The sequence below is a fragment of the Durio zibethinus genome, chromosome 2, assembly GCF_047325235.1.
Source record: "Durio zibethinus cultivar Kanyao isolate XHJ-2024 chromosome 2, ASM4732523v1, whole genome shotgun sequence".
NCBI classification, from domain to species: domain Eukaryota; kingdom Viridiplantae; phylum Streptophyta; class Magnoliopsida; order Malvales; family Malvaceae; genus Durio; species Durio zibethinus.
In genome coordinates this window covers 32,616,554-32,688,642 of record NC_143163.1, presented here as the reverse complement: position 1 = coordinate 32,688,642, position 72,089 = coordinate 32,616,554, and the positions used below count along the sequence as shown (strand labels likewise).

Genomic DNA, 72,089 nt, shown 5'->3' with positions numbered 1-72,089 from the left:
AACGTATTAAAAAAATTCAATCAGTTTCGCTTCATCAACTATTATGTTAGCATTGAATAAAATTTTCAAAAAAATTCTAAAAATTCTAAAAATTTTTACAAAATTTTTTAAAAAAATATGAAATACTTTTTAAAAAATAAAAAAGAAATATTTTAAAAATTATTAAAAAAATTATTAAAACTTAAAAATTCAAAAAATCTCAAAACTAAAAAATCCAAAAAATTCAAAAAAAAAATTCTTAAATTTTAAAAAATAAAAATTCTTAAAATTAAAAAAAGATTCACAAAACTTTAAAAAATTGAAATAAAAATATAATTTTTTTAAATTTGAAAATTTATAAAAATAATCTTAAAATTTTTGAAAAAATAAAAAAATTTCAAAAATGTGAAATATTCTTAAAAAATTATTAAAAAATTAAAAAATTAAAAAATTAAAAATTTAATAAAAAACCAAAAAATATAAAATATAAAAGTTCATAAATTATATAAAAATTAAAATTGTAAGATTCAAAAAAAATGAAAAATTTTTCATAAATTAAAAAATTCACAATTTTTAAAAAATTTTTAGAATTTTTCAAAAAAGTTTATTTTTTATTTCAAAATTTTAAAGTTTTTGTGAATTTTTTTAAGTTGAAGAAAATTTTATTTTCATTAATTTTTTTGAATTTTCCATTAAAATTTTGAGATTTTTTGAAAATTTTAAGTTTTCATCATTTTTAAAATATTTTCAGTTTTTAATTTATAATTTTTAAAAAATATTCAAATTTTTTAAACTTTTTTCAAAAACTTTTGGAATTTCTTTTGAATTTTTACTAATTTTTTTGAATTTTTTAATGCTAACATATTAATTAATGATGTGATGTTAACTGAAAATTTATTTATATGTATCAATACCTTATTAGATATGCATACTACATTAGTGAATTAATTAAGGGTATTAGTCACAGGTATAAAATGAATGGTGAAATAAAAATTAAAATATTAAATTGATAATTTTATTTTTTTTATCAACTTGACAAAAATATATAATATAAAAATTATTTTTTATATTTTAATACTAAAAAAATAGTGCTAACAATTGGTAGTCACCTAACATCCTTCGTAATTATATGTTATCCATTGCGGAAGAGGAGGTTTGTGCTGTCATTGCACGTTGTTATGATGTCCTTCAAAGCTGGATAGATATTATGATATACTACCTATTGCCGTTTCCAATAGCTTGCTCTGCAAATGCTATGTTGATTGAATTATTTATTGACTCTAACTTTACTCTTATTTGATAAATTTAATCAATTAAGAGTCATCTAGTGAATTATTATTCAAAAAAGTGAATTATTATTCAAAAAAAATATATTCAATGACACTAATTCAATATAATTAAAATTTTTTTATTTTTTGTAAAACTAATTTTTATTAAAATTTAAAATTATAATAAATAAAACTTAATTTGAAATATATTATATTATTTATTTTATCAGTTAAAAAATTCCTTATCCACGTCCTTTTATATTATATTATATTATTTTTGGCACAAAGAGTAAAAACTCGCTTCATATATATTTCAATTTCCAATTTTTGATCTTCTTAAAAATAAAATGAGAGAAACGGAATGGTTTAAATGGATTTTTCAAGCGGGGTAGAGTAAATATTAAACTGGGCTCGTCAACAACCTTCAAGACTTTTTTTTTCCCTCAATCCTATACACAGCTGTGAGGACAGTACACTATTTCGAAAACAAATATGAGATTATCGATCAGAGTTTGATTTAATTAGTAAAATTGTTCTATTCAACATAAATAATTTTAAATTTAAATTCAACTGATAATTTTTTATTATAATTATTTTAAATACATAATTTATAATTATTATTTTTTAAATGATCAGTTATCATCTATTTTATCTTTAACTTAAAAATTAAATAATCAATGTACTTTTGATTTTAAAAAAAAAAAAACAATAAATTTGAGATTTTTCAAAAGTTGTCATGTGAAGTTAGATGCTCTAACTGGCACGTTCACATTATACTAATTGACAGTCCATCGAATTGACATTTATGAATATTTCTATAAAACATATTTAAAGTAGTTTTGAGTTTGGAACTGTTCTTCAAAACTTCCAATTTCATAAAATTGGTATTTTTTATTGGCTGTCAAATATTTCCTTTTATTATTAATAACAACCGAACCGTTCACTTATATTTTATAAAGTTTATGTTTGATGTAATTTTAATTTATAAATTTTATATGTTATTAATGAATTAAATGATATTATTTTTTAATCAAAATATTTTTTAAAAGATTAAATTTTTATACATTTATTTTAAAAATTTATAAAAAATTATGTTTTTATTAATAAAATTATAATAGAATATAAATTTTATATATTAACTATTAATCAAATATAATCTGTTTTGTATCCAACATCGAACGCAGAACTGTCAGTTTCCAGAGAACGTCATCCTCAACGCAAACTAGCGTGTCTGTCTAGTTTATGTGACAACAAGACACAAAAATTCCAAACGTTGACAAATCTAGCATGGTCCGCAACTTGTCCGATTCACCAACTAAAATGACATCTGTGTCTTAGCTGAAACAGAGGAAGGGTCGGCCCCCATACTGTCTTCGTATTCTCTTCCTTTCCCATTGGACGTTTCACGCGTTTTCGTGTTCCCACGGCAATATTGCCACTAAGCCATTGAAATATATCAAGTTTCTTGATTTATCTTCGTCTCAAAAGTCAAACCCACTATCGCTTTTACTCTTCCCATACTCCGAATTGCTTCTAGAACGGACATCACGGAACCTCCGCGCCCCCCCCCCCCAATATCCGCTTTTTGTGTTCTTTTCATTTGAGATTTTCGGTTTTGCTCATTCATCAAGAAATGAACCAGTTTTTATTCTTTTTTCTTCTATTCTTCTTTTTCTTCTCTTTGTTGGCAAAGCTTTCTCTTTCTGATCCAAGAGCAACACAGGCAGCTTTGGTATGCACCAACAGAACTGCTTCAACAACAGGGCGCCAAACCTTCATAGCAAATTTCTTAGCCGTCGTGGAAACCTTTACCCCACTCATCGTTCAGCAGAGGTACGCAGCTGTTGTCAAGGGAAGTGGTGACACCAAAGTGTATGGATTTGGCGAGTGCATGAAAGATCTTGATCAAAACGACTGTAACGTCTGCTTTGCTCAATGCAAAGCGCAGATCCTGAGCTGTTTCCCATATCAGTTAGCCACACTTGGAGGCAGGGTTTTCTATGATGGTTGTTATTTAAGGTACGATGATTATAATTTCTTTAATGAAAGTTTGAGTGAAGAAGACCAAACTGTTTGTGCTACAAATGATGTTGCTTCCAGTAACCAGACAGTTTTTAAAGTTAATGTGATGCAGTTGGTGAGAAATTTGAGCGTGGAAGCTCCGAAGAACGATGGGTTCTTTGTGGGGTCTGTGGGTAGAGGGAATGTGTCGGTTTATGGATTGGCTCAGTGTTGGGAATTGGTGAATGGGAGTGCTTGTGAAGGTTGCTTGGCCAATGCGGTTTCTAGGATTAGTTCATGTCTTCCCAAGGAAGAAGGGAGGGTGTTGAATGCTGGTTGTTACTTGAGGTATTCAACAGAGAGGTTTTATTACAATTCAACTGCTCCTCCAGTTGTTGGGAATCGAGGTGAGTTAAGATTTTCGTTTCTGGTTTTTAGCTTTAAATCTTTTCATTCTTCTGCCATGAATGTTAAGCCTGTGGACTATTTCGCTTCTCAATTTCTTTTGCATTTGTAGTTTTTCATATTCCAATTCTGTATTGAACTCACGGTAATACGAAATTAACCATTATGTGGATATCAAATTGAACTATCCTTTTCATATTCTCATGTAAAAGAATCTGCAGTCTTTTATAAGGTTGCATCATTATTCTTGGAATTTTCTCCATACATATTTTATTGACACAATAATGTTACAATGGTTGTCAGGACGCAGAAAATTAGCAATTATCATGGCTACAACATTCTCCGCTGTGGCTCTAACACTGATTATTGCAACAGCTATTTTCTCTGTGAATGAGAAACTTGTAAAGAAAAGGAGAGGTATCTGTCCCTGTTGTTAAAGAGCTTGAATGTTTTGTATCTTAATTGTGGAAATGAAATTTATCTTTCTTTGGCATAGAGAGTAAGCAATTAGGAGCTTTATCGCCCATCTTGAACAAGTCCAAGTTGAATTTCTCATATGAATCTCTTGAAAAGGCTACAAATTACTTTAATGACTCCAATAAGCTGGGACAAGGAGGATCCGGTTCTGTGTATAAGGTATGTTGTTATTTGACGTTTAGTTCTCTTAGTCTTAGCAGATAATCACATCTTCATTCAAGAAACTAACAAGTTAAATTGTTCTCTGTCAAATAGGGAACTTTACCTAATGGGAAGGTTGTCGCGATAAAGAGGCTATTTTTTAATACGAGGCAATGGGTGGATCATTTCTTCAATGAAGTCAATTTAATCAGTGGCATATATCACAAAAATCTTGTAAAGCTGTTGGGATGCAGCATTACAGGCCCAGAAAGCCTTCTTGTTTATGAATACGTGCCAAACCATAGCCTTCATGATTACCTCTTTGGTTGTTATCTACGAACTCTTATTTAGCCAGAGAAATTTGTTAATACTTCTAATTTTTTCTTTTTCATTTATGAGTTGATGAATTTGATACAGTTAAAAAAGATGTTGAGCCGCTAAGTTGGGAGGCACGATACAAGATCGTCTTGGGTACAGCTGAGGGCTTGGCCTATCTGCATGAGGAATCAAAGTTGAGGATCATACATAGAGACATAAAACTTAGCAATATTTTGCTTGATGAAGGCCTTACACCAAAAATTGCTGATTTTGGGCTTGCTAGACTTTTTCCCGAAGATAAGACTCACATCAGCACTGCCATTGCTGGCACATTGTAAGTTTAAGAATTTTGATTTTCTACATTGATTTTTAAATAATTTTTTGTTATTTCACTTGGAATTACCTTGATGTTTGTGTGGTTCAGATAACCCACACTTATTAGCTCTTGGCTTAGAAAATTCTATCTATAGTATTCAACATGGGGCATTCTTGTTTTCTCTGACATATTATCTCAGATTTAAACAACTTGTTGCAGATCTCCCCACTTGTATATGACTTAACATTTATCTTTTAAACTTTTGAATGTATTGTTGCTCTTTAGAAAATTATAGGGATTCCCTTTTGGTGTTTGAAGATTGATCATATTAAATAACAAAATTATGTAGTTATTTTCGTTCTATATTACTAACTGTGAGTTCAATTACTTTGCATCTCTAGAGGTTACATGGCTCCAGAATATGTTGTATTTGGCAAGTTGACTGAGAAGGCGGATGTTTATAGTTTTGGTGTTCTTGTTATTGAAATCACTTGTGGGAAGAGGAATAAGTGCTTCTCTCTAGATTCAATCTCTATCCTACACATGGTAATTCATTTTGCCGGCATATCATATAAGTAATGCTCTGATGAAACTTTTTCTTCTCTATTTTTGAGATCCTAAACTCACCAAAGATCCTTTTTTTTTCTTTCTAAATTGAAAGGTTTGGAAACATTATGAGGCCGATAAACTCTGCCAAGCTGTTGATCCTGTTATAGAGGATAATTTTCAAGAAAAGGCCTCTAGGTTGCTTCAAATTGGCCTACTCTGTGTACAAGCCTCTACAGAAATGCGACCATCAATGTCAAAAGTTGTGCAAATGCTTATTGATGATACTCTTGAAATTCCTCGGCCAACACAGCCTCCTTTCTTGAATTCTGGTAGCTCGGAAGTTAGCCGAAACATTTCATCTGCAACTTGTGATTCTCAGCCAGAGTCTTACACCCACTCTTCATGGAATAGTATGACATAGTATGATTGAGCCTAGATGAACTGCTTTTTTGTAAAATGTTTAGCACTGGATTCACGAAGATGGACATGCTAGGTTCTGCTGATCTTGACTTGGGCTCGTCTTTAGCTTCCTGATTTTGTGTTTCTGGCAGCACCGTACAAATATCTTTCTGCACTCTTTGAAGGCATAAAGTGACGTAGATACCATAGAATTCAAAATGATTTAGATCAATTACCTCGAATGTTTTCTCGTTGTAATGTTTGCCATAGTGTTTCTAACACTGACTAGAGCTGCATTCTTCCTGTAAACTAGTTATATAGAAGATTGATATTTGTAATCAATGAGATATTCTGTAAATACTATGATCATACAAGAGAAAGATCTCAATTTTGTATGCTATGTACTCCATATTTTCGTGGTAATGATGTTTTTGTTAGGTTTAACTTTTAAGATGCTATTAACAGTTTTGTTTTTTCCTTTTCATGGCTCTAATTTTACATCAGGAAGTACTTTTAATATTTTGTGTCTGCATTGTTTTGACAGAAAGAGTAGCAGATCACTAAGAACAAACCAACATTATCTTTTCTTAATTTCTTTTCTCTGGACAACATTATACCTGTTTGTGCCGATCTTCGACCTTAGGACATTCATAGAAAAATAGAAAAGAAGGGCGGTAAGTGGTAAAGGTATGGTGTATTCTTTGCATTTACATTCCGACACATAAGTCAGATAGAAAAAGGTAAAGAAAAAAGTAAGGATGAAATAGGTCTAAGATCAACTTACTTTAGTGGTGTCCGAACCTTCATATTTATAAATGAGCAGTAGGGGACCATCAGGAGACAATAAGGATAGTGCGGAGCTGATGTGGCAATGAGCATGTTAAATTGACCTAACATGTCAGATCGGTGCAAATGATAAAAATACCTCTGATTGTTTGCTAAAGGCTTCTAAGAAGGAGAAAGACTATTATGCCCTTTTGACCATCAAATGGTCTTAACATTTTGTCCTTCTGCTAAGCAATCTGAGTGTCAGGCTGCTGGATGTTTGATCAATGCATCTGATGTAAGGTAGGTGGAAATAATGTGAAATTTGATTTTTTGAGGCCAACATCATGGAGGATGTTGGTATCGGAAGATAAATAATCTTGAGTCATGGTCTGATATGGTGAGGATCTGATTTTTCTCATATGCCTTGAACTAAGTGCATAGCTGGCTTGAAAGTTACCAAGGTGTAAATTGTTCGAAGTGATTCGAAATTGATGAAGGAGCTCATCTAGTCAATGTGAGAGTTGTGTTTTATTTCAAGGGTTTAGGTTTGGGAAACTTTACTTTGACTTCTGGTGACAAGCTAGGCATTCGGTTTGTTCTAAGGAGTTGTCTAGTCTAGCTAATTTGAGCTATGGTTCATCCAGTCTGATTAGTTTGATGGCATTAAACAAGGAAAGAAATAGTTTAAGCGAAAAAATTTAGATAGGGAAGATGAAAAGATGTCTGCCATTTTCACTCTGACACGTGGCATGATTTGCGTCATTCCTTTGATCTACCTTGTGATTATATAAAGGGGTGTTAGGGCTCCAGTTTTCCACCTTTCTGCTTTTTATACTCTCAATTCATTTTGAACTTTTTGACCTTAAAAGCTTTCCAACCTTAAAGTTTTTTTACACTTTATTCGATACGTATTCTTAACTATGTTTTCTAGTGTAAGATTTGAGAAGACCGAGAGTTATAGGGCAAAAAACTCAGCGTGGGCAAGACAATAATGATTTGATTACACCATTCATCAAGAATCATAATTGTGAGAAGATAGCCTTTGGTTTTAATTTTATGTATGAGAAAGGGCAGTGGTGAAACAAAAAAAATGCTTGGGTAAGAGAAAAATAGGTTTTGAGAATAAAGAAGCTATGTGCTCAATAGACTTTGACCTACAAAATCTACCACCTTTCCATGTCTCTCAGGTCGGTCTATCTTCTATGATCGACTTTCCTTCATCTTTGGCTATTCCCTTTTCTGAGATTCAGTTACGTCAATTTTTTCTACTTCTATTTTTTCCTCTATCAATGCTCTCATTGTCACTTCCATTCTACCCCAGTCAATTCTTATCGAGATCTTTTCCTCTCGTAAGGGGTCTTCACCTTGCTCCTCTTGCCTTAGAGTTGAGTTACTCTCAACTATAGTTCCACCTCAAAATCTTAGTCTTCTCACAAGTCAGAGTCTTTTAACGGTGGAGATTCTGATAAGAAAGGTTCTAAGAAGAATAAGAGGAAATTAGCATCTTGGTCGAGAAAAATGATGGCAAAATGAAGAGTCATGTGAAGCAAGACGAATTGGTCGAGGTCTTTGTATATACTCTCTGTAACTTTGGCATGATCTCCAAAGATATGATGAGCGAATTAAAAAGTAGGACAAATCTTAAAGACTGTCTTAACATGTGTTCAGTTTATCATGTCCATACTTTAACAATCACTTTTTTTTCCCAAAGAGGGATACAGTATAATAATGTTGAACTCTTCAGATCGGGTCACTGATAAATTAGAGCCACATTGGCTCTATGTGTATTAAGAAACTTTGTTGGTTGGTCTAAAGTTTCCACTTCATTCTTTATTTGTTTTGATTTTTAATTCTTATAATTTAACTATCACTCATCTCACTCTCAATTTTGTATGATACATAGTTCTTTCAGCCTTCTTTGTCAGCATTTAAATATTCTTCCTTCTCTTTCCCTATTCAAGAAAATTTTTTTCTCAGAAAACATCCCAACGATAATAGGTGGTACTATATAATAGCTCAGCCTAATAAAAAATTATTTACCAATTGCTCAAGCTCAATAAAAATTAGAAGCCGCTATTCATTTACCTCAAAAAGCAAAAAATAAATAGAGATGGTGAGCCCGAGATTGAGGATGCTTTCGAGGTTAAGGATTAGAAGATAAAAAGTATGCCCAATGCTTTTGTGGACACACATGTGGCTTTCTCTATCCTGGATCTATTAGATTGAGATAAAATTTTGGAGTATACTTATAAGAGGAGCCTGTCATTTATGCCCACGAGCTGACCTTCTCAATGTAATAAATAAGATGAAGTACTGGAGTAGGTTTAAGGTAACCTGATAGGATTTTATTTTAACCTGATTTTTTCTAACAGTTAGCTTGATTTGCCAAATATGACTAGCAATGACAACTTTGACTTTGGGCTATACGAACATGCCCCCAAGCCCAAGAAGAGGCAAAAAAAAATTCAACTTAGGGTCCCATCTCGCAAGGGAGACAAGGTCATCAATACTTCATTGCATCACTCTTTCATAGCCTAAAAAACAAAGGCTATGACTGGTCAGGATTTGTCTTCAACATCAGTACCAACACCTTCTCCTCTTATCAAAAAGCCACAAGTGGAGGTCTACTCTTCCACCCTTAAGAACACCCAAACTAGGGTATTAAAGCCTAGCTCGGAAAAGATCTTGACAAGGTTGGAGTATGCTCTAACTGATGACCCTACCATGAACCTAGACATAACGAGAAGGTTCTGCAAGGTTACAGTGCCTCCTCTTGATGAGTACTACCTGACCTTAACATGGTTTCTTATTGTTTTTCATTTTTCTAAGTTTGAGTTCTTTTCGTGCAGTCTAATAAAAATTTCCACTTCAACCCCTGGAGAACACCAGCTACGCACTCCACCACGCCTATCATGCCATGGGCCACTTGTTGAAGTCCGAAAAAGATATGGCTCTCCTAGTCGACGAGTATAAAAAGAGCTTAAACGTATTAGGTAATGTTAGACCTAGCCTTAGTGCATCCCAAAAAAAGAAGGCTGAGCTGAAGAAAAGAAACAATGAGCTGATAGCCAAGCTAGAGGCCATCTTTGTTGATAAGGCCTTAATTAAGTCCATGAAGGAACAGATCGAGCTCAAGCTCAACAATGCTTAGATTGAGATAGTAAAGCTAAAATATAAGCTAAAGGCCTGGTGTAAAAATCCCATTTAGTTCGGAGTATTTTTTAATTTTAGGATTTTAGTATTTTGTTTAATTTAAGATTATTTATTTTGTTAATTAATTGATTTATATTTTTTTTTGTTAAAAAAGGAAAAGTTTGATTCAGTTTGAACTGTTATGTTCTAATTGAAAAAGGGAATGTATTGATTTGAGAGGTGGACTTGGATTAAAAATCTAAAATTGGCTTTGATTAGGAGATTGAAACCAAGAAAACCTTCTATTATTGTGATTTGGATTAAAGGCCTATAAAAAGACCCCATTAGGATCAATTAGAGACAATCAACAATCAATTAGAAAAAATAGAGATATACACAGCAAAAAAGCAAAGAGAAAGAATCAAAAAAATTAAAAGTTTTTTTTATATAGTCTTTCTGATATTTTGAGTTTAGATAATTAGGATTTTCTTTCAAGAGTTTTTGTTGGAGAAAAGAGTTGAGAAAAAACACAAAAAGGAGATATTCAACAAAAAAAATTTTACAGCAAAATTTTTGAAGGTTTCAGAGAAACAAGAAAGAAGATGAGGTAATTTATATTTTTTTCTTCTTTATTTGTATACTTATTTATGTTACTTAGATGTTTCTCTTTCTTATTTATTTAAAATAAAATTTTTATAATAAATTTTCAATCTTATCAAATGATTGGAGGATTTTTATTTATTATAAATTCTACCAAATGATTGGAGAATTTCATAATGGATTTGAAAAAAATAAAATAAATTTTTAATCCTACCAAACGATTGAAGGATTTAGATTTTTGTTAAATTTTATCAAACTATTGGAGGATTTAATGATCATTATTTTTTAAAAATTTTTCATAAAAAGATTTTCAACAAAAAATTACATCAAATGATTGGAGGATATACATGGATATAAGATCTTACCAAATGATTAGAGGATTTTATTGATTGATTTTTAAAAAATGATTTCTTAAAAAATATGTTAATGAATTCGATGATGGAGCCTTTTTAGAATGAGACACAAGTCTACATGAATATTCATGAGGTGAGAAAATTGTATGATATTGCTACCAAATGATTGGAGTAATTTTACGAATAATTTTCAATATTAAATTTATTAGGTAAATTACAAACACATTTTAAGGTTTGGATAATATAAAATTAAATTGGTACCATCATTTGATGAGCGTTGTGAGGATGCTATAACCTTTCTCACACATAACTGTACTCCCTAATCTAGTATTGGTTTTGTAGACATAAAATCTATCTTTTAAAGATATCTAAGTTAAGCTTGAGATTTTTCTTTAAAAATGGATAGATTCAATTAGATGGCCAATCACACCTAAATTAAAAAAAAGATTGCTGGCAACTTTTAAAGTCAAGCTAGCTATAGGTTTACTTATCTATACGTTATAACAGTTTGGTGACTCCACTGGGGACACTGAGAGTCAAGCCAGTAAATGAATTTGTGTTATCCAAGCTCAATGTTTTCCTTAAAAAGATTTTTTTTCTTTTTGACTTATTTTTCAAGTTTTTAATATTTTGTCATCCATTTGCATACGCTTAACATAAGCTCTATACCTGAGCTATGTTCCTTAGAATGGAGTAAAGTACTTTCGTTTTTTGTGAAATTTTATATCTTACATGGGCTAGCCAAATATTCTCACTCAAATTGAATCATTTCTATTTGTAGCCTATAATGAGTAATGATTTGAGTGTCTTACTAGTCTGTGATAGACAATGATATGAGACTAATTTGAAAACCTTTAGATTTAATCCAAACCACATGTAGTAAAACATAAAAAGTCAACTTTAGGTTAGAGCCATATCTACCCCGTTGTTAGAATGTAACTCTAGTTAGGACATATGGGTGAACTTTTTTAGCTCTATTTTATCTTTTATTTATTGTTAACTTATTGTATGTTGTGTGTTGTATTTTAATCTAGCATCACTAACATATTGTATTTTAATTTAGCATCACTAACATATGTATTCATCCATCCATCATAATATGATAAACATTAATACAAGCATTCATTTATCCATTCATACATTATTGTACATACATTCATGTGTTTAGACATCATAATTTGTTATGTCAAGCATTCAGTGCATTCATTCATTCATGCATATAGAAGATGTTTCCAATAAATTAGAATGATTCTTGGTATCTAGTAACATATCATCCTAATTTTGGTAAAAAGGTTCGAACATAGCTCAAACATAGCTCAATCTCCATATCAAGATAGAATTATGCCAGAAGAATAAGCTCTTCACTTCCAAAATATGGAAAGGGCATAAAAAAAGATGAAAAGGCAATTAAAAGATATGGCTGAATTACTAAAGAATTTGAACAAAGAAAAAAAATGGCTGAATAGATTAATGATCTAATATACCTATCTGACTTTGGCACATATTCCAAACAAACATTGTAAAGGCTCAATATCAAATGCCATTTATGGCAAGCTACCCCCTTTATGCATATTGACATACCTATAACTGCTGTTCTTACTCACTTAGCTTTTATTCTTGATCTAACTCAAGTTCTTAATTTGAATGATCTAAAGAAATAAGAGAAATTGAAAACAAACATAGTGGAAACCAAGGAAGGCTTTGAATCTTAACAGAAAATGGATCTTATTGAAGAAAGGCTTTGAGTTATGGAGTGGGTGGATTTTTATGATTTAATGAAATGTATTAAACTATGCTTGGTTCTTGATGTGGTCATTCCATTAAAGTTTAAAGTCCTTGAATTTGAAAAGTATGATGGAACCAAATGCCCTATAATGCATATCACTATATAGTGTCACAAGATGGCCGCACATACACGTGATGAAAAGTTACTCATCTATATTTTTCAAGATAGCCTTATTGGATCTACTTTAAGGTGGTATTTCTAATTAGATAGGTCCCACATCCATGGTTGGAAAGAACTAGCTAGGGCGTTTATCACATAATACAAGCACATCATAGATTTGGCTCTAAATCATTTATCTTTACAAAGCATGAAAAAGAAAGACATTGAAAGCTTTAAAGAATATACCTAGAGGTGGATGGATGCTGCTACCCAAGTTCAACTATCGCTCACTGACAAAGAGATCACAATTCTATTTGTCAATATTCTTAAAGCTCCATATTATGAAAGGATGATTAAAAATACCACTAAGAATTTTATCGATATGGTGATTTCTGGAAAGATGATAGAAAATGCAATCAAGAATGGAAAACTTAGGGAAAGTGATACAAATGACATAAAGAAAGATAATGTGCTAAAAAAGAATGAAGAAAATGCTCAAGTTGTGATTTATGAGGGGCAATAGGCTGAAAATTTCACCCTATGTCAGCCTTATTCGATGTACCCAGCTTATTACTCTTCTATAAACAACCTATCCCAAAATCTTTATCTTTGCCAACTTGTACAACAATTAGGCTTTCGTGCAAATCCTTTCTTCAAACAATAATCATTCAATTTGCTACCTAATCTAGAGGTAAGCTAAAAAGGTTAAAGAATAATAAAGAGAAAATTTCAATCCCAAATCTTGATCTTTTGCTTTTACTTATAAAGCACCAATTTTTCACCTTCGTGCCTTTAAAAACAATCCTAAATCCATCAGCAAAAAATTATGATCCAAATAGTAGATGTGATTATCACATAGGGACAATTAAATGCTCAACTGAAGCATGCAAGCAATTGAAAGAGAAAATTGAAGAACTTATTAATAATGGCACTTTGACTATGGAGCTTATGGAGCAGTGAAAATCTATTTTACAATAGTTTTTCTTTTAGATATGTGAAGTATCAAATAATTTGTGGGAAGATTTCAAAATTTTAAAGTTTTGCTTTGATATATGTATGAGTTTTTGCTTTTAATTTTGTCTATATATGAATTCTTGCATTACATGTGAAAATAATCTTGAAGGAATTGGTAATTATTGTCAAAAATGAACATACCTAGTTGTTTTACTTACCATCTCATACTTCAATTCAATTAAACACCATACCATTCTAAAGCCTAACTTATCAACTTTCACAAACTTGATTTTCACTTGACCTAAAGGGATTTCAATGATGATAATCTTCATTAAGGCTATGAGCAATGAAATTTGTAAAATCTTTGTAAACCAATACATGAGGCACTCTTTTAAAGATTTTGGATTTTGGGTAATTGATAAGTATCAAGGTTAGCCTAAACGTAACCTAACATCTTTAATTTCTTCCTTGAGATATAATCACTAAAAAGGCCATATTCCTTAATATCCTTGTTTCACATCTTGATATATGCAATATTTATTTTATTTCATTGTCTTAAAATTTTTTTTTTGCCCATATTTTGGGGCAAGTTTACCAAAAAGTCAAATTATCCAATTTTTTCAATATCATTTCCTTTGGATGTCATTACTTTTATCTTTTGATGTGAGTTATGAAAATTAAGATTGTTATATTGGGACTTCATTTGATGTAGCAATTTGAGCTTTTGTTGCAAAAACTAAAAAAAGATAAAAAAAAAAATTGATTGTAACATCGTGCGTATGAGTTATTCAAATGATTCCAAAATTAAAGAAAAATCTTTTCTTAAAAATTACTTTTTAATGAAGGTATCCTTATCTGATATGATAAATGGTCATTTTTCACATTTCTTTCACAAAAAAAAAAATCCATTTGCTACCCCTTTTAAGTTTATTGAATCTTTTTTGAAAAAATCCTAATCAATGATTGCCCTTCACACTAGAGGATAAGTGTAAAAGAGGATCTATTTGAGAAAACAATAGATATAAAGTTAAAGGTAAGGAAAGAATGCCTACAGTCAAAAGATAAGTTTTCAAAATTTTGGGCTCAATTTGTTTGAATGTGGAAAAATGAAGAAAAAAGAAGGAAAAGAAATAAAAAAAGAATAAAGAAAAAGGAAAGATGAAAATGCATGTTTTGAGAAAGAAAAAAGATATTTTCATTGAGAAAAGAAATGATCCTTGGTTTGATTATCGTTAAACACATTCTTGAGCCTATTTATCCTTTTTTTCAGAACCTCAAATCTTGGCTTATGTTATGTCTTTTGAAAATTCTATTTTGATTAAGTGTGGATATTTAAATTGAAAAGTTTTTCTTTAGGAAATCACCATTACTTTTTGATTTTGGATGAATTTTGAGTTTTCAAATGCACAATGGAATAGTGAAAATAAAAAAAAAGATTGAATGAAACTCTAGGTTGAAAACCTGAAAGGACAATCTAAAGCAAGAATAAAAACAACTCAAGCAATGCCATTAAAAGAAGGAACCAAATGAAAATCTTTGAAAAATTCAAAAAGATGAAACCCAATCCAAAGATTTGTTTTGAAATTTGAACCTTTCTTTCTTTTTCAAATATTTTGAGTCTATCACAACTAGTTTTGACATTTATTAAATTACCATATCAAGAAATTAAGAGAGTACAAAATTGGACTGTGCTTTAAAAAATGAGTTTTCATTGGTGAGCCCATATGAAAATATATTGATTTGCTTTTCTTGTCTAATGGCAAAATCTTCTTTAAGATATCAATATGTCAAACCATTTCATTCCCTTAAATAGACCAAGTTGAGACTCACTTTCATCATTCTATACAATAATCACCAATTTTTAAGAGATTTAATTACATGCTTTCAAAAAAATATGTATTTTTTAGATCATGGAATAGTTATATAGGTAATTTTTTTTGTTGTCATGGACATTAGGGCATTTGTTATGAAGACATTTATATTTGAATTAACATAAATTGGTGTGAATAAAAGATAAGTGATTATGGTAAGAATGACTTTTTGGAACAAGGAGAATGGTCAAGGTAAAGGGTTTGAAAAAGATCCATAAATAAGATAAATAGTTTGAAAAATAGAATACTTTGACTCAAAAGAAGGGGTGGAGGAATATTGTTGAAAACTTGCTTGTTAGCTAGTTCTAAACCTTTGTGACAGAAAATAAAAAAGGGCTTAAGGACCTATTTACCACAATTAAAGATTCATGACATTGATTTTTGCATTACATGCATGACATTCATTTCATTCATTACATATTCAGTTGACTTTGGATTTTTATTTTGAAAGATTGAGAATTTAGAAATATGAGATTTTGACCCTCGATTTAAGACAATTTGTTGAGTATGAGATTTCAAATTTTGGTTGAGAGAAAATTTTTATGACAAAAGTGATAAATTTTTTGCTAAGAAAATTTTCAAAAAGAGATTTGTAAAAATATTTAGCCTTGATTAGAACGTGAAACCCTTTCCAAGATGAGATGTTTTTATTTCAAAAGAAATGATTTTTTTAAAAGTTTCAAAACTTCTATTAAGGAAAAGCTTTTTCAAAGATAAAAAATGATTTTTAAAACCTCCGAGCATAATTTGTAAGACCTCTTGGTATAATTTGTAAGGCCTTCAAATATAATTTTCAAGGCCTCCAAGCATAATTTATAAGACCTTCGAGCATATTTCTCAAGACATCTAAGCATGATTTATATGACCCCAAAACATAATTTTCAAGACTTCCAGGCAAAATTTTTAAGACCTCCGAATATGATTTGTACGACCTTCGGGCATAATTCTCAAAACCTCCAAGCATAATTTTCAAGACCTCCAGGCATAATCTTAAAAAGACTGAAGTTTGAAAAATAAGACCTTTTGATAAGATTTTGATCCTCGTATGAGGAAAATATTGTGAAGATGAAGTTTGAAACCTTTGGATGAAAAGAATGATTTCAAGAAAAGTTAGTAAACTTGGTTAAGAAACTCTTCCAGTTTTAAAGTTTCTTAGCCTTTTATTTGGAGGAGTTTTTTTATCACAAGATAAAAATCTCATATGTGAATCCTTAAGACATTGAATTATAGATTTGAAATTTTCAAATAAAAGTCTTTGAATCTTGCATGCAAATATCTAAGATTTTCAAATGTGAATCTTTGAATCCTAGATGAGAATCTTAAAGACTTATGCAAATCTCAAGAATCTTTTGGTGAGAATCCCAAATCTTTGATTTGGATATTTGAATGAACCATTGATCTTTTTTAGATATGAATCTCGTTTACACTTTCAAAGTTATGGAACCTTTATTTAGAGGGGCATTTAAATGTTGAAATTTGTAAAATCTCCGAGAATAGTCTCTAACTCCTCTGGGTGAAATTCATAAGCCTTGAGTTGAATCTATTTTCGTATTAAGATTTGTAAGACCTCCAGGTAAGATTTGTAAGTCCTCATAGTAAAATGTTTAAATTTTTATATTTTTCAAAGTTGTTAAACCTCTAATGAGAGGAGCATTTTATGTTTCAAAGTTTTTAAGCCTTTGTTGATGAGGAACTTTTGTAATTTTATTTTTTGATTTTTCTAGGCCCGAATAAAATAGATGTCTTTTATATTTGCACAATTCATGTTTCACAAAAAATGTACAAAGAGGGAAAGCTGTAAAACTCCATTTAGTCTAGGATATTTTTTAATTTTAGGATTTTAGGATTTTATTTAGTTTAGAATTATTTATTTTGTTAATTAATTGATTTATGGTTTTTAAAAAAATGGAAAAAAGGAAAAGTTTGATTCGGTTTGAAGTATCATGTTCCATCGAAAAAGGAAATATATTGATTTAAAAGGTGAAATTGGATTAAAAATAAAAAATTGGCTTTGATTAGGAGATTGAAACCAAGAAAACCTTCTTCTATTGTGATTTGGATTAGAGGCCTATAAAAAGACCCCATTAGAATCAATTAGAGATAATCAAGAATCAATTACAAAAAGAAAGAGATATACACAACAAAAAAAGCAGAAAGAAAGAGTAAAAAAATTAAGAGTTTTTTTATATAATTTTTTCTGGTGTTTTGGGTTTAGATAATTAGAATTTTCTTTTGAGAGTTATGTGTTGGAGAAAGGAGTTGAGAATAAACACAAAAGGGAAATATTCAATAAAAAAAATTTTTACAGCAAAATTTTTTAAAGTTTTGGAGAAACAAGAAAAAAACAAGGTAATTTCTATTTTTTTTCTTTTTAATTTGTATATTTATTTACGTTACTTAGTTGTTTCTTTTTCTTTTTTATTTAAAATAAATTTTTATAATAAATTTTCAATCCTACCAAATGATTGAAGGATTTTTTTAAAATTATAAATTCTATCAAACAATTGGGGCATTTCATAATGGATTTTAAGAAAAATAAAATAAATTTTTAATCCCACCAAATGATTGAAAGATTCGAATTTCTATTAAATCTTATCAAATTATTGGAGGATTTAATGACCTTTATTTTTTAAAAAATTTTTCATAAAAAAATTTTCAACAAAAAATCTCACTAAATGATTGGGATATGCATTGATATAAAATCTTATCAAATAATTGAAGGATTTTATTGATTGATTTCAAAAAAATGATTTCTTAAAAAATATATAAATGAATCCCATAACGGAGCCTCTTCAGAGTGGGACATGAGTCTCCTTGAATACTCATGAGGTGAAAAAATTATCTTAAATTACTACCAAATGATTAGAGTAATTTTAAGAACAATTTTCAATATTAAATTTATTAGGTAAATTACAAACACATTTTAGGGCTTACAAAATATGAAATCAAATTAATGCCATCATTTGATGGACGTTGTAAGGGTACTATAACTTTTTTCACATGTAACCTTACTCCCAGATTTTATCTTGGTATCGTAGACATAAAATCTACCTTTTAAAGATATCTAAGTTAAGCTTGGGATTTCTTTCTAAAAAGGGACAAATTTACTTAATTGGCCAATTACACCTAAACGAAAAAAATATTGGTGATGACTCTTAAAGTAAAGTCTAGTTATAGGTTTATGGATTTATACGTTATGATACTAGGGAAAAAATGGAGGAAAAGCTAAAGATGAAGGCTATGGAAGAGTTTCAAACTTCCAATGAGTACCTCTAAATGAAGGTGGAGTTCTCCATGAAAAATGTATTTTGTACCTTTTAGCTGGCCAAAGATGAGGTACTATTTAAATTCTCTACCCTCAACCTTGACCTGTCTGATATTGATATCAATAATATCATATTGATGCCTCTTTCAAATCAGCCTGAAAAGGAAAAGAAAGAGGAAAAAAAAGAAAAGGATGATGATGAGGCCATTGAAATTGAGCTTGAGGCTGCTCTAGGTGCTGGGGATGAGATGGAGGAGGTTGAAAAGGCTAACATCATTACTGTTTCTCCCGTTAATAGGGATGCTACTTCTGCTACTGCCAATGTTGCTGACACATGTTTTTTTTGTTTTTAACTTTAAAATTTTTGGTTAATGTATGAGGTCGATTTTTGTAATAACCTCAGATTTTGATGACTTGTCTGACAAACAACTTTTGTACTTAACAAAAATGAAATAGAAATTTTTTGTTTAGTTCAGTCTAAGTTTCAGCTCAATTCTATTATAATTTTTTTATTTGCACAAGTTTAAACATGGTTAATTAAAGAAATTTAAGCCCGATTAATTAAACTAAGGATTTACGTAATCACTTGAATTAAATTAACTTAAGAATCCATTTAAGTTCTAGGTTAGATTTTGTTAGATCAATTAGGCGTAAGCTTATTGAGCATAATTTAATTTTTTGCATTCAAGTATAATATACAAGTGTAAGCTTAGTTTAGATCGAGCTATTAAAAGTCAATCTTTAAATTATTTACATTCCATGTTATTGGGATGATGTTGCCATTCATATCTTGTAGCTTGTAGGTTGCATCATGGATGATCTTTTTAACTACATATGGTCTTTCCCAAGTCCAGACTAATTTTTCACCTAGTCATCTACTCCTGAGGCTTCAACTTTTCTAAGTACTAAGCTGTATCTCTTGATATGCTTATGTTTGACCTTCTTATTATAATAACTAGTAACCTTTTGCTGATAAGCTACTATCTATGTTAGGGCTATGTTCCTCTATTATTTGACGAGGTCTAAATTGGCCTTAAGCATTTCTTCATTTTCTTCTTTTGACTTAAACTTGAAAGGTCAATTTCAATAGGTACCACAGCTTCTATTCCAAATGCTAAATGGAATGAGGTTTCACCAATTGGTACCTTCATAGTTGTACTCAATGCCTATAGTACCCCTAGTAGCTCATCGACCCATTTCTCTTTTGTTGCATCGAGTCTTTTCTTCAAGGCTTTTAATATTATCTTTTTTGTAACTTTAGCCTACCCATTGGACTAAAAGTGGGCAACCGATGTGAATCTGAGGTCAATATGAAGGTTTGAACACCATTCCTTAAACCTTGAATTTTTGAATTATTTGTCATTATCTATTATTATAGACCTGCATAAGCCAAATCTATAAACTATATTCTTTCACATAAATTTCTTAACTTGGGCATTTATAATAGTGGCTAAAGCCTCGATTTCAAGCAATTTCATAAAGTAATCTATTGTTATTAAGACAAGTTTACTCTGGCCAGTGGTTAGGATGAACGGTCTGAGGACGTCCATTTCCCATTGCATGAAAAGCTACAAATTGATGATAGAGGTGAGCTTGGTTGAAGAGAAATGTTGTACATGAGCAAACCTTTGACATTTATCACATATCTTTACTAGTTCGGTTACGTCCCTTCTGATAGTGGGCTAATAGTAGCCTTACCGAAGCACTTTATGTGCTAGTGGCTGAAGTCTAATGTAGTTTCCACATATTCTTTCATAAATTTCTCGTAGGATGTAATCTGCCTCTTTTTCATCAATACATCTTAAATAAGGTAGGCTAAATGACCTTTTATATAATTTTTTCTTAATCATCGTGTACCGAGAAACTTTTTTTATCAGTGCTTTAGCTTATATTCTATCTTTTAGTAGTGTTCCTGTGGTCAGATATACCTTGATCGATGTTATCCAGGTTACTTTTTTATGATTTATCTTATAAGCTTATCCTCGATACTTTTGTATGTCTACTTTTTTACCAAGACTTGGTCTAGGTTTTTTGTTGTTATTCCTGAGGCTAACTTAGATAAAGAGTTTGCTAACAAATTTTTTGACCTCAATATTTTATTCACCTTAGCTTTCTTAAAATCAACCATTAAGGCTAGTGCCTTGTTTAGATATTTTCGAATTTCATCCTCTTGAGCTTTGAACTCCTTATTTATTTGGCCAACCACTAGTTGAAAGTTGCTAAATGAGGTTATATATTTAACATTAAGCTCGGTGGTTAACCTAAATCAGCTATTAGTGTCTCATATTTCATCTTATTATTAAAAGCCTCGAACTTGAATCTCAAGGCATATGGGTATTACAGTCCTTCAAGGTTGATTAGAATAAGATTGATTCCTCCATTATGGTTTGTGATCAATCCGTTAACAAAAAACACCCAACTTTCCTTATTTAGGGTTTTTTTTTTTTTTTTGAGTTATCTTTCAAGATGGCCCGAAGTGAGTTATATGACGAAATCTGTCAGCACCAAAAATTTTATTACCAACCTGAGTAAAATGTGCAAGTTGAATTCATTGAGCTCTATTGCCCATCTAATTAGCCTCTTTAACATTTCAAGCTTCTGTAAGACCTATTTTAGTGGTTGATCGGTCAATTATGGATCTCATGGGCTTGAAAATGTGACTTGAGTTTTTTGGTTGAAGTGACAACTGTATAGGCTAATTTTTTTTATACTGCTGTAGTTGATTTTTTTGCTTTATTAATACTTTACTAACAAAAATACATCAATTTTTGTCTTTTTTTTTTAAAGCAAAATCAAGCTAATGGCTTGGTTCATAGTGGCTAAGTATAAGTACAAAATTTCATTAAAGCTCAACTTAGACAGAATGGGTTCTAAGAATTTTGAAGAATGGCAAACATTGTTCTATCAACCTAGACATAAATCAACTTAAGGTGGATATTTTACAAATTAACCTCTTTTATTTTTTTTTACCAAAGTCAATGCCTTCATGTTGAGGATTACCTAAAATTTTTCTGGGCTGGGTTCGTCTCTACCCTTTTTTGTTGATCATATAATTGAAAAACTTACCCAATGTAACTTTAAAAGCATATTTGCTTGGGTTAAGCCTTATATTATATTTTTTCAAGGTGTTGAAGGTCTTTTTGAGGTCCTTTAGGTGTTTGATCGAGCTCTTGCTCTTAACTATCATGTCGTTCACATATACTTCTATGTTACAATCGATCTAATTTTTAAACACTTTGTTTACCATCCTTTGGTAGGTCGCCCTTACACACTTCAATGCAAAAGGCATTACCTTATAACATTAAAAGCTTTTCTCAGTAATAAAGGTTATCTTTTCCTCATCGTCTTTTAGCATTTTGATTTGGTTGTAACCAAAATGGGCATTCATAAAACTGAGAAGGTTATGCTCAGTACTATCGTCTACCAATCGATCTATGCTAAGAAAAAAAAAGTTGTCTTTCAGATAGGCTTTGTTTAAGTCTATAAAATCAATGCACATCTTTTATTTTTTATTGTGCTTTTTGACATGATCACATTGGTTATCGATTCAGGGGAGTAGACCTCCCTAATAAAGCCTACTCGTAATAATTTGTTGACTTTCTTCTCAATAACCTGTTATCTTTCTAGAGCAAAGATTTTTTTTATCAAACTAGTTTTACCTTGGGATTAGTGTACAACATATAAACGATCACTTCGATATCAATCTCGAGCATAACAGATGGTGTCTAGGTAAATAGGTTGGTATTATCTATCATGAGTTGAATTAACTGATCTTTATATTAAAGTTTAGTTTTAATTTGCATATGTTTTTCAGGGATGCCATCTTAGAATAAGATTGTTATAAGATCCTCAATTGGTTCAGGTCAATTTTCATTCAAGTCTAACTTTTGATCAATTATCTTTTTTTATTTAATTAAGTTGAGATCATTTCCTACAAAATTAGATCCTGACGTGATGATTAGTAAATTATGGATAACTTGCTGAATATGTATGTAGTGAAATTGGTATGTATTTTTTATTTCATACTGTATTTTGATTGGTATATTAGCTCGATCCAAATGACATGCAGTTATTCACGTCGGCTTAAAAACTTGATCGTTTTTGGAGTTACCTCAAAAAATTCAAAAAATAGAATAAAAAAAAATTTTTTAGAGCTTAAGGGTTCGAAGTAGTTTAAGAACGTGCCTTAGTCAGGTCGATTTTACATTCTATGTTCTTGCTTGTCGACTTTCTTGTTTTCCCCTTTTCAGTACTTTCATTCTCAATCTAACTACTAGTTTGCTTTTCAGTCTTCCATTTCATTGTTGTGACATAACACTAATATGCCATGGATTGGTCTTCTCTAACTTATCCAATCCCATTAAGTGTTGAGAATTTTACTTTGAGATGGGGAGCTGGGCCTAAAAACTGCATAACAGACTGGCTAGGTCAATCTAATATCATTTGTAGGCTGATAGGACGTCCACCACCATAAATTCTATGACTAAGGTGATTATTCTAGGTTTTATCCCTAAGGAGATCTGTAGTTTGATTGCTCTTTTCACGGGTACTTGTTCATTCTCGAATCTCACTAATGTTATGGTGATCAACTGCAACCGATCTTCACCAATTTTCATATTCTTCATGGTACCGTAATACATAACGTAGGTCAAGCTCCCATTGTCAAACAAGATTCTTTTAACTACATAGTTGTACACCACAATCGTGATCACTATAGCATCATCATGGGGGTGCTAGATTCATTTAAGGTCTTCCAAGCTAAATAAGATCAGCTCATCTCTTTAATCTTTTTCTTATGTTGTCATGGTGCCCACTGTTATGATCATGCCAAGGTTGGATTTCCTTTTGTTCAAGGTAGAGCTGCCTCTAGGGATCACATTAATCACTGTAACGATCAATTTGTTATTATTAATTTAACCTTTTTTTTGCCTCACCCCGTCTTCTTAATCTTTTTTTTCCTTTTTTGGCTTATTTTTTTTTACCCCAAATAGGCTTTTTTCAGTATTATTTATAATTTATTCTAACCTCTAGTGATCACATTAATCACTGTAATGATCAATTTGTTATTATCAATTTGACCTTTTTTTTGCCTCACCTCATCTTCTTAATCTTCATTTTTTTTTCCTTTTCTGGCTTATTTTCTTTACCCCAAATAAGATTTTTTCAGTATTATCTATAATCTATTCTAAGTTGGCATTGTCTTCGTTGTTTCATAAACCTTCTTAGCTTATCGTTCCTTATTAAGGCTCCAATCTCATTTTTTAGGTCGACACAATCTTCAATGTTATGGCCTATGTTCCTGTGAAAGGTACATATTTTAGTCGAATCTTTTCTTGTTTTCTGTCTCAATGGCTTTAACCATCTAAGGTCAAGATTTCTTTTATTTTGCATTAGAATCCTCTCTCGAGAGGTATTCAGTACAGTGTAGCTTCTTTATTCACTGGGGTTTCTAGTCTTTTGTTGTCTCCTTCTTAGGTTTTACGATTGAGAATAGAAGATAGGCCTCTCTCACCTCGATCGTCAAGAAGAGGGGATGAGCCTTTCTCATCTCGGTTAGTTTTCATTGTAGCTTTAGCATTTACGTACTTCTCAGCTATCAGTAGAATGTTGACCAGAGTTCTAGGTAGTTTTAGTGACAAAGTTAACTTTATGTGGTATTCTTTATCATTGAGTCCATTTGTCAAGGTAGCCGCAGCAACTGTTTGCACCAGGTCTTTAACATGCAAAGCTTCCACGTTAAAATGCATAACGTAACTCTTCAAATATTTATTCTGACCTTGGTAGATTGACATCAAGCTCAAAGTTATTTTCTTCACTCTTCGATTGCTGACAAATCGAGATAGAAAATAGCAATTGAGCTCTTTAAACGTGGTGATTGACTTTGGTTCTAGGCTACTGTACCAGGATTAAGCTACGCCTTTCAATGCGATAGTCAGGCCTTTGCTTATTAGAGCTTCATTTATGCCTTGCATCATCATGTTAGTCCTATAAAGTTCTAAATGATTAAAAAGGTAAAAATACTGTCATATGTTTCCAAGTTCGGCATTTTAAATCTTTTAGAAGGTATGGCTCTATCAATTTCTTCAATAAAAGGTGAAGTCTCTAAGAACTTAAGCTTATCCTCAAAAGTTACTGCTTTCGTTTTTAGCTCATTTTCCATGGCCTACATTCGAGCTTTTAAATCTCTATTCGGTTAGGGTTTGAGGCTTATTTGTTTGAATTTTTAGGTCATAGCATATATTGAGTTGTGGTTGGGGTATTGGTGGACTAAGGTGGTGTGCTCCTCTTTTTTGAAGGTCAAGGAAGCTTCCACTTTTTCATAGCTCAGTTGTTTGAAAGAAGCTTCTCAGCCAGGGGTAATTAGGTCAAATACTTTTAAAACTTGCATTAGGTTTATGGTTTGTAACATCTACTTAAGAGCTTGTATTTGTTCGATCAGAACTTGAAATGGTTTCATGGTTGGTCCTGACTATGGTTAGGCAGGTCGGACGGGATGTTAGCTATGATGGATTTCTATTCCAACCCGGACGACTGTCTCTCTTTTTTCTAAGGTTCTCTTCCTTAGCAGCACTGCTTTGTGCTCGGCTAATGAGTGAAATATGACCTTTACCTAGCGCTCCAAATGTTTGTGTTAAGCTCCGACCTCAAGGTGTTCTTAAAAAAATAGAAGAGAAAAACGATAAGAGACAAAGACATAGTGTGTTCCTTGCACTTATACTCTGACACACAAGTCAAACAGAAAGATGTTAAAAAGAAAATAAGAAGAAGAAAATGGGTCTAGGATCAACTTACTTTAGTGATGCTTGGACTTTCATATTTATAAGCGAGTAATAAGGGACTATCAAGGAATAATAAGAATAGTGCTGAGTTGATATGATATTGAATATGTCAGACCGATCTGACATATTAAGTCGATATAAATGATAGAAATACTCTTGATTATTTGCTGAAAGTGAGAAAAAAAATTACTATGCCCTTTGACAACCAAATGCCCTTAACTATACCCAATGCTTTATCATTGACAAGATAAATGCTTGAAAGTTCTTCAATGGCCTTGGTGAATATCCTTTCTGGTCACCTAGGAAGAATTACAAGCCAGAATGTTGTAGCCAGAACAATTCAAAGTTTAATTTTTGAAGGAGCAATGCCATTGACAAGTTTCCTACAAAAAAAAGAATGTTCATGCAAGCTATACAGCGCTTGTGCCAAATCATAGACGCCTCAGGAGAGTAAGTGCTTTCATTGCACTTTCCTCCATGGAATTAAAAACATCCATTATTAAGTTACAATTTAACAAATCTGAATTAGAGCAATTCGAAGAGTTATACTACTGTCAACAAAAACGCGCTGAGCACACCAGCGAAACCCTGCACCATGTTTAAACCCTGTATTAATTTGTCCAGATGTTAACCAAGAATCTCTGACAGACAGCTATAGAAGATTCATTGCTGCAGCGGATAACAACTTTACAGATTTTATTCATACTGTGATGCAATTATGCAAAGATTACTTAAGTCCCAACATTTTATATTTGAAAAGGCAACATCGAATATTCCCAGTCTGAATATTTTGTTGGCATAAAACCCCCGGTTAACACCTACTCATTTAATACTCATTACTGACAGGATGATTTTGAATTCCACGAGGAAAAGTAATAATGATAAAATAAAATAAATAAATCTCGCAATATTATGGCCAGCCTGAGAGATGGCAATATATAAGCAGGCTGTTAAGTGACGCCACGCGCCTTTTGTTGGCATAAAATATATTGTAAGAGCTTGGCATAAATGTTTTTTAAATATTAAAATTAAAAAATATCATTTTAAATGTTTAATTTAATTTTAATTAATTATAATTTTGTGGTTCCATAATAGTATTATTTATTAATATTTATTATTTTAAAAAATATTATATGAATTTTTATAATAAATTATTTAATATAATATTAAAAATTTTAAATTATAAATTTATTAATTAATATAATATTTAAAAAATTATTTATCGATCAATCATTTTTAAAAAATTACGCGTAAGAAAGGTAAAAACACCTGAAACTGTCGAGTTTCGATCCGACCCGACCCCTTAGGGTAGATTTTTTTTTTTTTTAAATCGAGTATCGGGTTGAGTAGGGTTGGGTAAAAAAATTTTCGGATTCGAGTCAGGGTCGGGTTTTAGGCAAACCCGACCTTACCCGACTAGATATATATAAAAAAATTATTTTTTAATTTTATATTTAATTTTATATATTTTTATATATATTTAGTTTTATATTTATATTTAAAATAATATTTTATTAATTTCGAGTCAGATTAAATCGAATTTAATTTTATATAATATCAAATCGAGTCGGATTCGAATATTAAAAATAAAAAAAATTTATCGAATCGAATATAAATTTAAATATTATATATTTAAAATCGAATCGAATTCGAAACGAATAAAAATTCATCCCGTCTCTGTCCGTTACCATCATTAACTACGCGTGGAGTGGGTGGAAGGTACTGCTCCTACAATCTACTGCAACGTGTCTTCCTGTAAGCGTGGGTGGGCCATTGGGCTGTACAGTGGGTCCTGCATTCTCCTTCGATTATTAACGTTGGTTGGTTTGTTTCAATGTTGCATTCATTAATCTGATACTGACATTATTACTTCTACAATGTACAAACGCGCCTTTGCAAACATAGAAAATATGTTTTTTAAAAAATACTGTTGAACTAAAACCCTTATTAAGTTGCTAGAATCTAGATATTATAGATGATTTAACATTCATTATTATGGGTGATTATAACTGTGATGATTCATTAATATAAATTTAAATATTATATATTTAAAATTAAAACGAATAAAAATTCATCCCATCTCTACCCGTTGTCATCATTAACTACGCGAGTGGGTGGAAGGTACTGCTCCTACAATCTACTGCAACGTGTCTTCCTGTAAGCGTGGGTGGGCCATTGGGCTGTACAGTGGGTCCTGCATTCTCCTTCGATTATTAACGTTGGTTGGTTTGTTTCAATGTTGCATTCATTAATCTGATACTGACATTATTACTTCTACAATGTACAAACGCGCCTTTGCAAACATAGAAAATATGTTTTTTAAAAAATACTGTTGAACTAAAACCCTTATTAAGTTGCTAGAATCTAGATATTATAGATGATTTAACATTCATTATTATGGGTGATTATAACTGTGATGATTCATTAATATAAATTTAAATATTATATATTTAAAATTAAAACGAATAAAAATTCATCCCATCTCTACCCGTTGTCATCATTAACTACGCGAGTGGGTGGAAGGTACTGCTCCTACAATCTACTGCAACGTGTCTTCCTGTAAGCGTGGGTGGGCCATTGGGCTGTACAGTGGGTCCTGCATTCTCCTTCGATTATTAACGTTGGTTGGTTTGTTTCAATGTTGCATTCATTAATCTGATACTGACATTATTACTTCTACAATGTACAAACGCGCCTTTGCAAACATAGAAAATATGTTTTTTAAAAAATACTGTTGAACTAAAACCCTTATTAAGTTGCTAGAATCTAGATATTATAGATGATTTAACATTCATTATTATGGGTGATTATAACTGTGATGATTCATTTTTAACCCTAGCTATATTTCTTTAATCAAATTTTGCAGACGGGTCATTGTCGCAGTCTTGTTCTTGGGCCTTCATGGTCGATTTCTTTGACAAAAATGCTAGGGACAATTACAGCAATTATCCAAAATTTTGCTGTCATAAACGTGTAGGTGATGATGGTTGTAATGTAAAGTATTGGATACCAAATGTATATGCAGGTACGTGGAGACTTCATCTTAGCAGCAAAATCAGGTACAATGATGTCACAACCATGGATAAGGATGTCATTGTCCTCTTCCAATTCTCTTTAATCATTTTCAACACTTGTTAAATTGTGAAACCATGAAAACTCCGGTTTGAAGCAACTACTAGCAATTGGCGAAGGTTTTAGTGGCATTTCAGGACTTGAGCTTTTTTGACTTGGGAGATGTCGAAATGTGCATAGCATTTAAAGACGGTGCCAAAAATTTCAACGCCAATCGCTTTGGTATCCAGTTTCCATCCTGTTGGTAGTTTCTGTTAAAAGTATGATATTTTCTCTAGCTGTTCACTTATTTTTGTTGCATAGCACTAACTGCAATTCTTAGAACAAGTTGATTTTATTATACTGTATTTGTATTATCTTTTTTTTTTTTTTTTCATTTCTTGAGCCTTGTAATGGGCCACTCCAAAATCCAAAATAACCTTAAAGAAAATGGATAAAACTGTTCAACTTGTCGGTTCTCATCATATTTTGTTGGTTCTTATCGGATTTCTAGCATTACTTCAAGGAGTAGGAGCAGATCCAAGAGCCCAAACAGTGAATATTACATGTGGCAGCCAACTGGAGCACAACGCAACGATCTTTGTTCCAAATTTTGTGGCTACAATGGAAAAAATCAGTGAACAGATGCGTTATTCAGGTTTTGGAACAGCAGTTACAGGTTCAGGGCTTGATACTAACTATGGTCTTGCTCGGTGTTATGGGGATCTATCTTTGATTGACTGTGTATTGTGCTATGCCGAGGCACGTACGGTTCTTCCTCAATGCTATCCGCACAACGGGGGCCGTATTTTCCCTGACGGCCGCTTCATGAGGTCTGAGAATTATAGCTTCTTTGAGGAGTACACAGGACCGGATGACAGGGCAGTGTGTGGGAATACACGCCGGAAGGGGTCCAATTTCAAGAATCTGCAAGACAGGCTGTGAAACATGCAGTTGCTGCTGCACTGAAAAATGAAGGCTATGGGAAGGCTCAGGTGGCAGTTTCAGGAACAAATGAGTCGGCTCATGTTTTGGCTAATTGCTGGAGGACATTGAAGGATAGTTCTTGTAAGCTTGTTTAGAGAATGCATCTGCATCAACACTAGGGTGCTTGCCTTGGTCAGAGGGACGGGCACTCAGCACTGGCTGCTTCATGAGGAACTCCGACACGGATTTCCTCAATAAAGAACCAAGAAATGGAATTTCAAGAGGTAATTATCACCTGCCACACTTTAAAATGTCAGTTGATGCATTTTCTTTATTTCTTTATATATTTCCCTGCGTTCGTAATGTGACAGGGAAAAAAGTTTCTACCTCAATAGTTTTAAACTGATTGTGAACTTGCATTCATGAATTTACAGGAACCATTATAATCATAGTAGTTTTTATTGTCAGTTCCCTGGTTGTTTTAGCGGTTGGAGTTCCTATTGGAGTCTATATCCAGAAGCACAGATACATACAAAAGAAAAGACGAGGTAAATTTCCTTGTCCAGAAAGAACAAAACAGCTGAGGATTAAGAAATGAAAATGTTGTAGTTGTCAGCGAATGTTAGTTGTCTGAATTATTCAATTACATTGAATTGTGGTTAGGCAAGTTTTGGCTTAATAGCATGGTACTATTTCCAAATTTATTACCAAGATTTTCTAGTCTTCCTTTTTGCTAAAATGTGTTTCACCGCATTCCAGGTTCAAATGATGCAGAAAAGCTGGTTAAACTCCTTCATGATAGTAACTTAAATTTCAAGTACTCTACACTTGAGAGGGCTACAGGGTCTTTCAACGATGTGAACAAGCTTGGGCAAGGAGGATTTGGTACAGTTTATAAGGTAGTTTTTCCTCTGAGGTCCAGTGCACTTCTTTGGCATTTAACCAGTATGCTATGTTCATAGGTGTCGTTTGTCGTCTGTAGGGAGTTCTACCTGATGGAAGAGAGATCGCTGTCAAGAGGCTATTCTTTAACAATCGACACAGAGCAGCAGATTTCTACAATGAAGTCAACATTATAAGCAGTGTGGAGCATAAAAACCTGGTCAGGTTGTTGGGATGCAGTTGTTCTGCACCTGAAAGTCTTCTCGTCTGAGTTCCTCCCAAACAAGAGCCTGGATCGTTTCATCTTTGGTAATACCAATATGGATGCTAAGCTTAAATTGATACTGAAAAGTAGTCAGAACATTTACTCAAAAAAAAAAAAAAAAAAAGAAAGCCTCATCTAATTGAAGCTGATATGTTCAGTAACAGAATTTTCTCCCTTTGGAAAACACAACAGATCCCAGCAGAGGTAAAGTACTCAATTGGGAAAACCGATATGAAGTAATTATTGGGACCGTAGAAGGTTTAGTCTATCTTCACGAGAACTCCAACACCAATATCATTCACAGAGATATAAAAGCTAGCAATATCTTGTTGGATTCAAAGCTTCGTGCCAAAATTGCCGACTTTGGGTTGGCAAGGTCTTTCCAGGAAGATCAGAGTCACATCAGCACTGCCATTGCCGGAACACTGTAAGCACCACATTCTTTCTATCTATTCCAGGCATGGTTCATTGTTTAGCATTCAAAAGCTTCACAGGTTGGCTCACACGAAATTCCAATTCAAGAGCATGACCTTAAAAATAGTAAAATTTGTTTTTGAAATATGTTTGAACAAATAATAATTTCTATTTTGCAAAATTCATAGAGGATATATGGCTCCGGAGTACCAGGCCCATGGCCAGTTAACAGAGAAGGTGGATGTCTATAGTTTTGGAGTGCTTTTACTGGATATAGTTACAGGGAAGCAAAACAACAGGAGCAAAGCCACAGAATACTCCGACAGCCTAGTTACAGTTGTAAGCTTCAGACAGTCCCTCTTTCTACATCTGCCCTTTTTCCCTACTTGAAGGACCACTTAACTAAAGCTGACTTCCGTGAGAAAAAGGGTTTCTTATAGATTTTTTTTTTTATTGTGTGTTTTCATGAGTGGAGCAGACGTGGAAACACTTTCAATTAGGAACGGTGGAGGCGATTTATGACCCAAATCTAACCTTACATGATAACAACCATGGCAGCAACGTTAAGAATGAGGTTTTCAGAGTAGTGCATGTTGGACTCCTTTGCACCCAAGAAATTCCTGTTAGGAAAATGGGTCCAATCCCATGTAAGTGGTTTTGGACCAAGTAAAGGTCATGAGCCTTGATCTTTTATTTTACACAGAGCCCTAGCTACTTAATAAAAAAGAGGTGGGGTTGTTTAAAGTGTGTCGACAACCAAGCAGAGAAAGAAGAAAAGCCAGGAAAAGCAGAGAGAGAAAAAGGAGAAGGGAGAGTTGGTTAAACGGAAGTCGATCCGTGGTCCGATTGAGTTGAAACCTTGTCAGGAGGTTTATGATTCAGAGTTATACATTCTGAACGGTGAAGATCGGGTTTGAAGCTCTCTAGGAACAAATCCAGGGTGTATTTGTTGAGTCACTTATTTGGTGAGATTTCTCCAATTGTTTCTCTAGTTGTTGATTAGCTCTAGTTTTAGCTAGAGAAGAACTTTGTATAACTATTATTTGATAGTGAAGATTTTTCTGGTGGCCCGTGGTTTTTCCCTCTACACTGGAGGGTTTTCCACGTAAATCTTGGTGTGCTTTATTTTTCCTGCGCATTTGATTATTGATTGTTGTCTATTGCTTCTATATTGTTGTGATTATTGCTTCAGGCGCAACAAGTGGTATCAGAGCGAGGGTTATTTTGAGACATCGATACAGAAGCAACCCAGGATAGAAGTAAATTCTGTTTGAGATCATGGAGGGTGATACAGGTTCCATGATAAAATTGACAGCATCAAATTATTCAATTTGGAAGCCTATGATGGAGGATCATCTATACTGCAAAGATTTGTATGAGCCAGTATTGGGTGATTCGGCTAAATCAGCAGATATGAAAGATGAAAGTTGGAAGAAGCTAGGTAGAAAGACGCTGGCTACAATCAAAAAATGGGTTGATATCAGCGTGTTTCATCATGTAGCACAGGAGTCAGATGCTCACATTATTTGAGAAAAATTGGCAGCATTGTATGAGAGAAAAACATGTATAAATAAAGTTATGCTTGTTAAAAAGATTGCAACTTTACAGTACAGGGATGGACGATCTGTTACAGAGCACTTGAGTGATTTTCAAGATATATTTAATCGGATGACTACTATGGAACTTAAGATGGATGATGAAATGAAGGCATTATTTCTTTTGGGTTCATTGCCAGACAGCTGGAATACTCTAGTTGTGACTGTTCTTAATTCAGCTCCTGATTATAAGGTGACATTGGAGATGGTAAAGGACAGTATGCTTAATGAAGAAGCGAGGCGAAAAGATGTAGACCCTGGGAATCAAGCTCTGGTCACAGAGAACAGGGGTAGAAACATCGACAGAGGCAGGACTCAAAAGGCCGTGGTAAGTCTAAACATAGATCCAAGTCTAGAGGTAAAGTGAAGTGTTTCCATTGTGGTAAGGCGGGTCATATAAAACGAAACTGTAGAATCTTAAAGCAAGAGCGAAAAGATGAGAAAGGCAAGAGTTCAGATGATGGCAATGTTGCAGCAGTGAATTCAGATAGTGATTCAGTTACTTTGATTTGTACACATGGTGATTGTAATCATGTTAGTGATCCCGGCATTGAGTGGATAGTTGACACAGGAGCGGCATATCATTGTGTTCCTAAGAGAGTTGTTTACAACTTACAAAGCAGGAGACTTTGGTTGTACCAAGATGGGAAACAAGAGTGTGTCGCAGATTGTTGAGATTGGTGATATTGGTGTACAAACTAGTACATGCTGCATGTTGACTTTAAGGGATGTCAGACACATTCTAGATATGAGAATGAACTTGCTTGCTATTAATGTCCTTGATAAGGAGGGATATGAAAGCCGACAAAAGAATGGACAGTGGAAGCTTCTCAAAGGATCTATGGTAGTTGCAAGGGGAAAACTATGCTGCACAATGTATAAGACATGGATGCAATTGAACGGTAACCAGGTAAATACCGTTGAAAATGATGCTTCAGCAAACTTGTGGCACAGGAGGCTGGCACACATGAGTGAAAAAAGGTTACAGGTTTTGGCAAGGCACTCTCTCATTCCCTTGACCAAAGGTATGTCTCTCGATTCATGTGATTATTGTTTGTTTGGTAAGCATCATAGAGTTTCTTTTCGTAAAAGTTCTCAGAGAAAAAAAAATAGATTGGAATTAATTTATTCTGACGTATGTGGTCCCATTGAGGTTGAGTCATTAGGTGGTAGCAGATATTTTGTTACTTTTATTGATGATGCTTCACGTAAGACTTGGGTGTATATGTTGAAATACAAAAGTCAGATACTGCAGTATTTTCAAAAATTTCATGCCATGGTTGAAAGGATGACAGGGTTACCCTTGAAGTGTATTCGAACTGATAATGGTGGGGAATACACATCTAGAAGCTTTGAAGAGTATTGCTCAAAGCATGGGATCAGGCATGAGAGGACAGAACCTGGAACACCGCAGCATAATGGTATAGCTGAAAGAATGAATCGCACCATTGTGAAAAAAGTCAGATGTATGTTGAGGATGGTAAAATTACCAAAGCCATTCTGGGGTGAAGCAGTCAACACAGCTTGTTATTTACTTAACAGGTCACCATCAGTTCCTTTGGGCTTTGACATTCCAGAAAGAGTGTGGACAGGAAAAGATGCTTCATACTCTCACTTGAAAGTTTTTGGGTGTAAAGCATTCATGCATGTGCCGAAAGAGCAGAGATCAAAGCTTGACAGTAAAGCTACACAGTGTGTGTTTGTAGGATATGGTGATGAGGAATTTGGCTACAGGGTATGGGATCCAGTAAAGAGAAAGACAGTCAGAAGCAGAGATGTGGTCTTTCATGAAAAAGAAACCATAGCAGACCTTGAGAAAAATGAGAAGACTACACGAGTTACTGTTGAGTGTGATGTTTCAACACCGACAGGGATTTCACAGAAAAGAGCCACAGATGGTGAAAATGAGCCAGAAACAGAACTTGGGGATATGGATGAGCCAGCTACAGTTGGTGATGAGCCAGATGCTATTAGTTTTGAGCAGGGGGAGCAATCCTCTCTACCTGAGAGTGTTGAGTAGGGGGAGCTACCTTCGACATCAAGTGATGTAGAGTCTCAGCCTAGGAGATCTACTAGAGAGCGCAGGCCATCTACCAGGTATCCAAGTTCAGATTTTATTTTAGTTACCAGTGAAGGGGAGCCAGAAAGCTTTCAAGATGTGCAGGCTACTCCGGATAGAGAGCACTGGTTAAAAGCAATGAAAGAAAAGATGGAGTCATTGCGAAAGAATGGTACTTATGATCTTGTTAAACTTCCAACAGGGAAGAGGCCATTAAAGAATAAATGGGTGTTCAAGTTGAAAAAGGATGGTGACAAACTAGTGAAGTACAAAGCTCGATTGGTAGTAAAAGGTTTTTCTCAGAAATCAGGCATCGATTTTGATGAGATTTTTGCTCCAGTTGTAAAAATGAGTTCTATTCGAGTGCTACTGGGATTGGCAGCTAGTTTGAATCTTGAGCTTGAGTAACTTGATGTTAAAACTGCATTTTTGCATGGTGATTTACAGGAGGACATTTATATGAATCAGCCTGAGGGTTTTGAAGTGAAAGGGAAAGAGCACTTAGTTTGCAAATTGAAGAAAAGCTTGTATGGCTTGAAACAAGCTCCGCGACAGTGGTACAAGAAGTTTGATTCTTTTATGGTGAGTCATAGCTATAAAAGAACAGCAGCAGATTCTTGTGTGTATATTAAACAATTCTCTAATGGTAACTTCATTATCCTATTATTATATGTTGATGATATGTTGATTGTAGGACAAGATGCTAGTATGGTTTGCAGGTTGAAAGAACAATTGTCTAAGTCCTTTGATATGAAGGATTTAGGTCCAGCAAAGCAGATTCTTGGTATGGACATTATCCGAGATAGGAGAGCTGGAAAGCTGTGGTTGTCACAGGAAAAGTATGTTGAACGAGTGCTTGGTAGATTCAACATGCAACATGCTAAATCAGTTAGCAGTTCACTTGCCAACCATTTTCATCTAAGTAAGAAATCTTGTCCAGTGTCTAAGGAAGAGCAACTAGCTATGTCTAGTATTCCTTATTCTTCTGCAGTCGATTCTTTAATGTATCTTATGGTTTGTACAAGGCCTGACATTGCTCATGCAGTTGGTGTAGTGAGCAGATTTCTTTCTAATCCAGGGAAGGTTCACTGGGAAGCAGTAAAATGGATTTTTAGATATTTGAGGGGTACCTCAAAAATGTGTTTGACTTATGAAGTTTCACAACCAATTCTAGAAGGGTTTACTGATGCTGACATGGCAGGTGATCTTGATGGTAGGAAATCTACTTCAGGGTATTTGTTCACTGTTGCAGGAGGAGCTGTATCTTGGCAGTCTAAGTTGCAGAAGTGTGTTGCTTTGTCAACTACAGAAGCTGAGTATATTGCAGCAACTGAAGCATGTAAAGAAATGCTTTGGATGAAACATTTTCTTTTTGAATTGGGGTTGAATCAGAAAGAGTATGTGGTATTTTGTGATAGCCAGAGTGCTTTAGATTTGAGTAAGAATACCATGTACCATGCTAGAACAAAGCACATTGATGTTAGATATCATTGGTTACGTTCAGTGATTGAAGAACAGCAAATACTATTGAAGAAAGTCCATACTGATAAAAATGTGGCAGATATGTTGACTAAGATACTTCCCAGGGAAAAGCTTGAGCTTTGCAGTAACTTGGCCGGAATGAGTTCTCTGGCCAAGGTAAGTTCCAAATGAAATTGCTATGGTGATGAATCTCCTTCTAATGGGACTGGAGGGGGAGATTGTTAGGAAAATGGGGTCCAGTCCCATGTAAGTGGTTTTGGACCAAGTAAAGGCCATGGGCCTTGATCTTTTATTTTACACAGAGCCCTAGCTACTTAATAAAAAAGAGGTGGGGTTGTTTAAGGTGTGTGTCGACAACCAAGCAGAGAAAGAAGAAAAGCCAGGAAAAGCAGAGAGAGAAAAAAGAGAAGGGAGAGTTGGTTAAACGGAAGTCGATCCGTGGTCCGATTGAGTTGAAACCTTGTCAGGAGGTTTATGATTCAGAGTTATACATTCTGAACGGTGAAGATCGGGTTTGAAGCTCTCTAGGAACAAATCCAGGGTGTATTTGTTGAGTCACTTATTTGGTGAGATTTCTCCAATTGTTTCTCTAGTTGTTGATTAGCTCTAGTTTTAGCTAGAGAAGAACTTTGTATAACTATTATTTGATAGTGAAGATTTTTCTGGTGGCCCGTGGTTTTTCCCTCTACACTGGAGGGTTTTCCACGTAAATCTTGGTGTGCTTTATTTTTCCTGCGCATTTGATTATTGATTGTTGTCTATTGCTTCTGTATTGTTGTGATTATTGCTTCAGGCGCAACAATTCCATCACTAAGACCATCAATGTCGAAGGTACAACAGATGCTAACAAAGAAAGATGAAGACCTTCCTGCACCAACTAATCCTCCTTTTGTTGACCAAAAGACCATGGAATTCAATGACACAGGTGGGAACAAATTCTACCCCTTCAATCCAGCTGATACTGATTCAATTGCCACTGTCACCCACAGCTCCTTTTACCCAAGATGATCTTTAGAGTAAGGTGGGGATGAAAAGAGTATATCTGATATCTAATTGCACTCGCACTTTGACAATGGAAAAAGCTTCAAAAACAATTCCAGATTTAAACATGCACTTTGTGAGCAAATGATCACGAGCAGAATGAATAGTTATCTTCAGAATGCGGAATGATATTGAAATACCTAAGTCAGCTCTTCCACATCAGAATAAAATAGCTAAGTGACATAACATTGTGCGATTTGCAAAACTATTAACTTACTATGAACTTTTTTATGTGAATCTCTCAGGCTTCGAAGTACCCAGCCTCTAAAATAGATGAAGTGATCCACACGTAAGCTAAGAACATAAAAAGTAAGACATGGAAACTTTGATGCAAAACTAAAGCATTGTTATTTATTATTGATCTTTTAATCACACAGACAGATAACACTAAGGATTCAGTTTAACAACCTACATGGAAAAACCATACTATATTCCTGAAGCATAAGGTCTGCATTTAGAAAATGTTTGGAAATTCATAAACAACAGGATGCTTCTTCATCAACAACAAAATTGAACATTGCAAGAAAAGACAAAGGATGAATTTCATTTAACGTGTGGCTACCAAATTCCCTATGAGGCCTCCACCAATCTCATAATGTCTGGCAAAAGAAAACCCTGCATCTAAAGCGAGTTTCTCCAATTCCTTCCCTACAACAGAGGACAGAGCATTTAGACAAAAGCTATGGCGGTATTACATCCTCCCTAGACTTCAGATTATTTCTGGTTATGCATTTTAAGGCCCAATTACAGTTTGCAACAAATCAAAATCTCAATTGTTTCAACATTCTGAGAAGCAATGCAAACAGATAAAACTAATTTGGACCAAAGCATTATTGCATAGATTGGGGTGCATATACAATAGTTTCATTTGCAAAGAAAAACGTCTGGTCTACAAAGAATATCTGACTAGGAAGACCTAAAATGGAAGTTAAAGTGAAATAGATCTCATAGGCACCTCAGTTACAAGAATCTATAAGTTATAAATATCTACTCATAAACAAGATTAAACAAAATTAGATTTCCAAGACTGAATTTTTTGCATGTAGAAAATGAATCATTGCTGAAAAGTATAGTTCAGCATGAATAGTTCTATAGGCTATTGAAGGACAACGAACCTGTTAAAAATTCATTGATTGAAGTTTTCAAGTACTTGTTCTCCTTGGCAAGGCCATAAACTGTTGCTGTTGGAACTACTACAGTATCAATCATCCATTCCTTTCCAAAGCAAAAATTAAGATAAATTTAGTTTATGTTGTCACCAGCATATTTCAGTATTGAACTAGATGTATGATGAATGCAAGGTTATCCGACACAGAACGACATTCATCACTAATTCATGACTCTTTACAACATTCCCAAAAAAAAAAAAAAAAACTTATAAAGGTTTATATTAAGTCAAGGCAGTGGTATAGAAACAAAAATAAGAACAAAATAGTTGCGGCTACCTGAAACAAGGCAGTAAATGGATGTGTGCTTTTATTAAACTCAAGGACAAGGATTGACACCCTTAAGCCTGAAAAACCAAGATAATTTAGAACATTACCATTCAAGTTAAGGCTACAATTTAATTAAAAAACCCCTAATTAACAAACAAGAGAAAGGGAAGATTGACTAGTCTATGGACCTGGCTTCAAAACTCGAAACATCTCCTGCATCGCTCGACGTTTATCAACCACATAACGTAGCCCACCCATAGTAATAGCATCAAAGTAACCATTAGAAAATGGTATCAAGTGCATCACCTTCAACCCATCTGGATTCAATTCCAAACACAAATTGCCTCGTGATGTAACAATTATAAAAATTATAATGATTATATAGGCAATTATAATACTTTGCAATGATTCACCTACGGTCTCTGTATTATGGGGAGAGCATTTTCATTTTCTTAAACATGGATTGTTAGATAAAATTACTAGTTAGTTAACGACAAGATTTACCAGTGCTCACTCAATGTTATTGTAGCAAGCCTTTGAAAGCAAGTATTGCCGTGATGAAGCAATTGATAGTTGCTCCTTCGAGAAATCAAGGCCGGTTATCTACAAATTTACCAACCCAGATTTTATTTCTCCTGCTACATAAAATCCAAAATGCCAACAAATTGTAACAACTAACAATGGTGATAAACACATAAAACAAAACACACTTTGCCGTAGGAACCAACTTTCTCGGACATGAGGAACGTTAGATACCCGCTTCCACAGCACAAATCCAACACAGAATCTTCCCTTTTTGCTCTGTTTCATTACTACATAAACTGTAATTGTATTTTGATTTGTTAAATATAGGAATAGAGAGGGAGAGTTCACTCACATCATCGTAAAGAGAGGCAATACGGTTAAAATGCTCCTGCCGCTCACTAGCGCAGCGAACCGGGAAGCAGCTAGGTGTGGAACTGAGAGTCGAAGAGGAGCCATTTTTTATTTGTTTAAGTTCCTGAATTCTGATGTGACATGTCATATGTCTATCCTTTACTTGTAAATTCTTATTAATATACAGCCGAAACAACAAACCCAGCCCATTAATATTTTCTGCAAAAGCTGAAACCAACCCCGCTATCTTCTCGGATACTTCGTTTTTTCCGAGCTGCTAATTTCTTAAAACACCAATGTTTCTACTAGTAAGACTTACGACGTGATGATACAAAATTATAAATAAATCGACTCTCCCATGTTCTTGTCGCGTTTTGTCTTGTTATTACTGATTTTTAAGTTTTCATCCCTAAATTATGATAAATGTTACGTATGTGAGTAAATCATATAGTAATATTTTACAAAAATAATTTTAAATATATTTTTAAAATTAAGTAAATTTACTTTTAAAATTTTAAAATTAATATTTTTATAAAATGTTATTATATAATTTACTGATATTTTCATTTTTGTTAATAAAATTTTTGTGAAATAAATTTCATTATTTTAATTCAAAAATTGACAAAATTGAAAGTATAATAAAAAATCTACCATTTTCATTATCAAAATATTTTGAAAATTTTTCGATTATTTTTTTATCAAATAATCAAACAAAATTACAAATATAATGATAATAATCAATAAAATTAAAAGTGTAAAAATTAAAATATAATAAAATATTTAATATTGATCGATACTATAATAATAAAATTCATCTCTATTGGAAAACCATTTCTAGATTAATTATATCTTCTAAACTTAAAAGTGGAGACATTGTGCACCCCAACATTTGGTTTAATTACTTAATGTAGGATATTTTATCCAATGAGTAGGATTCAAGTTCTTCTTAATGTATTAAAAAATGGGACTGAAAATCGAATGGATATTGAATGGATCAAGAACCGATTGTGCACTCTTTCATTTGACTTCATTGGTTGAAATATAATCTCTTACTCAAAAAGTATGATTCAAATTTCTTGTCAGAATTTTTTTTTTGTAACTTGATTTTTTTAATTTAATTTACGGAATGTGATTTCGTAAATTTTTTAATATTTTTATAAAAAATAAAAAAAGTAAGAGAAATAAAAAAAAAAAAAACTCTCTTTTTTCAAGTTTTTGTAGATTTTAGAAGAAAAATAAAAATTTTACATATTTGCTCTCATTTAATTATATTTTCAGATTATATTATCCTTTGTAATCTTCTAAAATAATAAAATAAATGATAAAAATTTCATTTATTTTATTTCACAAATTAAAACAATACTGAAATACGATAAAGGAAAGCTATTTTTAAATGTTAAATAGATATATTATAAAAAATTTATGTTTTAGAATTTTATAATTTCAACAAAAACAACATTTTAAGAGTAAAATTTTAATTTTTGTTGAAAACATATTATAAAAAAATTTAATTTTAAAATTTAATAATTTCAATAAAGATCATATTTTTTATTTTTAAAATATTGTCTTTATTCAACAAAAACAAAGACAATGTTTTTAAAATTAAAAACGTCATCATTATTAAAAGAATAAATTGAAAATTTTTATATTTTAAAAAGGTTCAATAAAATCAACTTTTGTATATAAACCATGTTGTCTTAGAGACCCTAATCGTCTTGTGAATGTACTAAACCTTTCGCTAATAATATTTATATTTGATATATAAGATTATAATAGGATAAGATAAAATAATATTATAAATATGATTAGATTAAATAATATCATTCTATTTTATATTTGATATATGTAATAACTAAGATAAAATAATTTATTTATTTATCAAAATTATTTTACTTCAAAATTTATGTAATTTAAATTATTGATATAATTTTTTTTAGTATAATTAGATATATAAGTTTAATTATATAGATTAAAAATAATCATTTTCACTTGAAGATGATTGAATAATCATATACTAAGAGGATATTGATTCTTCTTACAATTTTTATTATTCTTCTTAGATATAAATAAAATAAAATATAAAATAATTATATCATATCTTATCAATATTGTTATGCATCAAATATTATCCAAATGTGTTATAATAATTTTTTAAAAAAATAAATTTTATTAAAAAAATCTTTTTTTAATATTAATTACATTTCTTACAACAAAATATCACCTAGATTAGTGACGATAGGCGGTGGAAACATGAGATTCAAAGCATCCACATGTGGTAAAAAGCACAAAGATTAAAAAAAAAAAAGGTGGAGGCGGGGGGGGGGGGGGGGGGGGGCGCTAGAGATAAAAGAAGGTTGGAACAATACTTATTAATTTTGTTTTGAAATTGATTATATCAATCGATATACTTCAGTTATATTAAAATATAGTATACTTAAAAATGATTTTTTTATATTAGATTTGACATCAGATAATATCAATTGTTTTTGTTAGTTTCGATTGGTTTTGATAAATTTTCATAAATTAACATATTTTGATCGGTACGTGAATGTAAAATATATTTTATAATTTTTAAATTATTTTTTGTTGTTTAATTATTTTTAACCTAATAAAAATAAAATTAATTGATAAAATAACCCTTGAAATTTGAATTCTTTTTTTTATTGTAACTTATTTTCTTTTGTACTTTGTTTTTTAAAACAAAAGTTTAAAATTTTATACTTTATTTTTTTCAAACCAAAGTTTATAAGTATTTCAATCTCTTTTAATAAAAGTAATTATGTTCCCTTTATAAAGTTTAACAATCATAAAGCTTTCGTTAATTTTTTCATCTTTTTGTTTTTATCACAATATTACATGAAAAATACTTATTTAAATTTCATATGATTAGATTAAGTATTTAAATATCATAAAAAATTTATGACATTATCTTTTATACTTTTAAACTTATCTATTTGATTTTTGAAGATATTGCATATTTGTTTTGTAAATTATTAATAGTATTATAATATATAAGTTTATGCACGTTTATAAATATATTTGAGTTAAATAAAAAAATTTGAAATAATATATCAAAACAATTGATATCAGTATATAACATATTTTAAAAAAAAAAAAAATATTATCTGATATGATATTAACAACTTTTGTTGAAACTAGGAAGGGTGTGAGACTAAGGGAGGATAAATTGGAAAGGTGGGACCTAATCCTTTTCTTTTGTATAAAATCATAGGAAAAATGTTTTTAAGACAATATGAATAGGCAGATTAGCATACAAGGTAAGTTCATTCCTATAGTACACGAAATTTATATAAGGTAAAATGTTTCGACATCCATTCATGAATGCATAAAAATTTTTTAATATTAAAATATTTAATTAAATATATAAATAATTTATATTTATAAATTTATAAAATATTAAATAAATAAATTATTTTTATATTTTCATATTTGTCAAGTATTATTTATATGTTATTATAGATAATATAATAAAAAATTTTATTAAATAAATTTATATTCCTCTAATCAAACACAAAAATATTATATTTTTTAAAGTCTACAAACTTCATAAATTACATATTCCTCTTCATATCACTTTTTTAAAACTATTTTCTTTCTTAAAATCTAAAAATTCATTAATATATAAAAAATGTGGACCTGAAATCAAAGGGATATTGAATGGACGAAGAATCAATTAAATCCATTGGATTAGGTTTTCTAAGAGAGTTAAACTGGTTCAAAATTAAAATTGACTTTTTATATTAAAAATTTTTGGTAAATAACAAGATTTGAATTCTTACCCATTATTAAAACTTTATCCATTTAATCGAATATTATTTAATTGAAATTATTTGATAATCAGATTTAATATATATATATATATATGATTAAAATTTTTTTGACACAGTTATCTCGTTAGATATTTTTTAATATTATAAAGCCACATGGGACATTAACAAGCAATCCTTACAGATATTGACAATGTTTGATATTGGTGATCTCTCAAAAAATATAGTGATTTGATCACTTTCAATAGTCCAAAATTATTACTTTGGAGAGTGATTTAATTTTTATTTTAAAAGTTCAAAAATTTTTATTATTGAAGTGAAGTGATGTATAAAATTAATATAGTCAATATTACTTATTGAATATATGAACTACAAATTTGATTTCACTTAAAATTGTAATTATTTTTTATAATATTTACTGTACTTGTTATATATTGTATCAAGTTAAAAAATAATTTGTGTATTTTTTATATATTTATATTTTATATATAATATAATTTTTTATTATGATTTTAATAGATTAGTTATATTTTTTGATTCAAATATTTTTTACATAATTTATATTATAAAAATCAATTTATCTAATAACTATATTTATCAATTTAATAATTTTTTATAATTTATTATAAAATAAATAAAGTATTACTATATTTTACAAATTATTATCTTTAAATAATATTAAAATTATTAACTTATATAACTATTATAATATGCATGATTAATTTCGTATTTTTAAACAAAATAATTTTTAATTTTTAATAATACCAAATATAATAATTTTTAATTCATATGAATTAATAATTATTAATCAAATAAAATGATTTCAAAACACAAGTAACAAAATTACTTGATAAGAAGATCACTTTCATGATTATGTTATCATGATGATCTTCAAAATTATACCAAACCCTACCATAATGTCTACTTTAAAATTTTTATAAGGAAAAAAGCGAAAGAAATCATCCAAATCTTCAAGGTTTTTAGTTGCAATTACTGGTCGATGGGAGAATAAACATGGAATGAATTACAATTATTTTCTTTCCCATGAAATAAGCATATTCCAATCTCAGTAGAGGCCGCAAAACATTTTTGCATTCAAAATATAACTGGAATGTAAGGCAAAACAAAATAATTTAGAATATAATTGATGATCGTGATATGCATTTGAGTATGTACTTGACCTTCAGTCCTCTGCAAAGAATTTTCCTGACAGATTATCCGTAACCGCGAATTGCATGCTCTCAGATGGTTTCCAGTGCCGCTTTCTTTGATTTATAAACCAGTTGTTGATTTGTTTCTGGTCTAGTCCCGTTGATTGAGCCAATGCTATCTTATCAGCTCCCTGAATTATGACCAACAAAAATTGGGAATGGTAATATTTCTCAGAGCTCTATAGTTCAAAGACAAGTAATATTCCACAAGGATGCATAAATATTGTATGTAATACAGCAGGCCGGATGGGAAGAATTTACCGTTGGATATGGCCATTTATGGTGAACATTCCACCACTCAAGCAACTTTTGTCTTGCTTCTATTGGTAGTTTTACTTTCTTCTTCTTCTTCTTCTTTGAAAACTCCAGCTTCAAGGTGCCAATGTGACTGCCAAATCTACGACACAGCCTATCTTTGAGACCTCTGTCTTCATTTCTGGGCTGTGCTTTGTGTGCATCTACCTCCCCACCACTAAAATCTTCGTCTGATGATAGAGCAGATTCGTCTGGCCAGGGAAAAACACAGGAAAACAAAAACACAGGAAAACCACAAGTTTGATCATTCTGATCTCTCGGAATAAATTCTGGAATAGTTGAAAAGTAATTAAGTAAAGAAATATCCGACATAATGCATTGTTTAAAGAATCAGACTTACCCAAATTTCAGCAACAATATTTTAGAAAAATTACTTTATATATATATATATATATATATACATATATATATATATATCTTAACCAATGGGTGAATATTTACTCAAATTATTTTTATTTTTTAATTATTTTTATATTGAATTTAAAATTATTAAATTTCAATCATAGATTTTTAATTTAAAGTGCATTTATTATCCTTTAAATGAAATAATTAAAGTTTACGCTGATTTTTAAGTAACAAAGAAAATCATTTATCTATCCAACGCCAATTGGCAAGCTAGATATGCGTAAAAGATTGCATTGTTACAAGATTAGCATCCCCACCAATACTCCACAACTACGCAAACTTAAAAGAAAATTTCATTTCTGGGAATCGGATTCCTTAGCCAATAAGAAGTGTGAAAAAAATCGTAAAATCCTCAAATTTTAAGTTTAAATCTCATTGTGTTTGTTTAATTTAATTTTATGTTAAATTTATCTAATTATATTTTATTTTGTTGGATAATTACAATTATAAATATAATATTTAATTATAATCTTAAGGAATAGAATTCCATGAACCTGAGGAAAAATGCTCCACATGCACAATCATATTACCAAAAAAAAAAGATTGGAAACTACTTTATGATCTTTTGGTTTCCAATCAAATTCATTAATAAGTTAATATAAATCTTTAATTTTATTTTATTTTTCATAATACAAAATTCATTTATAACATCATCTTTTACATATATTTATAATATGTGTATACCTATAGATTTAAGATTGAACTACTCCAAATTTATCTAGTTCAAATTGACGAACGCTAAGAGTCCATTTGAATGACAGAGATATTAACACCGATGAAAATAAAAATAGCAATGAATATAAAATTAATTATTATAATAGAAAAATTAAAAATTATAATAATAAAATTAAAATCAATAATAATATATGTGTTTAGATATAAATACAATGATAATAATAAGATAAAATATAATAAAATGATAAAATAATCATTAAAGATACGATTAAATGTTATATATAATAAAAATTTTAAATTATTTATTATTTATAAAATTAAAAAATAATTAAAAAATAAAATTATTTTTATGTCAAATAATAAATAATAAAAGAATTAACAAGAATAAATAATTTGAAAATATTTAAGTAAAAAATACAAATACATTAACAAATATAAATCAACAATATAAATTTATTTATCACTTAAATAATTAATAATTAAAAAGGTAACAAAATTAAAAAAAAAAAAAACATGAAAAGAGGAAGGAGCAAAAATAAACAAAACAGCGGTTAGAGAAAGCAAAAGTTCCACGGTACAGTCAAAATTTTAGCTCCACTGGCTATCAAAAAATAGCCAACTGCATTGGAAGATGACATTCAAATGGGTGTGCAGTGTACCGCTTCAGTTGAATACAGATGAGGTGTTTAAGCATGCAGCTATAGCAGGCAGCTTATGCTTTATGGATAGATTTTATAGAGCCTGGTACTCGTTACAAAGGCAACAGAGACTATAGAGAGGCAGGACGAGATAGGGCAGCAATAGACTTTAACAAACCCGCCATCCCCAATGACTATTAATAGTTAGAGACTCAAGCACTGCACACTTTCAGACTTTATCAACATCGTGACCGAAAGGAAATGACATGGCGAACCGGGCAAAGAAATAGAATAGCGTATGGTTACGTCCATTGTCGGTCACACTAAGTTGAAGCAGATGATACTGATGACTCAGATGAAATAATGCTCCCTCAGATCTGCATGACAGAACCAACAGTTGAAGTTTCAAATGATACTCCAAAAGTTCACAACCTTGATGCAATAGATGTTGAACAACACCCTCCTCCACAATAATCATATGTTCCTCCTTCGACATCAAAGTTCTCAGTTTTTACCATTGATGATATTCTTCCTTCAAAATGGCCCTCAAGATTCCAAGAGTTTTTAGCATGGGGACTAGTTGAATTAAACTCTTATCCCAATATTACGATGAATACAATATTGATTAGATTTGTTTCCAGACTAGTTGGCACTCTGAAAAACTTTTGGGACAACAATGGTGAATACAGACAACTCCAGTTTTTTCAATGCCCAACAATCACAGAAGTTGTCTCTCAATTTGCAGCAATCTTTTGTGGACAAGAAACTCACAGATTAGAAAAGATCAGAGAACAATTCTTCAAACTAAAATGATGTTCTCTCCATCCAAAAGACCATGATAAACACTATCAATAATTCTTTCAGTATTTTTACATACTTGGTGGATTCGATGATGTCAACTTAAAGTAAGCCTTCCTCAATTCTGTTTCAGAAGAACTTGCACACCAAACAAGGACCCAGTTGAATCTCAGATCTTTTGATGTTAGATCTATGACCCTTGGAGATATCTACAAGATGATGTTGAAAGCACTTGATAAAATTTGCAAAGAACACAAATACATAAAAACCCTGGTGCACAACTCCAAAAAGTTAGAAAAGCCATGCTCTTACTCATCCTCAGGACTTCAAATAAAATGTTCTTCCAAAGATCCCACATGTTTTTGCAACAACAAGAAAAAGAAGCATTTCAGAAGATTCAAACCTTTCAGACCTCCAATTTTTTTCAGACCCAGACATAAGAAGCTCTTCAGATATGCTGATAAGCCCAAAAGATTTCAAAGATTCAAATTTGCAAGAAAGAAGAAAGATCCAAAGATCAAAAATTCAAAATGTTTTTTTTGTGGAAAATCAGGACATTTTTTTTAGAATTACCAAGTCAGACAAAAAATCAGTCAAGATGATCTAAGACATTACTAATATCTCTGGTATCAATCTCTCAGATGATGATCTTAAATCAATTTTCTCCCTTGATGATGAGCAGACTGAAAGATCCCTGTTTATGATCAAGCAGTTTGATGATGCTGAGTTTACAGATTCAGACTACTCAGAATACTCAGATGACTTCACAGATGATCAATGTTATGAGTATATATCAGTCTAAGAACTCCAAAAAATCCAAACTCTCCAACCTCCAAAATTGCCCTTAGCTTCAGTTCAGATCTTTCCTCACAAACATTTCCCTCTTATAATAGTCATAGCTTTTTTTGACACTGGTGCAGCCCAAACCATAGCAAACCCTCTTGTCTTACCCAAAAACTTTTGTATATATCTCATAGGTTTCAATCCATTGAATCCAAATGGGAATGGGTCTGAACCAGGTGAAGAAAAACTTGAGATGTTGCTGAGTAGGGTCCAACTGGTGTTTGGTTGGATTAATGGTTGACTGTTGAAAAAGATGGAGAAGGGTTTTGAGCTTTGGGAGTGGGAATTCTACAGCAATATAGTGAACCTTCAAGAAAGTTTGACTACTATATCATCTATCCTAAGAAAGAAAAATCACTCTCTCAAACCTACTCAAATCAACCCACACAAAAACTAGATTCCATCCAAGATTCCACCCAGCCTTTACCACAATTTCAATGATGCAACCAACCTACCAAAGCTAAAATTTTCCTCCTTTTCAAGAGTTTCATAAAGATCAATACAAACACATTCCAAAAATCCCCATTCCCACTGATAGAGATGAATATGGGAACAAAAAAAGTGTTTCTTATGCTAAAGCAGTTTTAAACTGGCAGCCTTGTCAATATTCAAAATATTATTCTTGAAATTCAGTCAAGGATAATAACACTTGATCAAAAATTTAGATATATGGTTGAAACCAACACTGGATTCACTTATGCTTTCACTGAACAAGAGAAAGAAATGAAGAGCCTAAAGATTCAACTTGCAAACCTTCAAAACCAGTTTCGTCAGAAACAACAACAACAGAACTCTTAGACATGTTCATATTTCAAAGCAAATCTCAAATGAAAAACTTGTCACCCTTCTCCCAAAAACATGGACGATAAGTTATCAAAAGATTTGAAAGCAAGATGAACCATTTGAACAATTTGAACAATTTGAAGTGGAACATAGTTAGCAGGCGAACAAAAGCTTTTTTTTTTTTTTTAACTAAGCAACCGAGAGCTACGCTTCCCAATTACTAATTATTATTAATTATAATAATAAAAAATTAACTCAAATAATTAAAATTTATTTTTTTATCAAAAAAATTTTGAATTTAAAATTTATAGATTGTTAGAATTATATCAAATATATGCTTTATAATTATTTATCTTAAATGTATAATATATTTTATTTTAATTTGAAAAACTGAATAATTTATAAATTTTATTAAATTTCAAAAAAAATTATTATTAATTGTGACATATAGTGCCCAGCAAATCTCTTTACCAGCTTATCATCCCATAATGGCCCATTCTCTTATCCTAGTTCTTGATATGGTCACCCAACAAATCTAAGGCGGGAGACAAAACACAATTGATTGAACAAAGTCCAATTTTACAGTGCCCAATTTCTATGTTGCGACTTCTTTGTAAATTCGTCTATTGTAATTAAACAAGACTACACTGTCTAAAATATTGCACTGAAATAATGTATTCCCCTAATTTTATCTTTTTTAAAATTTAAATAAAAACTTGGAAAATCTTTATAGATTATAATTAGTCTTTTCACCTCGTGAAAGAATGACATTCATCTTGAACACCCATTTGGCAGTATTGATTGATAGGTTTTTTATTTCATAAATAGGAAACAAATTGTTGATAGTAGTTATGAATTAGAAGCATGGAAGAGGTGTGGGCAAAGGCACCGGTGGTGGGGAAAGAAAATTCCTTTTTCCAGTAAGATTGTAAAGGGCATCGAAGTTATGAGCGTGCGAATGGACAGAACATTGGAGAAAAGGCAAAGCCTTCAACAATGAGAGGACCGAAGAGACAAAGGAAACTCCCACAAAAGCAGGACGAAAAAGGTGAGGCAAAGAAGTGGGCAGCTGGCACCAAACAAGGAGCCCAGTTCTGAGCTATCATGCAGACACGTGTGATGCATAGTAAGCCAAAGAGAGACCCATCAACCGCAGGGAAACATAAAATGTCCCACGCAAATGAGAACGCCAAACACCGCAGCGGAGAGCAGACTCCACTAGAGAGAGAGCGTTGAACAATTGAACGACTCATCTGCTTTCCGGATGAGAAGCCCGTTGGCTTCACAGCGAAATCTGCGGGCGTCCATGTGAAACTCCGGCCACCCGATTATATCGGGACTTTTTACCACAATTTTTTTTCTTTTTCTAAAAGCAATTTGCTTTGGAACCACCAATTGTTTCATTATCAGCTGTCCCATGGTGCTGCTGCTGCCTCCTTTCTCACAGGTTGCACAGAAATTATTACTAACAATATCATACCACCCTATACATTAAGTAGTGCTTGTCTATGTTACATGAACTTTTCACTTTAGCCTAATGTAGGACACTACTTGGACACTTCACTATCTATACGGGTACGACATCAAGATCCTCATAGTTAATGTACAAAATTGTAAAAAACATGGCAAACCCATGTCCCAACACCCTATCATGATCCATGTAACAATGGTACCTGTTGCTTCCTCAACTAATTTCATATGAATACAAATTACCAAGAGACCAGAATATAACGAGGATCTGATAGCTTTTGATTCCAACATGATCTGTTGTATTGATTTGCATGTAACCTGATAAAAAAAATGATAGGAACTCAAACGTTCATAACTCATAAAGTACTTCACCAGGACCACAGTACGGTATATGGTTTTAAAACACAGCAGAATACATAAACTAAGTGATTATCGTAATCGATTGTGTACCTAGGAAAATAAGTTAACACTTTTTTAAATTGGACCTTTCGGTCAGGAAGACTACTTTCACCAAACTTCAAAAGGGTTAGCATTAATGGTGAATCTCGTGGTCTTTACTTCTCAACCAAACATTCATTTCCGAAAGGAATACGTAACTGTTAGCAAGCAGATGGTCAGATATGCTCACCCGACCAATACCTCATGTACCACACAGACCAAAGCAACCTTCACTTTAGGACCAAAATAACAAGGTTTTCGAGGAGAATATGCTTCAATAATAACTGGAGAGTAAGAAAAAAGAAGACCCCTTGGGAAAAAAATGACATAAGATAGTCCAAAGGTTCAAACAACTCAATTAATTGGCCCTATCCTTTGTCCTTTAAGAGGCGCTAAATACGTTTTTGCATCATCTGAGGCATTGCAAAAAGAAACAGCTGAGGTAAATATCATTGTTTTTACACTATAAAGCAACTACTTCGCATGGCATCACCGAACTCTGAAACGTCAATTCAGAATCTCAAAACACAAAAAGGTGTTTCTTTCAGGATTGATTTTCCTCTGACACATACAGCAAAACGAAGATATAATAGTAATAAAAACGAAACCAATAACAACAGGAAAGAAAAGAAAATGACAAAGATGAGGGGGCAAAGGCAAGCCCCGGATAAACACTGATTGAATTGGAGAGAGAGGGTTAATCCGTATTTCACCATTGCTGAACACTTACCATTTTTACGTTCATTCATTTGGCACAAAACAAATGAGGTAGAAGAGATATGAAATCATACCCACCCCAACTATGTTGGAAAAGAAAATTTTCAGATTACATACCCAACAAGGGGAAGTTAAGATAGGAACAGTACAGTGACTAACCAAAGACGCAGGTCTATTTCATCTCTAGGGTTTTTTGTTGTCTGTTAGTGTTAGTATTATTATTGACAATATATACCCGAAACGATGTATTATACTTTGAGTACTGTTGGCATCATTAGTGGGTTCTTTTGCACAAAAGGATAGAGATAGATGACATCTATGCCTATGACTAGGAAAAGAATGGTTGTCGTCCTCTTTGTGGGTTCCATGATCCATGCTATGATGCACCAGGAAACCACATACCCAAGTTTTGCCTGATAGTCGATGGGATGATTCGTTGGAAGTTTTAGACCGATGTTAGCTTCTTTAGCTCTTTGGGGTAAAATTGTTCGGTAAAAGGAGCAGATAATGCAGGCACAGGCGGACGGTAATAGGTTAAAAACACCGTAATATATAAATTGCAACTTCATATCACAGTATATAAATTGCAACTTCATATATTTCAATTTGTTGTAAAACACAAATTTTCCATTATGATGCTTGTGGTTTCGACACCAAATCAAAAAATAGCTTATATTGTTTGCATCACTGTATACCCCTATGAAATTCGTTTGCAGGTTTTGTTATCTCAACACCTGTGCACACCCCTTTTCTCAATTTCCCTTGCTTAATATTTTTTTGACTAGTTTAAATAATTTTTTGATATATTTATTTATTGAATTTAAATTTTGATTTTTAATTTAATATCATGGTTATTATTTTAATTTCATCATTATAAAAAAATTTAAAATTAATTCATTATATTATAACTTAATTAATTCAACAAGATTTCAAATCTTCAAATATGAAACATGTTTTGCTTTTGCCTTCGGGGACTATAATTTCTCTTTTTCATATAATTTTTTACTTTCAATTATACCTTAAATATCTTTCTCATGCAAAATTTTTTTTATAAATAATTAAGATTGAAACCATTTTGTAAAAGATTAGAAAGTATATTTGCTTATAATCTCGAATTTTCAACTTTATTCACTTAATAATGTATTTTATTTTTCTTGTTTCTTATAAAAAGTATTTTTAATAATTGATTTATTTTACATATATTTAAAAATAATTACTTATAATTTTAAATAAAATTAGTTAATTGATGAATTTTATTTTTTATACATTTATTTAATTATAAAAAATTAAAATAATGCATAATATTATTTGATCGCTCTTAATCAAATATCAAGATCGGATTGCAGGGATAGATAGAGTGACAGAGAATTTGGAATAGCACAAAAACCAAGAATCCAAAAATTAAACAAAGAATAAATTAATTCAAAAGAAATATGACTGGGATACAGGATTGATACTAGATTTCTGAGAAAGAGAGAGAGATGACTGACCAGAAGGGCCTCTAATGGAAGCAACCTTGCTGAGATTTCGAAGCTGCATTTCAATCTTGTTTAGAAAGGTGGTCGCTTCATCAAAAGGCTTTGAAAGATCGGATTTGTAATTCACCAATCTGTCGCAGTAAGTTTCCTGAACAAACATCTTATATATCATGTGATGAAAAACCAAAGGAAACCTAAGAGCACAGAGAGAGGAGAGAGAGAGAGACCATGAACTCGTCGAGCTCAGGGTCGGCTCCCAAGCAGGTTGGCATGATGTCCCGCTTGTTAACATCGTTCTTTCTCAGAATTTCATCTAATACACTCACTATCTCCGGAGGTGCCCCAACCTTTAAAAAAGAAAAATAAAGATTAGAACAAGACACAAATAAGTAAAATTCTTCTCCAACAAAACCTCATACACACTCTATTTCATGAATTCCATCACATATTTCCCATAAAATCATGGGAATTAATCGAGTAAGAAAGTTGCTTTAATAAGAGTAAGAAAAGAGTTGGATCTTGAAAATGAAAAAAGAAACCAGCACAAACTTTCTCCATAATATACGCAGTAGAAAAGAAAATGCTTCATGCTACCAACCACAGCTGCTGAGCGGTTCAAAAGTAAAATCCTTTGCGTCTAACTTTCAAAAACCAAAGTAAACCCTCGTTTAAGGCGGAAATTTACAACGCAACTGTAGAGAAAGCTTTCCCCTTTCTTTTCTTTTCTTTTTTGAATCTTATCTTGAAGTCGGAACATATCATCGCCACCGTTTTACATATATAACATCATATTCAACGACCCTAAAGAAAAAAAAAGGGGGGGGGGGGGAATGCTTAAAGTTCTTTAACAAGCAGCATCCTTTCAGTGATTTGTTTGCACCAGAAATAGAAAAGAGAAACCCTTTAATTAGTTTTTATTTTTTTAATTTCACCTTCTGACAATCAATATAAGCTTGAAGTAAACGAGGATAAGAAGGATGTGAAGCGATTTTGGCTTTGATCACACTTGACGTGTCTTCTTCTCGTTGAATTTCAAGGGTGATAGAAGCAGTTTCGGATATGGCGGAGGCAGAAGAGATTAACTCGTCGGATCCAAACATGGGAATCCGACCCAAAGAGCAAAGCCAAGCTTGGTAATCACAAGGAAGCATCAGGTTTTCCGGTGACATCAAGGCCTTGTAAGCGTACTCTCCCGTGGAATAGAAACCATAAATTTCATCCATGAAAGCGAGCGTCTTTCAAGGCAACAATAGAAAACTTATAAAAGCAACAAAATAAAATGAGAAAAATCAATGATTAAGAAAAAAAAAGTTGAAGTTAATGGTATAAGAGAAGTAAACAGGTTTGGCACAAGAACGAAGAAATACTATGAATTTTGGGGTTTTGGGTAAAAATAATTACTATTAAGTATTTTGTTATTATTAGCTTTTTTATTATTTTAACTTTGAAATGAAAAACTGAAAGATTAGGTTTGCTGGAATTGGAGAGACGGAAGAATCGGTAGTGGCGTTGGGGAGTGTTTTTTTAAGGGGTAAAAAACAATAGATGCTGTAAGCTTTTTTACCGTGCGGCTCTAGCTAAATGGTAGACGTGTTTTCGAGTTAGTCTTTATATCATATTTAATATTTAATATTTAATATGTATAATGATATGTATTATTAAAATATAAATATAATATAAATTATAAATTATATTTAAATTTTAAATATAAATATGATATATTTAATATATATATTATATGATACGGTTAATATATATATAATTTATTTATTTAAATATGACATGAATAAATATCAATAATATGAATATACGTAAACATATATGATTAATATGAATATATAAATAAATACAATTAACACGAATATATATAAGAATATGATTAAAATAATAAATAATTATAAACTATCTATCATTTATAACTTAATAAATTTGACATATTAATAACATAAAAAAGTACTTACATATTAAAAAAATAAAAAAATTTAATACTCAATTAATATGTATTTAATATATTTTTTTTAATATATATTTATATTATATAATTATATTAATTTTTAATATCAAATTTAAAATGAATTATTAAAAATTAAAGAATAAAATAATAATATATAATACAAATATTTATATTTATATTATTAATATACAAAAATAATTTTAGAATAATTATTAATTTAGTATCACAATTAAATGTTTAAAATAATTTTTATAAGAAATTAAATAGCTAATTAAGTATCATAATTAAAAGATTAAAAATTAAAATAATCTTTATATCTTTATATTCAATTAAAATAAATATAAAAAATATATTAAACGTGTTAAATATATTAAACGTGTACTTATATGATAAGATTAAATTAAACGTGTTATTTATATCGTGTTACGTGTTTAAACGAATCAACACATATACGACATAAATTGTGTCGTATTAAAATATGCGTCGACACAAATAAATGTGAAATACATTTTTTAAAACACATATATAATTTTTTTTATGTTATTTTCATGTTGTATTACTGTATCGTGTCTGAAATTGTTAGGTCTACTAAATGTTAAGCTAAAGAAAGGATCTGTCTTGGGTTTTTTTTTTATTAGTAGTAGTTATTTACTTTTTGTTTTTGTTTTTGAGTTTTCTATTTAATTATTTATATTACTTTCACTTTTGAAAAAAAAATTTGTAGGTAAAGTTTATAAAATTTTATTCAATAAAAATTTTAATCTAAAATTTAAATTGATTGGCTAATGAAGTTCAACAAAAAGATTAATAATATCATAATATTATTAAAATATTATTTATAATTTAAATTTAAATTATATTTATTCAATTACAAAAATTTGTTAAAATTTTTAGTAAAATTTTTTACAAAACATATCAAAATTTATTAAAAATTTTTGAAATTATGTTCAGTTGATTTATATTGGAAGATATTTCAATTTATTGATTTGAATTTTTTTATTTTAATTTTTATTTAATAAATTTTAACAACAAACTTAACAAACTTTAACTATAAAATTTCATCCTAATTTTAGGGTGTATGCATTATATATACATAAGAAAACTCATTATAAAAGTTATTAATTACCTTTTGAATGGTACAAAATTGACTATATAAGTATATTCTACCTGAGCCCATGTGGAGAATATTTATTACTTAGGTAATTAATGTTTGAACAAGCTTCGTTTATGAAAAATTATGTATAGTTCTTTTTTATGAAAAAAATTTTACACTAAAAAATGAGAAAATAGGAGATAGAAGAGAGTTAAAGGAGAAAATTTAGAATTTAAGAGAAAGAAAAAATAAAATATATATGAAAATGGATAATAAAAAAGTTAAAACTAAAATTATTGTATTAAATATAAAAAATTAAATAGAATGTGATTTATATTGATTTTTTTCTATCATTTTTTCTCTCATTTATTGTTTTTTTTTCTTTTTAATTATTTAAAAAATTATAATTTACAATAAATTAAAAAAATCAATCAATTAATTTATATTTCTTTTTTATTTGTCTTCATAAAAAATATAACTCGTAAATATAATATAAAACATAATTTATTTATTCTTTTTAATTAAAATTTGTGCGCTCATAACTAAACCTGTTTATGGGCTGGGTCAGGCTTAAACAGAATATGAAAAAATTATAAACAAGCTCAAGCTCAGCTTAACCTAACTTTTAAGGCCTTATTTTCTATCCAAACCCTTTTTTACATATAATAAGAGAGCCAAGACTTACCCAAAGTACTGTCATTTTTTTCAAACTAAAAAAACATCACAAAAAATTACAAATTACAACACATTTACTTTTCAAATTTTAAAATAAAATCTAAAAACCATATAATGGTTAATAAGTATATTGTATAACATAGTAAGTTTAGATATTTTTTAACTTACAGATCATGAAAATCTAAATTAAAGTCTAAAAAACAATATAAGTTCAAATTAAATTTTCAAAAAAAGTTCAAAGTAATTGAAAAAAAAATGCATTAGCATCTTTTCCAATAGTTTCCTACTTATTGATAGATTTTTAAAACTACTCTTAAAATCTACAAGTTACAAAATAAAACATCATATTTTAATAAAATATCAAATTAACTAAATTATAAAGGAGAATTGTGATCTTTTAATTAAGAAGTTAATCTAGAAAGCCATGGTAGAAGCATCATTATCGTTATCATCATTATTCTCATCGTCGCTAGAACTAGATGTTTTATCATTTGGTTCTAATGTAAAAAGTAAAGTAAACAATTGGGAACTCCGAGAAACAAGTATGAATGTTATAATAAAAATAAAATTAATATAATAACAATAAGAAAAGCATTACCTATTGAAAAATATTACGCATGCATCCAATCATCAAAACAAGCAACAGCTTGAACAGTTTTTGGTTTGAGTGAACTCCTCAAAGAAATAATAACTTTTTTTCCATTGCTAAAAGCTGACTAAAAAGCCACAGCATATATTGGAATTGCCTAAAGATCACAAGCCAATAGTGAAAGCTTAAAATATCAAATGAGCTTTTACTCTAATAATCCAAGATATCAATATCTCTATTCAACTCAAATGTTCTTTCTTCCAAGTAAAGATCCAATTATGACTTTTCACTTTTAGGTTTAGATTGATTTAAAAACAATTTGTAATCATTACTCTCATTAGAACCTAAACCCATATCAACATTACTCACATTAGAATCATGCAAGTTAGAATCAACAAAATTAGCCCCTATCACACCAGATGAAACATTTGGTTTGGAGTGCTTTACATATACATCAAATAAGATTTTAAGATTACCCAAAACTATTTGAACAAACTCTGAAACATGATTACCATAAAACTTAGTATAACAATATTTCACATAGTTCAACTTATAACAAGGATCTATAAACACTTATTTTGTCCGAGATAACCTGATCGCGATTGATTTTGAAGTCGATTTAGGCACAAATTAGGTCGATTTAAAAATCGAGATTAGATTCATTCACAATATTAGAATATTTCATGTGGGTTCCAGCTTGGTCCAATTTCATTATTGGGTTAATTGTTGAAACCCAAGTTTCATATTAAAGCTCAAGTTACATATTAAAGCTCAGGTTACATATTAAAACCTAAATTTTGTCCATATTTTGTATTAAAGTCCAGATTTGATTTTGATTAATTAAAGATCAAATAAAAATAAATACAATAATTAAAAATAATACAATTACGTAATTAAAAAATTAAAAAAATTAAATATATATAAAGAAAGGCTGAAGGATGGTTGCCATGACAGCAGCCTTCCCTAGCTTTTCCCTTTCCCTAAACCACTATCTCTAATCTGCCTCACCACTTCTAACTATCAAGATTTGCCTATCTAATTCTACTTAATTTACCTACAATATTATTGGTAAAAGAACGATACCCCAAAATGCAGTAAACCAATGCTACAAAAAGGATCCAAAACTATTAATCACCCTTTTCAAAAGAATTAATTTCCCAGACAGAGGCATGGGAAAAAAAAGGTCTAGGATTTTTAATGAAATCCCATATGAATTTATGAGGAGAGATGAGACTAAAAAAAAAAAAAAAAGATTGAAATTGGCCCCAGCCTTGCACTTCACCCACATGAGGTCCCTTTGTCCTAAAACCTCTAAGCACTAAAAGTTCCCAACCATTCACCACACCAACCCCAGCATCGCACCCTTGCACTTACAACCCCTCATCAACACCAAATCAAGCATTTCATTAACCCTACACACCCTCCATCCATAACACCAGACAAGTCACCAATAGCCCAAGAACTAGCCTCAACCAACCCCTACACACTTTTCGTCCATAGCACCAGACAAGTCCCCAATAGTTTAACATAACCCCTGTACCAAATGCCATTCCTAAGCCACCCAAACTCTTACTATTCTTTCACAAACCCAAGACCTAGCCTCTCAATAGCCTAGTTGAGCCCTAGCACAACCCTAAAACCCCACTGCCAAACACTAAAAAATCGTTTTCCTAACCTCTAAAAAGGACCAACCCCAAAAAACCCACTTTTTTTCATCTTTTAACTTGAATAAAATTAAAATACGATTTTTCTATAATAAAAATTTTAAAATATGATTCCTGTAGGTTCTTAGAACCAAAATACGAAATAAAATTAAAATATGACTTTTCTACAATAAAAGTTTTAAGAAAATTAATTTTTAATTACCAAAATTAAGATCTTTTTATCAAAATTAAAATATAACATATAATTAATCGGTACTATTTTTTACTTGATGTTATGGGGGTATTAATCATTCCCTACTCATAACTAACTCTTGAATCCAAACTATTTTCATATACCTAAAAATTATCTTTTTAATAAATTTTAATAAATTTTAAGATTTTATTAAAAAGATAAGTTTTAATAGATGATCAATCACACATTGTCAAAAAAGATTAGTGGTAACTCTTTTTTTTTTTTTTCAAATTTTTCGAGAGGTCTCCAAAAACCATTACGACGGGATCTAAAATGGTAGCACATGGCAACACCAAACTATACTTAGCCCATTATTTGTTAAATTTCTCTTACATTTCCTTAACCATTGGACTTAAGAATGTATGTGAACTTTTAATAGTATCTACCAAGCAATTATTGACCTTCCAAAACCTCATAAAATAAATGTTTGTAGTGGTGTATTTAGAACCAGAAAACACACTTGTCATATCATAGAAAACTTTTAAAAATTTGCAAATAATGCAAACATTACCCCATACCTCGTTAGAAAGTGTAAAGAGTTGGAAATCTTTATCCTGTTGCCCCGAATAAATTAACATATCTTTGTAATAAAGATCAAAATCAAGCATCAAGTAAGTAGAATTCTATCTTACACACACATCTTGACGTAACTTCTTAGTTACATTCACTTTAAAATTTTTTCAGCAACATCATAAGACTTTTTCATACGAAGGTCATATTTTTTTTATGTATTTAATCCCATTACAAATTTTACAAACAACATCATCAATAAGATTTAAACCAGATTGAACAATAAAATTCAAAATATGCCCACAACATCTAATTTGAAAGAAAACACCATCACATAAAAAGACCCTATTGGCACAAAATTGACTTTTAAGAGCAGAAACTATAATATTATTGTAAGATGCATTATCCAATGTGATACTAAAAATTTTCTTGTCCATATTCCATTGAACTAAGCATAAAACAAGTTCATTAGCTATGTGCAAACCATCATAAGGAAGAGTTAAAGCTCTAAACCTTTTTTTTTTTTTTTGCAATTTCCAATTATTATCAATTCAATAAGCAATAATACAAATGTATTCATCAACAATATGCTAAGATTTCTAGTTATCAAAGGTTAAGCATATTCGATTAGGTCTATCAGCCAACTCTGCTTTGACATGTTCTCTTTCTTTTGCATAATAACTTTTGACATCCTTAATAGCTTTATGTCTACTTATATTCTTATAGTAAGGACTTACAATACTCATCATGTATTACTACAAAAATTCTTAATTTTAGTAACACTAAAATTTTGAGGGTTCATAAAAGTGCCAATAATTTTTTTTTTTTTTATTTTACTAGTTTTATAAAACTACCTATAATAGTTTAATTTTGAAAGACATTTTTAATCCACACATAACATTCTTATTTCTTTACTTAATAAAACACTTTTATATGAAGGTTTATAAAAGTTTAATACATATTTTTTTTAAAAGCACTTTGCCTCTTTCACATGACTTAATAACCTTTTTTTTTAAATTATATTTTCACTTTTTTGTTTGAAATCTCTCTCACTCATTCTCTCACTCTCACCATTCTCCATCTTTGATCCTTTTCACTCTCACTCTCAATCTCTATTACAGACTATCAATCTTTTATTACAAACTTTGATTTCATATGTGTTAAAACTTCAATTTTCTCTGCTTGTAAGTTCAAATTCTTCAAATGATTCATTTAGGGTTTCATCGTCTACATTTCTTTATTCATAAAAGTTCCTCTGTGCAGAAACTTCTTTTAAAATTTTTGGAACATCGATTCATTTAAGGATTCATTTATATTTCTTCTATACCGAAGCTTTTGCTTCTTGAGGTTGATTTTTCTCATTGAAACATATTTAAATTTTTTTTAAAGCAAACAAATCCAAAGTGTGATTCGTTCAGCTTATAAAATTGAAAGACAAACAGCAGGTATTCAAGTATTTTCTCTCAATTAGGTGCATTGAATTATCCCCGGTAAAAGCATCATCCTTATTTATGTTGTTTGCTCATGCAAAAAATTGATCTATAGTTTTTTGTAATGAGTATTAGGATTTTAATGTTCAACAATTGTTGGACTTTTTTTTTTAATTCTTATTATGTTTTATTATGTTATAATACTTCGATATGATTTTGGGGTTTTGATTACAAATTTAGCTGTTTGAATCAAATTATACGATTTTTGACATATTTTTTTCAGTTGATGAGTTGATGTGGTTCTTTTATATGTTACTTTGTTATCTGGTAAATTACTATATGCTTGAAATTTGGATTGAAACTTTTTCCTTGATACCAAAGCTGGTGTTTGCTTTATATGTCAAACATGTTATGGATTTTATATCTTTCGTACTATAGGCAGAGTGAAACCTTGAGCATTGAATTATGAAGAGGGTCAAGTGATTCAAACTGTTATCTTATAAAATTATGGTCATAAAAAAATGGATGATTTTTTAACTAATCATTTAAGGCTATCAACATTGGAGTTATAGTTATGTTCATTTTCCTTTTATAACTTTGATCTAAATCACATAGAATTTAGAAATTTTGCATTACATTAGACCTAAGTCTCCATTTAGCTTATTAATTCTTTCTCTTTCCCTCTACCTGTCATTAATAAATCTATTTTCAGTGTTTTAAGTTATAAGCCTATTCAAGATAGTTCTCATTGCATGTTGGTGGATACAATTTTTTAAGATGTTTTTGGAGTCAAACTTGGTAAATACTATTTTAAGAAATATGTCAACCTAGAACTTTTAATTCCCTGCAATGATATGTTTAATGTTGAATGTCAATTGCCTGGCTAATGGTCATGGAATAACAGATGATAGTACTTATTATAAGGTACACTTTAAGTATATTTCTCTACTATTTTTGGTGTTCATTTATGAAATTGTTTCCTAGTAGGAAAATAAAATTTCATAGTAGTTCTTTTATCCATCGTTGTTTATAATTATCTGTTCTATTCATACACATGAAGTAATAGTGGATTTCATGTCTCACATGATTGAAAAAGTTGTCACACAATATAACCACTATTGAATTGAGATTTTTTTATTAGAGCTTATCCATATATTATTTTTTGGTTTTCAACTATTTATATTACTTTATTAGAGCTGATTTGTTTTTGTCATCATAACTTTTGAGTTTGACAATAATATTATTATTATAAAAAAATCATTATTGTAGCTTTTATAGTAGTTGTTCGTCAATTTTTAGAGAATAATTCACTGTGGTGGAGCTATTGATAATGATATGGCAAACATTATTATAGCTCAATTTCTCCATTTTGATGTTATTGACCCTCAGAAGGTTTGTTTGGTTTCATGCTTGCTCTCTCTCGGTAGAATACAGTTTAATTTTTTTTCCTTAAAGAAATAATGAACCTTAAATGCCATTACAAATGCTATTTGCTACTTCTACATTTTTTTATTTTATCAACAAAACATTACTATGTATGTCAATCCCCCTAGAGGGTCAATTACAATTCATAATGTATCTATCTAATATGAATTATGTATATATACTTGTGTTGGTTTGTTTCAAATAGAAAGCTAGGAATAAGTTTTGATTGACTTGCCTAACTTATTTGGTTTTGAATTTTCTTAGGTATGGCCATATTTGACACTATGAGGCATATCCGGCCTGATGTCTCAATTGTGTGTGTTGGACTCATAGTTAGGTATGAATTCATTGATGTAATTATTTTTTTTTAGTGCAGTTATATTTTCAAGTCTTAATATGGAACATTGGATAGGTTAGATTGCTTTTCATTTATTTATACTCTGGAGAATTAATTGCCTAATTACTTATCCTTGTTTTCTTTAATAAGAACTAAGGATCTACAATTTGGGTTTAGATAGTTATAACATTTGTTATAGAGCTAAGACCAATACCTTTACTCAGATGTAGATTGAAATTTCACTAAAAAGCTTGTTCTTGATTCTATTTGAAATGTTTTTAAGCATTTTTATTTAATATATTGAAATAATTTCATTTGGTGATGGAATTGTTTGGTTGTGATTATTGATTACTTTCTATCAATTTGAGATGCATGATATAAGGTAGTTTCAAGTTTCTTGTAAATTGCTTTCTTGTTATTATAATCTTAATGACAACATAATCACACAAACAATGGACTGATAAAATAGTCCTATGTTTTTATTTAATCTTTCCCAAATGCTCAAAAATTATTTTTAAAAAATAAAGTAAGACTTTTAAGGGTGATTTTAAGTGTCAATATAGCTTACTCAATAAATATAAAAAATTTAAATAAAATGTGACTTTTATCGGCACTTTAAAATGCATTTAAAAGTTTTTACTTATAACAGCAATTTAAAGTGTCGAAAAAAATTATGTCGTCAAATACATGTGTAACTCCAACACCGATAGCTTGGTCGTTGGAAAATTTTCACCAACACTAACCTAAACGACGGTTAATTGATGGTAAAAAATTACTAGTAATAGTAATAATAACACTTTTTTAGTCTTTTACTGGTATTTATAAATGCTGGTAAAAAAGACTTTTTTGGTTAAGTATCAAAATCTTAGTTCCTCAATTGTTCTAAAGAATGTTTACCATAGATAAGAAAAGTCTATATAGCTTTACGACATTCCTTTGCGTCATACTTATAATTTCTTACACCTAAACTGCCTCTTAAGGTTGTCTGAGTTGCAATTGTATATTGAGTAGTATCATGATTATGGTTTTTAAGGCAACTATTTAAATAGTGTTTCAAATGAGAAGAGAAGTTTCACTAGAAGATTTAGCTGATAAAATAGACTTACAGTGATTATTGTGCCTTCGTAAATTGATCTCATCACATTTGAGTTTAGTCATCTCTTTCCACATACTCGATTTCAAAGAAAAATTTTTTTGGTGCTTAGAGGCACTTTATACTCATTATAACCATCATCCACAATTATGGGTGCATTTGAACATGTCATTATCATATAGGTCTAATTACACTTACAAGCTATTAAGAAATACATAATAAATAGTAAATTTTATGAAGGAAAAAAATGATGTACAATGTTTAAAAACAAATTGAACCCTAGATTATTCAAAAGGAAAAAAAATTAGTTTAAAAACCTAATTTGATATCTAAAAATATGAAAAAAGAAAATAAACTAAAAATTATGAAGACAAGAGTGAAAAAAAAATTACCTTAAAGTGCTTAACTTGCAAGTTAGAGAACACAACCCAAAAAAGATAGCGTCGATATAGAAGAGATAACCAATTTGGAGGAGACAATCTTAAAGGAGTTTGAAATCACTAAGATTATAGGAGACAAGCTGATTTTAGAGTGAAATGGAAGAGAAACAGAAATGATATAAAAATAATATGGATTTAGTGAAATGAAATAAACTAAACCTAGAATGAAAGAAAAGGGAAAACTAAAGATAAGCTTCTTTGTTATAAACGGTGATGGTTACTTCAATCTATTGGATGAAGATTGAAGTTAAATGGGCTCATTTTTGTATAAATTATAAAAATAAGTCTTTTCTTATATAAAGAAAATAGGTTTTATCCTATTATAAGTAATAAAGCAAATGGGCTTTATCCATTATAAAAAATAAAGTAAATAGGCTTTGTCTCATTATAGAAAATAATAATTAAACTTATTTAATTGTTAGGTCGGGTCGAGCTGGGCTTAGGCTTATATGATGAAACCAAGGCCTGACTCTATTTTTTGTTGGGTCTTATTTACTTTTTTAAACTCATTTAACAACTTTAATATTCATATCCAAGTCCTTCGAAATTTTAGACAAGTACTTTGGTCTTTGAGCAGGTTTACCTATAACAATGTGCAAGCATTTTTTTTATTTATGGTTCATTTGTATGAAAGATAAAATTAAAAATTCAAATATAAAAACAATGGTGACAAAAGGGTAAAGTATAGTGAAAAGAAAAAATGACCATTAAGAATATTAGATTAAATTTTGTATATATTGAAAATTATAGTATATATTTGATATTTGTGAAATTAATAAATTATTAAAAATTATTAAAATTATATATCAAATTATATTTTTATAAAAAATATTTTAAAATACTTATATTATATATTGTTAAATTATGTGAAAATTAATTACTATTTTAATATTGATTATTCTTGCACAACATGAGTGAAAAACAGTTGAAATGCCTATCGAAGGACAACTAAATACCCTATACTTGTTTTTAACTTTGCACACACTTTTCATTAGGGTAATTGACTACTTCATTGAGGGTTGCTGACTATTGTATGAGTAAAATAAGATTAATTATCTACTAAAATATTTTTTTTAGTGCTTCTAAATATACCACCAAAAATTCTTTTCACACCCCAATATATTTCTTCTTAAAATACCTGTATATAAAATACCTTATATAGCCTTTAGTTATAATTTTAATCTTTTTACACCCATTTATGTTTGTAGGCTTTTCTCTTTTTTTCCTTTTCTTTTTCCTTCTTTCTTTCTTTTTCTCAAGATAAAAAACCCTAAATCTTTAAAACAAACTACCAAATTTTGAAATGTTTATTAAATCCCGTAAAATTGATAGCCAAATGAGAAACATAACTTGAAGAGATAAGCTTGACGAGGTAATTTGTTTAAAACCCATTTTGAATTGAAAATTTTATGTTTACAAAAATAGACTTTTGGTAATGCGTAATAATTTTCGACAATGCATTTTTGAAAAATACATTGCATTACTAGATATGCTTATCAGTAAAACAACATTATTTTCGAAAATGCACTGAAAAATCATTTTTCATTATCAAATATCCATTTTTGTAAACATTAAAAATTGTATCTTAATAGCATTATTATTTTTGCTTCTTAATGGTATTATTATAATTTTCTAATATATTATAATATGCATATCAATTTAGAAACTACACTAATAGACCGGAATCAATCACCAAAAAATTTAGATACCAAATATGATTACATGGATTCATTTATTATAGAGGAGGTAAGATTATGTTTTATAGGACTAATGAGTTCAACGATTGTGTGAAAGATTTGTTTTGGGCTAATCCTATTGGTGTAGATTTATTGCAAGTTTTCTCAAATGCCTTGATTATGGATTACACCTATAAAATGAATGATACCATCTATACTGACTTGAAATTATTGGTGTGACTTCCGCTGAAATGAAATTTTTTATTGCATTTGCATACATGAAAGTTGAATGTTCTGAAAACTAAAATTGGGCATTGGATAAGTTAAAATTTTTTATTCCTGCTGGTAAATTTCTTACTGTCATTGTTACTTATAGAGATTTTGCATTGATAAATGCAATAGAGGTAGTGTTTCCCAGCATGGTAAATCTTTTTTGCAAATTGCATATCTCAAGAAATGTAATTACAAATTGTAAAAAAAAATTTTAACGAAAGGAGAAATGTAAGGTATTCATGTTAGACTAAAGTGTATTTGTGTTTTCTTTTACCAATGATGAGTACGAAAAGAATGTAAGTTCACTAGAAATTTATTATCAAACTAATCCAAGTATAAATCAAGTATGTGAAAGATCATTGGTTGACAAAGTATAAGAACATATTTATTGTTACTTGGATGGATAAAGTAATACACTTTGGTAATGTTACAACAAATGTGTATGATTTATGTTGCATTTTAAGATTTTTTATGGTTTAAAGTTTCATAACAAAACATTAATATACCTTTATTAATTTGTTTAAGATCAAGAGTGCACATTCAAAATTAAAGAGAAACTTTAGATCATTTTAAAAAAATTTTGAATCATCATAGAAAATAATCAACTCACTTATTGAGTTTTAATATATAAGGATCAAGGCTTTATTTAAGCAAAATCTTATGGTTGTCAAGCATAATTACAAGCCTTTATTGATTAAATAGTTACGAAGTTTGGCTTTTAGGAGCGCACTCAATATGATATTAATGCAAATACTTGTGGTTGCATTATTAGAACCACGAATGGATTACTTTAACTTATGAAATTGTAAAGTATAAAAATGTGAAAAGTCTAATTTTTTTATTTGAAGTGCATCATCATTGAAAGAAGTTGGATTTAATGAAGAGTCAAGTTAACGACATCTTTAAAGAGTTGACCATTATGTTTAAGGTTGATCGAATCATAAAACTCTTCAATGAATGTGATTAGTTTGGTAAATTAACCAGAGAAAAGAAGTTGTGAGAACTTAGTGATCCATCAACAACTATCTTGATTCCACCATTAGATATGGCTAAGGTAAAAGGTCGCAGAGTTATAAAAGTATATACTTTTACACCACATAACCCTTCATATTGGAAAATTGTGTTATCTACTTAAGATATTATATCACCACCAATCACTGCAAACTTAGTGAATGTGATGACACAAATCACTAAACTTTCCTTTTCATTGTTCTCATGATAAATAAAAAATGCAATATTTGGATAGTTAACCAATAGAGTTACATCTATATTACAAAGTATCATTGATGTTGAGGTAGATGGGCATTGTGATTTTTGTTCTATTGCTTGGTTACTTAGATTGGGATTAAATAGTTGAGTATAAGTGCAACAAGATTTAATTGAAAAGCTTAATTGATTTTGAGGTGGATATATAATTTTATATGAATCTATGGAACGTGTTGAGAAATCATTAGAAACCTTATTGCGTTTCAACACTTTTGCCTTGTATGATAAATGAATGACATTATTTGATATGGTCATTTGATTAGTCATCATCAATTTGAAATAGTGCCTGATATATCTCTCTATTAAATTTGTACCACCTGCACCATTGTAGTGCAGAGTCATTACAATTAGATTTGTTAATAATTGTCATTTTATGTAGGTACTACTAATTAGTGTTTATATTTACTATTTATATTATTGATAATAACATTATATTTATTGATTTTATTTTATGCATGTGTTAATAAAGTCATTCTCATCAATGCTTCCAATTACATGCAATTGGCATAGTATTTGTTATAATTGTGCTCGAGGGTGGGAGATTTCATATGTACCTTGCATAAAAGACTTTAAATTATTGTTTAGTACAAATTCTGATATGGCCACTCAAGAAACAATATACATTGATTGATTATTTACAATACTTGTTTAGTAGATTAATATATATGTTAACAATTTATATTAATGTTGTATATATATAGAACATGTTATCTAATGTGATGTATTAAATTGAATATTTAATGGGATGTGTTATATTGAGTAGGTAATCTAATGGATGTTTTATACATACAACATAATATAATGGATATTTTATAAACATTACTAAATAAATATAATGAAGTTACAAAATCACTATCTTACTCCATAATATTAATACCTTATTACCTCTTCTTTGGCCTCTTGAATTGAATATATACATGTCGTGGACGAGTGGGCTCTATTATTATTGATGCAGTCAGTATGAAACTCTCTAGTAAAGTTGATATTATTATCGATGTAGTGGGGTGAGAACTCATGGGCAAGGTGTTGTCGTCACTGTTATGGGTGAGAATAAAGCAGGCATGGATGGCCTAACGGTGCAGGTGTCGATGGAATTAGGGATGGAATAGGCACGGTTGACTTGTATGATGCATATGCCAATGCTGATTATTTAGATTGAATGGGCAAAAATGGTTTGAATGCTTGAAATGATGGTGTAGGAGTCAACATTTGATGCAATATTGTCGGTCTAGACTAACTGTTACTACCTATTGCAATTGATGACCCAGACAATATAGCATGTACTTTGATAACTGTATCTCTCCATACATTGACACTCTACTCTAATACACCAAACAAAACATGTTTAAAAATAGACAAATCAGTTAAGCTTCATAACAAAATATTAATAAGGTAATCAATATTGATAATTTATAATTAAAATTGACAAAGTAATAAAAAACCTTAAAATCATAAAATTTATGACTTACCGTATCACTAATAGGTGCACTATCAACCTCTTAAGAATGAAATCTGGATCTACCTTTTAGATTTTGAATTGACAATGTGAAATTGATGTAAACTAACATCATAATCAAATGAACACTCTCTCGGTCTCTAACATGTTGGTCTTGATGCTCAATTGGCACATCATGCATATTCCATCTCTCTCAGTGTTGGTTTAAAAAGCTATATGCAATATAATATGTGTTAGACTATAAACCTCGCTCAGCTAAGGACAAAGCCAAAGGGATCGAAAGAATGGTTTGTATAAATCCAATCTATCATAGAACTTTTTTCAGATGATATGGCTATATGATGATCCCACACTTAATATATCCAGTAAAAAATGCAATATCATGCAATGGATATTCTTTTTGTCGATTAACGTATGATTCCTAGTACACATCAAATAATGTCAACACATCCAATTGTTCTTATAAGGTTTGTAATGTATTAACATAAGTATGAGCCTTTCATCGTCAAGCACGCAATTGATGATTTGTGTATGTCAATAAACCTATTAGACTCAACGATGAAAAGTGCTCATAAATCCATGCCTATATGAAATGCATGAGTAATATTTAATCACATAATCACATACATAAGTAACGATAAATAAATCAAATAATTATAATATATTTTGACTAATAATAAATGCATACTTGTAGATTGTCAGATAACCAGTGATTTAATGCACGTTTGCCCTACTTGTAATGCTAAGTTATTTGTACAAAAAAATGAGGTAAGCTATCCTCCAAGCATATCTACCAATGACATTGACGTCATTTTAAGGTTAAATATGCTACCAATAATTTTGTCCCACTTTTGCCAACTAATAATATACACCTTAATAGATGTAGTAAAAAATCCCAAGATGCATACTCTATCACGTTGTCATCTAATGCATTTGTTACATTTTTAAAAGTATCCTACAGCCACTACAATTTAATAGTAGGTCCCTAAGCTATTTGTCTCTATTGTAGTCTCAGATGCAAAAAATCTAAGTCATCTGATCAATAGTGTGTTTGCCTCAAAGATTGTCAAATAATTAACTGAAATCATGGTCCTAATAATCGGTATGTGTAGAATCATGAACACATCATCCAACATGATAATCATCTCTCTAAATGGTAGTGAAAGGTATCGATCTCAAGCTGCCACCTTTCAACAAAAGTCGATACTATCTTAGTATTTATCAAATGATAAGTGTAGTCAATTAGTGAATCTAACCTCGATTGGACTAAATTGGTTTGAATACATCTACATGTATCTTCTAGATGTCATTACTATAATTTAAGTTTATGATTAATCGATTTCAGTAGATTTCGCTACTGTAACAACAACAACAATAACATAAATAAAATCAACAACATAAACAATATTATCAATAACAACAATCAGCCAATTCTTTTTAAAAATATAAACTAAAACTATCGTATTATATGATTTAAGTAATTACCTGACCATTTCATATTTGCAATGCAACATGAAATCCAAAACTACTAAGGATAGATTTATCGATCAGACCTCTAGGAAAAGGTTTGAAAACATGCTTTGCATTATCATCTCCATCCTTATTATGATGCTTGCGGTGGAAGGTTCCTCATCATGCGTGGAAGGCTTAGCCTATGGAACATCATGTTATGCACAATCCTTAATTGGCTCACTATTTTCTTTAACTCGACATATCCTCTCAGAGGCAGTTAGATGCCTTTGACTTGGACTTGAATCAATTGTGGTACATCCATCACCTTTATCAACACCTATACCTCTAGTGTGAGTCATATCTGTTGTGACATTATACAAAAAACAATAATTCAATAATAGTAAACGAAATAAATTTCAATTTTAAGCTCACAGAAATCTATTTCAGTAAATTTTAAACACATACAAAAATCCATTTTCATAACACATGATTTTAACAAAAAAAATTTTCATAAATCCTAGCTTATAAGCCCTAACAAATCAACCAAATTAATTAATAATAATTTTGAAATCTTACCTATAATGATTGGAATACTCAAAAAATTTATGATTTACTAGTTTGTTTGATGGTTTTTGGTTAAATTTAGATTAAATTTGGATTGAGATTAGAGAGAAAATTGACAAAATGAAAAAGAGAAAAGAATGTAAATGGTATGAAGGAAAATGTGAAATGTTAGGATGGAGTGTATTAAGTAAAAATAGAGATTTATTTTTTAAATGTTGGGTGTATTTAATAATGAGATATAAAAAATATTTTGTTGGGAGTATTTAAAATTACCCTTTTCCTTTAATGAGCAAGTGGAGATGCAACATGATGAAAATGCTCCCACCGTGATACCCCGGGATAAGCAAATGAGACGCCAGGCGTGGTTAGGGCCAATAATGACCCTAATAGCACAGCAACAAACCCGTTTGAATCCAAACGAGGCCCAAGTGTAATGTGTTTGACACATTCAGCTTGTTAGGGGATGAAATTGGAATGTCGGCCGACAGGCAACGGCCCATTTTACGGAAGCGGGTCACATGGGAAAAATGCTCGCTTTTGTCAATATAACGAACGAGGATCAAACAAACAAGGCCCAAGATTTCCAAAGATAATACCGCCATCCTTGTTTTTTACCCAACACGAGGAGAAAATCTTTAATCTTCTTTTACTTCAAAAATACATCCAAAATTATCACGAAGAATCGAGAGTATTGAATGTTGCAGTAGAAGAATTAAAGAATACATAAGTGCTACAGCATTAAAATTCACCTTGCTCTATGGACCGAAAATATTCGGATTTCCAGACCAAATTTTGCTCAGAGGCAGATCTAAATGTAAAGTTAGGATGTTTATGTACATTTTTAAAAATTGAAAAATAAAAAAATTTTTAAATAAAAATTTATCTGAACATTTTTTTATAACAAAATTAATAA

At 30.8% G+C, this 72,089-nt stretch overlaps 3 protein-coding genes and 1 pseudogene across 4 annotated transcripts; 2 read left to right on the top strand and 2 right to left on the bottom strand.

The window, feature by feature from the left end:
• The first annotated feature begins 2,720 nt into the window (after positions 1–2,720).
• LOC111317893 (cysteine-rich receptor-like protein kinase 3) lies at positions 2,721–6,311 on the top strand. Its single transcript, XM_022920401.2, is given in 8 exon segments — positions 2,721–3,655; positions 3,957–4,070; positions 4,150–4,289; positions 4,386–4,596; positions 4,689–4,923; positions 5,307–5,451; positions 5,567–5,871; positions 5,873–6,311. Coding segments are annotated over 8 exon segments (1,947 nt in total). The 5' UTR covers positions 2,721–2,880; the 3' UTR covers positions 5,895–6,311.
• Positions 6,312–28,625: 22,314 nt separating this feature from the next.
• On the top strand, positions 28,626–37,358 carry LOC111317891 (cysteine-rich receptor-like protein kinase 2; annotated as a pseudogene). The gene is made up of 9 exons (XR_016332234.1): positions 28,626–28,754; positions 29,026–29,722; positions 29,873–29,986; positions 30,198–30,337; positions 30,421–30,629; positions 30,778–31,012; positions 31,188–31,338; positions 31,478–31,620; positions 36,942–37,358. The product of XR_016332234.1 is annotated as a cysteine-rich receptor-like protein kinase 2 (transcript).
• Positions 37,359–37,723: 365 nt separating this feature from the next.
• Positions 37,724–39,636, bottom strand: LOC111317892 (2-phytyl-1,4-beta-naphthoquinone methyltransferase, chloroplastic-like). The gene is made up of 5 exons (XM_089753353.1): positions 39,369–39,636; positions 38,801–38,929; positions 38,622–38,689; positions 38,292–38,391; positions 37,724–37,824 (listed from the first exon to the last, which is right to left on the bottom strand). Exons 1-5 carry the CDS (start codon positions 39,634–39,636, stop codon positions 37,724–37,726), a joined length of 666 nt encoding a protein of 221 aa, XP_089609479.1.
• A 4,605-nt stretch (positions 39,637–44,241) lies between these two features.
• Positions 44,242–54,505, bottom strand: LOC111317427 (homeobox protein knotted-1-like 6). The gene is made up of 5 exons (XM_022919854.2): positions 53,980–54,505; positions 53,275–53,394; positions 53,060–53,195; positions 44,749–44,993; positions 44,242–44,618 (listed from the first exon to the last, which is right to left on the bottom strand). The coding sequence occupies exons 1-5, from the start codon at positions 54,268–54,270 to the stop codon at positions 44,460–44,462; spliced, it is 951 nt and encodes a 316-aa protein (XP_022775589.2). The 5' UTR covers positions 54,271–54,505; the 3' UTR covers positions 44,242–44,459.
• Between the last annotated feature and the right edge of the window lie 17,584 nt (positions 54,506–72,089).

What these genes read in the sequence shown, in the direction of transcription:
- LOC111317892 (XM_089753353.1), bottom strand. Translation starts at nt 39,636, where the DNA reads ATGACATGTCACATCAGAATTCAGGAACTTAAACAAATAAAAAATGGC. An exon ending in GTTTCGAGTTTTGAAGCCAG is followed by an intron (nt 38,690 to 38,800) that starts GTCCATAGACTA and finishes TTGGTTTTTCAG; the next exon opens with GCTTAAGGGTGTCAATCCTT. An exon ending in CATTTACTGCCTTGTTTCAG is followed by an intron (nt 38,392 to 38,621) that starts GTAGCCGCAACT and finishes TGCTTTGGAAAG; the next exon opens with GAATGGATGATTGATACTGT.
- LOC111317427 (XM_022919854.2), bottom strand. Translation starts at nt 54,270, where the DNA reads ATGGATGAAATTTATGGTTTCTATTCCACGGGAGAGTACGCTTACAAG. An exon ending in CTTATATTGATTGTCAGAAG is followed by an intron (nt 53,395 to 53,979) that starts GTGAAATTAAAA and finishes TCTTTTTTAAAG; the next exon opens with GTTGGGGCACCTCCGGAGAT. An exon ending in CTGAGCTCGACGAGTTCATG is followed by an intron (nt 53,196 to 53,274) that starts GTCTCTCTCTCT and finishes ATGTTTGTTCAG; the next exon opens with GAAACTTACTGCGACAGATT.